Below are 72,089 nucleotides of genomic sequence, written 5' to 3' on the forward strand. Positions count from 1 at the left end.
GGCCTAGGTCAGGGACCAGAGCCTTCAGATACCACCCTTGCGCTTCCTGATGCCTACCAGCTTCTCAAGCTTGGAATCGCCCATGAACCAGCTGTCGTTTCGTCATACTGGCGTCTTATCTCTGGAGTTAGAAGAACAGGTTGTTTCTTTGGGAGCTGTGTTCTGAGAAACTGGGAGCTAGCTGGCTTCTGCTCCATTGACCTTGCAAAAAGGAGACAGTTTGACATTTCCAGTCCTATGCAGGCTCCGGGCAGCTCCAGTCCAACCTATTGGTGCTGTTGTATTTAGCAAACTCAGACTCTGTCTAGACCAGATGGGAAAAACAGCCCCGGAAAAAGAAAAACATGAAAACCCAAGACAGAGAAAGCCGTTACCCACCCCCCTGAAATCTAAGCCCATTGAACACACTGAAGGACTTGCCGGGAAAACGCAATTTTCAGTTTTCTCTGTGGTTCAATTTATCTTCCCTGCTCAGTAGTCAGTTTGAATTAGATCCAGAAGCAGATACAATTCAACCCTTCCTCTTTGAAGGCAACAGCCCCCACCTTCCTGTGGGTGGCTTCACCGTCCTGTCCCAGGTACTGGTGTTTCCCACGTTAGGAACGGCTGCAGCTACGTCTTACTCTGACGCATCTGAGCCGGGCGTCGCTTGTTTCTCGTCTCCAATCCATGAATCATTGCATCTTTCCTGCTGTGCCTCGCCAGACACGAAGAGTGGTTACTCGAAGCTGCATTTTACTTCATTGAAGCTGCCTTGGAAAGAGGGCAATTTGGCTGCCGCTCCTCAGCTACCTTGGCCTGAGCTCTGCCTCATCTTTCGTTCAAGTTTGGCGTTCGGAAAGATACATGACGGAATAAAGTGTAAGGAAGGACATAGCTGTACAGACAGCCGAGTGGCCAAGTGCACCTTGGTGCCGAGGGTGCACTTAGAAGGCCTATGCAGGGCCGGGCGGTGGTGGCGCACGCCTTTAATCCCAGCACTTGGGAGGCAGAGGCAGGCGGATCTCTGTGAGTTCGAGACCAGCCTGGTCTACAGAGCTAGTTCCAGGACAGGCTCCAAAGCTACAGAGAAACCCTGTCTCAAAAAAAGAAGGCCTATGCAGGAATATGTGTGAAATAAACACACAAATAATTTCTTGCATTTCTGTTGGCAAGAATTATGGTGTCCAGCCCCCCAAGATAGGAATGGATGAAAGAGGGAGTCCAGGCATATTCACCTCCAAAAGGTAAAGTAGAACCTGATTGCTAGTTTTCATATGGAAATGACTTGTCTCTCCACACTGATTGTGCAAATGAGGACAGGTGTCTAATGGCGGAGCTTTCGAAATAGTGTAAGGGAAATCTTTAGACTCCCGCAGGCAGCCGGTGTTTAATTAAAGTCTCTAATGTGCCTCCTCCAAGAGGTTCAGCCTGATTCTCTTTCCCTTAAGTGGAAGCTAGACTTAGTAATTTATTTCTAATAAATAGAACGTAGCAGAGGTATAGGCCAGTTAGTAGTCTGCTTCCCTAACATTCACGGAGCTGCGCGTCGGATCTGTAACATCCAGTGGTGTACACATGTGATTACATGTGGTGTACACATGTGATCTCAGCACTTAGGAGGTGGAGACAGAACATCAGAAGTATGTCATCTTTGACCTAGCTCACGTCCTTTCAGCTAGAACATAGATAAAGCACACAGGACAAGGTATCACTTAAAAGATCAGGGCTTAATGGACCAATGGCTTCCTGTTTGTCCTCATTAGCATTGCTCACTCTCTAAGAAGCCACTGTCATGTCATAGAACTCATAGGTATTGCTGTGACAGAGCCCATGTGTGAAGACCTGGGGCCTCCATCCAATAGCAGTATGGATGGGTGATGTGCAGTGAAGACCACTCCACACAATCCTTTGGATGCCACGGTCCCTCCTTATGAGTAGCCTTGAGAGAGAGCCACTAAGCTAAGTTGCCTACATATCCCTGACCCTCAGAAGCTTCAAATCAAGTATTTATTGTTTTAAGATACTAACTTGTAGAGTGATTTTCTAGGCAGCAATAAACAAAAAATAAAGCTCTCTTTGAAGAATACATCATGTGTAGTGAATGTTTTATTTTACATGCCATTTATGATGTCCACTTTTATGTTTAATGGTTATTAATAAGTTTCTATTCCAACAGCTAATAAATATTCACAATGTGTGGGGATCATAAGTGACCACATCAGTGTACTCCTGAGCTACTCGAATGTGAGCAGACATGTTCTTATACACTTGAGAGGGCATATTCTAGGGGTTTCCCATATGGGTACCTTGAGTGGATAAAGAGGAACTGAGGCCCAGTTTTACTAATCTCACTTCCTTGTAGAAGCCACATTAAGATGACATTGTAACCGCTTTAAAAGATATAAACAAATTCTGACTATGGAGACCCAAAGTCTCAGGCACCAAACCTGGAATCTTATATGCTTATCACCAGCATACGGCTCGATAAACAGCTTTAGAGGCATTGACAACTAACAGCCAGTATCAATCACCAGATACCTGGGCAAAGACAGCTACTTTTGCCCCAAATGTCTAGTAACTCCTGATCAAGTGATCCCAGCTTAAGTGTTCTAATATGAAGCCTCAAATGTTAGAGACAGATATCCCACTAGATACTGTCTAAACTCTTGGCCCACAGCATCTATGACCATGATACCATATTTGTTCAATGCTGCTAGAACTTGATAGTAATCACATAGCATCTGCAACCAGAACAGCCTTGTAAAACAGTCTTGTTCACCTTTCAGATTAGGTGGAAACGATTTTGTTAAAGGAATAAGAACTAACTAACCAACTGAGTTTAAACTCTGACCTTAAAATCCCCAACTTCAGTTAAGGGTGGCAAAATGAGGAACCAGGAGACACTGTGGCCTTTGATCTGCTGTTTCAATGTTATAAATTTTATATCTTTTGAAGAGATCATTGAATGAGTAGCTCACCAGGCTCATTGAGTAACTCAGAGATAAATGAATAAATACAGATTTTATCCTTGAACATTCCCCAGACAGATATTAAAAATATTTGTGTATGGATGTCTTGTCTGCCTGTGCGCCATGTGCATGCAGTGCCCATGGAGGCCAGTAGAGGGCATCATATTTCCCAGAACTGGAGTTACAGGTGGTTGTTAGCCAGCATGTAGGTGATGGGACTCCAACCAGGGTCTTCTCCAAGAGCAGCCAGTGCTCGTAACCAACCAGAGCTCCCACCCTTGACTGTCAATGCACTTTTTAAACAAATTTATCATTTTGAAAAAAGAAAAAAAATCAGAGAAACAGCAAACAATGAGATAGCTAAATATTTACCTGACCACCTACAATTAAACCAAAGTTAATCTTCTGGATGTTTTTGCCTTTATACATTAAGGAATAAGGCATAGAATCCATTTAGAGCTTCTACCTTCTACTCAGTTCCAAGTTGATCAGCATCCCGATGTTAATATTTCTCCCTGGCCCTTGCCTTTTCATTGTTTTTAGAATAAATAACGCTGTAAGTTAGCTTGTAATTGCAATTATTAAAAGCTTATCTTACCGATGTTGTCATAAATAAGTAATTCTATTTGATTAAGATGGAGTAGACAAACGTTTGCTCTCGAAGCCTAATGGATTACCACTCCTCGGATGCATGCTCTCCATCTGGTGGTAAAAGGAGTGCACCCATAGGTGGGCTTGTGTCTTACGTACGGGATTGGTCCTGCAGAAAGTCACTTCATGGACAGGACCCCGGTCTCCTAGAGGGAGACACAGATGAACAGCAACACTGAGTCACCCCCAGGATGCTCCAGCCCACAGGATGTTTATCATGTCCTTGGAAACTGTATGAAGGACATACGTGGAAGCCCAGAAAAGATAACACACCTGTCTGGGTTACACAGGTAGTGATTAGCAGAGTGGTAGCTGGAACCCTCATCTTTCTGGCTTTAAAGCTCTTCGTCTGTAAACGGCACAGATCCATAGTTTTTGAAAGCATTTTATATAAAGACCACATATCCAGGAGAATGTGAGCAGCACAAACTATGCTTGGGGAAAAAAGAAAGAAAGAAAGAAAGAAAGAAAGAAAGAAAGGAAGGAAGGAAGGAAGGAAGGAAGGAAGGAAGAAAGAAAGAAAGAAAGAAAGAAAGAAAGAAAGAAAGAAAGAAAGAAAGAAAGGAAGAAAGAAAGAACAAGAGGACATAATGTAGGGTGGGGAGGGGAGGAGAGGAGAGACAGATGGGGAGGAGGCTAGGGAAGGGTAAATATTGTTCTGGTGGAAGCTTCACCGCAGCCCCTGGCATCCATACACCCAAAGAGTCTAGAATGTTTGGGTGAAAGCTCCACCCTAAGCCCCTCCCAATCTCTCTCCAAACCCTGCTGGATCTCAGAAAGCCGGCCAAATGATGACCTCTCCCTCAGAGATGCTCAAGACCACTCCCACAGGACATTTAAACCTCCCCCCCCCCCAGAAAAGAGATGCGTGAATTTCCGGTCTTCCTTTCTCATCTCCTCTCTGGGGGCTGGGAATCATCTGGGAACATTTGTATCCATTAAACCTGGGCTTTTTCTAGTTCTGTTTGATTTAGTCTGATTTGGATTGCTGCATCAGCGGAGAGGCTTATCGAGGTGCAGGAACTTTTCAAATACGATCAAAATACATTGTTTGAAATTCTCAAAAAACAAATAAAAAATGAAATATAAATAAAATATACCGACTTTTTATGAAGCAAAATGTAAACTTCGATGAACTGTAAAGATTAAAGAGTGTTCAGATGAATTGAATTCGTTTCTTGGATTGTTTTACAACTCCGATCCCAGAAACTTCCACATTTGAGGGGTCCTGTGATCCCTGGAGAACCAAAGGAAGCTTGTTTGGGAATGGTATTCTAGCATAGAGCAGAAAAGAGCCCTGAGAGAGAAATGTGGCACTAAAAAATGCACCGGCAGCCATGGTACAAAAAAAATGTTCACGTCTTCTGGGCTCCATCTGATCAGACCAGACACTGAAGCAAGCACTCAGCTTAGCCATGGCTATGCCCACCCTTTTCTTCATGAGACATGCATCCGAGAAAGAAAAGCACCCAGACGAAGGCAAGCACTTAATAAAGCAGCCGCTGCATCTGCCTTTAAGGTATCCCAAACCTGCTCTTTCGTGCTTATTAGTCTCCCAAATTAGAAACCTTAGTGTCGCAATTCACTTACTTTCTGTGTTGGACTAGAATCCCATCTTGATTTCCATGGCTTGTCTTATTGGTCCCCTGATCTTAGTTTGAGGGAGGAAGAAGTAGGCGTATTTGCCATAAAAAGCCCAGAAGGCATGAGACCATTGGGAAGGTGGCTTTCTAGATGGAAGTACATACATAATTAATTTGGGAGTAGTTTAGACAAAGAAAGCAGGTAGAACATAGTGCGCTGTTGGGGAGAACAGGGCAAGACAAGAGAAGAAATGGGGACTAGAAAGGGACCACAGAAGGCCTGCTACATAGCTAGTATTTTGTACTCAGTGCAGCTGGGAGCTGTCTGAGTTACTAGTGATCGTTAGTGGGAACGGGCAATATGACAAGGTATGATGCCATTTTCAGAGCATCCTTCTGGCTGTGATGAAGAATTCTGGGATGTCAAGAATGGAAGCATGCTGGGAAACCAGGAGATTTTGTTGATGAGGAGGAGAAAGATGGAGGTTTAGATGACAGTAATGGTGGAGACAGATAAAAGGAGAGACTTTGAATACTCCATAGGCAGCGTCTACAGGGCCCAAGTTTATTAGCATCTTCTGATAGTACCGAGTCCAACCCCCCTCACATTACAGAGAAGAAAACTGAGCTTCAGAGCATGAGGCAAAGTCAAGACCTGTGGACAGAGAAGCACCAGTCTGATGTGGGCTCTTGCTTCCTGTTGGAGTGCATTACTTTCTATATGATTCATATGTTTCATATGTGTGCCTTTATTTCTTTCACTTCCCGACAGTGAAGAAGGAACCTTCTCCCTGAATGACTGACTCAAGCTGGGTGGAGGAGGACAGGGTTCTCCAGCTCAGGGTCATTCTACTCCCGGCTCTTAGACGGAATTTCTAAACACTTCCTAGGTTAAATAAAGTTGAATATGGAAGAAATCCGAAATCAATAGAAAGCAAGATACCATTAAGACTCCGACTCTGAGGGGAAGTTTAGAATCTTGCATAAGAGAAGGGAAAATCACTTCAGTTCTTCCTAGAGGAAAAGGCAATAGCCCTTGCAATGGCTGTCCTACAAGGCCCCAAAGCAGAAAGCATCCTTCTCTGAGCTCTCAATCATGGAAAAGAGTGACTTAGCTAAATATCCACACACTATTCAAGGGCCACAAGACTGAAGGGAAGAGCAATGGGATGTCACACAGTCCCTAGGAACTTTCTCTTTCCTTTTGTCTCACAAAAGTAAAATGGTATTGGCTGAGCAGTCCTTTTAGGAGGTGGTTTTACTCAGGGGAAGATGACCCACCACCACATAGCAGCTTAGGTGAAAGCCAACTAAGGGACTGGTTCACAGGTGAAGCTCTAGCTTACGCTTCAGGCTTAAATAAGGAAAACCCAAAGATTTTTGAGTATATGCGTTATTGACCCAGTACACTAAAGCAAGGAAGCCTGAAAGATGAAGTCCATGGCCGCATATATAGGATAACCATGGATTGCGTCATAACCTGGAATAAAGAATGTTCATTGATCTCAGCCACCTTCTATGTTTTCTCATTCAGGAGCCAAGCTTGATAGAACAACCGTTGGATGTGTGAATTCAGTCCAGGTAAGGAAACCCTTCCCATCTGCTCTGGTTGGCGGGATCCAACCTGGCCATCTGGAAAACCCTAATAAAACAAAGATACCACTTGGTTTCATAGCGCGTGCCAGACACCTGTGTCTGGCGCTAACCATGAAGCTATGGGAAACCGGCTTTCGATCGAACTGATGACAAATGAGTCTGAACTCAGTCCCTTTACTCCACAGCCTGTGTTCCTTGAAGGATGTGCAATGCTGGTAAGAGTTGCCTTTGGTTTGTTCTGTCGAGTGTGCTCTTGGCTTCGTTCCATGTCCGTCTCACTCTCTCTGGCTGGCATCTGACACCTGTTGCTGCAAATAGGTTTTCTGGAGTTTTCCAAGCAGGTTTGCCACTGATCTCCAGGGTTGCTGAATAATTATTCCTTTATTGCTCATTGAGTCCATAAATTCTCTACTTCCTTGGAACATCACCCCTTGACGCGGAAAGAAAATAGCTGACTAATTGAACCAAATCACGGGAGGAGTTAGATGGCTTATGTGTTAATTTGTCTCCTCCCCAAGGGGGCAGATCTTCAACCCCACGGGACGGCGTAGGGACAAGTGACACACCTCGGCATTGGAAGACCTGTGGACTTTTATCCCATTGTCCTCATTGCAGTTTGTAACTGCGCGCTTGCTTAGCAGCAGACTGATTTCTATTTCATCTTCAATAGATGCCAAGGATTAAGAAAGCGGGGCCTGTGTCTGTGAGCATCTCTGACTAAGTACAATGATTCTCGCCAGGGAGACTAGCGGCAAATGTTCTCGCGTTGGAGAATAAATGAATGAGTGAGAGGAAAAAAAGTGAGTCAAAGTAAAACGTTTTTTTTTTTTTAAACCAAATCTGAAGCGCAAAAGTGAAAAATAAAGCAACAGTATCAAAATTCACAGGGGAGACTGCCAGGAAAAGTGGAGGCCATTGTGAAGAGACACAGAACGACCAGGGTTCTGTTCCGGATGCAGGACGGTATGCAAATGACTTTAAATTAAAAAAAAAAAGCGATTTCATTGGATCTGGCAGAGACGTCTCAAGAAAGCAAGCTCTGATCACTGAATACCCTATGTTGGCAGGGCACTACCCCTCAGATGAGAACAATCAATTGTTACCATTCTTTCCCACCTCAGACCTCATGCTCTGGTAAGAACAGTTTGGGAGCAGGAAACCACAGCCTAAACCCCATGCTTCCCACTTTCCATGGCTCTTCTTATCACCCACCTCTCTCCTGTCCACCCTCTCTCACACAGTTCTCTCCCTAGGGCCTGCTCCCTGCTCGAGATTCCTGGATAGCAGACACATGATTGGGAAGCTATCTATAAAACTGTCCTAAGACGCAGTCTATGCTCAGGGAAGCCCCTTGCTCTGCTAGCATTTCTGTGAAAATGAGTTCTTGTAGGTAGGATTGCTGGGTACTCAAATCGTGGGCACTCAGAATCTGCCACTGTGTCTGCCTCTTCCTTCATAGGTCATTAAAATACCATTGAACCGTAGCTAGGCAGAAAGGGCAGCTTAAGAAGAGAAAGTAAAATATTTTTAAATAATTAAAATGTAAAACAGTGACCCAGGACCAGAAATGTGCACATGTAAGTGTTAATGGTGTCAGCAAGGCAACACATTCTAAATGACTGTGGCCTGTAATTCTCTAGAACGGAAGGCTTCTTCAGGAGGGCAATTTACCCTGAAAGCATAGCTCAGGTGCCTTTTTGACAGGGTTCTGCTGTTGCTATGGAAATTGTCTCTGTAGGAGACAATGCACAAATGTAGGAGAGATTGCTTGTGGCGTGAATAAGGAGGCATTGGCAGGGGGCAGGCAAGCTGTCAGTCTCCAGCTTTGGTCCTGGAGAGACTGGCACAGAGTGGAGCAAGGGCAGTGGGTGGGTACCACCATGGATAGCTCAGGTCTAAGAGAACCCAGGACCTAGGTTCTCCAGATGTGCACTCTGTTATCTAGAGTTACCTGTTAGGGTTGCTCTCTCTGTGTCCCTAATAGCATGCTCCTTCACGTCAAGGTCATCCTGATTTAATTGGTCAGAGTCCCACAGTCACTGTAGAATGCAATGTTCCCCACAAAATGAGAAAAACACATTGAAGCAAACCTGTAGATCTTTCATGACTTCCTACTCTCCAACATGCACACATACAACACATACACACACACACACACAGAGAGAGAGAGAGAGAGAGAGAGAGAGAGAGAGAGAGAGAGAGAACTGATGTTTCCTTCCCATAAGCTCCTTACTCTCATCACAGTCCCAACTTAACAGCTGTGCTTCTACACAGCCGGGAGAAGGAAATGAGCTCCCGTCACAAGGAGAAACTGAAGTTGTGTTGAGTCATGAAACAGGAGGTACGCTAGGTTCGCTCTCTAGGGAAGTGACTAGCTTTTACACGGCAGCCTTCCAGCCTATACATTACAAACTTGTGCTTCAGGCAAAGAGTGAATCCAAGGAGAGCGTGTCACCCACAGGCTCTGTTGCTAGAGGGACTCTCAATGTGGCTATGTGCTGAAAGGACACAGAATCGTCGTGGCAGATGGAGGATCAGGCATGGAACGTAAATAGGCATAACGAAGACTTGCTCAGACAAATCACATCTTTGAGAGATGTCCTGGAAGCTGGCTGGTTTACAGACCCCTGCCCCTGCCACCATGGCACCTCTGCCATGAACACATTCCCCCAATACTTGTGGCTGCCATGATTGTTACCAATTTATGGAAAATCCATGCCTCCGCCTTCTTCCCTAGTTAGCGTTTGGTTCTTGGTACAAGGTGTTCACTGGACAAGCTGCCTTTGGGTGCTTATGCCATAGCAGCAAGCAAGGCTGGAAGAGTCAATAATGGCCCCTGTGAGTTTCTTGATAAGAAACTGAGTTTTGCCTCTCACTAAGTTCACAAACGTAGTGTTGTGGTTTGGATGCAAAAGGTCCCCTATAGGCTTTCATGTTTGTGCACTTGGTCATCAGATGATGGTGCTGTTAATACAAATTGTGGAACCTTTGGAAGATATAGCCTAGCTGGAGAAAATGGGTCCCTGAGAGGGTGGGTTTTAAGGTGTTAGAGGGCAGTCCTACTTCCTGTTCATGCTCTGATTCTGGAGTGCAGGTGACTAGCTGGCTTCCTGTTGCTGCTGCCGCCATGATGGAATGATCCCTTCAACTGTAAGCCGGGAGAAATCTTTCCTCCTTTAAATTGCTTCTGCTCAGGCATTTAGTCACAGCAATGAGAAAAGTAACAAAAGCACCCAGGAAAGACTTTCAAATGTTCTCAGCCTGAAAGATAATTGCAACATTCTAAGTATTGTCAAAGGCTTCTTTATATAATCTTTAAAAATAAGATCTCTAGCAGTCTATGGTAAATAAAAAAATCAAATGTGTCCAAATAAAGTCTTAGAGCATGACTATCTGATTGTTTGAAAAGACCAGATAACTTGCAGTTGTCCATGAGTCTGGGTCTAATGTCAAAAAGGTGGAAGGAAAAGGAGAAGAGAGGCCAGTGACTAACTGGGGGAGGGGAGGCAAGAAGAGTCGGAGGTTTTGATGGAAGAGGGTGTATTCCCTAGATCTGCACCATGATCTACTAGAAATTACAAACCACCGCAAAAAATGGATGCAAGAGAATGGGAAAGGATTGAGACCCAGAATTCTGGCAACAAACAGGAGACAGATGTGTGCCCACCCACCCCAATCTAGAAGGATGCCATGGTGAATTTAGGGTTACACACAAGTGGTAGCCTCTAGAAGTATTGAATCTTGAATGGCCAAGTCAGATTGACTCCCAGAAATTCTTGAGGAACAAAGAAATGTGTGGAGATAAAATATACAATCAGGGCCATGAGGTCATTGGTTGGGCAGCTGTCAGAGTGAGAACATCTGCCAGTGTGTCACACTGGCTGCCCGGTGATGGGATCCAAGGTTCACCAGCTGCAGCAAGAGGAGAATATGCTGAGGGATAAGGGGTACCCAACTGTCCAAGAAGAGGAGAAGAGAATCTGGTCCCCAGAGATCAAATATCCACCGTCCCCTCAGTCTTTGTCTCTTGTCCCTGCTTTTCTCTGGAGAGATGGGCTGACACTGCCTTGACTGAGGTCCAGCACCCTCAGCACAGTGGAGAGCAGCATTTTTCATGGAGCCATGGTCTCACAGTCTCATGCTCTGTGTGTACTCCCCAGGAGGCCTACGCCTCTTTCAACTCTGGTTTCTTAGAGACAACCAGGTGGGGTGTTCTAAGTTTGATTTTCGAATCATTTTAAGGCAAGGCTCTTTCCTAGTTCTAGTCATACTGCCGACATTTTCACCTAACCCTTAGGTCACTGCTTAAAAAGCAGAATCCTGATAGATCCATCCTATCTGTGTTAGGGTTTCTATTGCTATGAGGAGACACCACAACCACGGCAACTCTTATAAAGGAAAACATTTACTTGGGGCTGGCTTATAGTTCCGAGGTTTAGTCCATTATCACCTTGGTGCAGGAGAGGTGGCTGAGAGTTCTACATCTGGATTGGCAGGCAGCAGGAAGTGCCTTAAGTTTCTGAAACTTCAAAGCCCACCTGCAGTGATACACCTCTTCCTCCAAAGCCATACGTCCTAATCCTTTCAAATAATGCCACTTCTCATGAACCTATGGGGTCCATTTTCATTCAAAACACCACACAGCCCAATAAAAGCCTGGTAAGTACCATCCCAACAGTCAACATGGATGCTGTGCTAACCTGCCAAAAGTAATGAGCTAAGCTTGAGGACCAGGGGCAGGGACAACAGGCACCAAGTCTTCCTAAGAGTGAAAGGTCATGGTGTTGGTACTTAAGGATGGTCAACTCCTCTTTCCATGGTCCCTCTGTGCAGCTGTCTGATTGGCTTGACAAGGGACTAGCTTGGAACTGGCCAAACCTAAAGCAACCTTCCCCTCTTTCCTGCCAGCATGCATGCACTCCTGGATAGTGCATCCCAGGCCATCTGCAAGCTCACATTAGGAAAGTGGAAAGGGCAGTCTGTATTTATGGTCCATGCAGCTGCCATGGGGAATTCGGAAGGAACCGCCTCTATGAGGGAATCATGTGGTTATTTACCAACGGGACCATACCTTGGAGTGTTAAGAAAATAAGAGAGCGTGTACCTGGCAGCTCCGGCTCCCAGTCTGGCCTGGTTTTACTGAACCTAAACAGAACATTACGGTGTTAAGTTTGCAGGGCTCCTTGCTGAGAGAGTTTTGAAGCGCTGGAGAGAACTGGGTAATTGCAAAAGGACAGAGAGAGATCCTGGAAAACTGTAACAGAGTTTAACCCTTTCTGTTCCTGAGAGCTGAGTTTGGCATCTACCTCATGAATTTCAGGTACCAAACGTCTTATATTTTATGTTATGTGTTGGGGACCCAATTAAATCTGTGCTCCTCCTGGTTCCTTCTGAATCTCTTATGTCTTTAATGGGTCGTGGACTAGCAGCTCCTTTCTGAGGGACAATAAAGTTACACAAGCAGACCCTGCTGCCACCCACTTGAGAATGCCACCGCGACGTCTTTTTCTCTTTCTACATTTACTGAAGTTCCTTACTTTTGGACACAATCTTATTGGGAGGAAGAAAAGTATCTATCCTTTTAGGGATACATGTCAACATGTCAACTGCTTTGCCACATTCTTTGCTAATGCCAGTGTCATCGGAATTTCAAAAGCTGAAGAGAGGACTTGCGTGTTGGAATGAAGGCCACGTGAGCAGTCAGGGCAGACAGCCAGAACCTTGGGCTGCAGAGAATAAAAGTGGAGCTGTGGTGGAGAGCATTTAAATCCCCTTACAGTTCTCATCTCCTCCCCCACCTTTCCCAGCCCCTGTGGCCCCCTGGAACAAAGGTGGTATCATATTTCCTGGGCATGTTGCCTGCTGCCACTCTTTTTCCCCTTGAGTCTTTCTTCTTCTTCTTTCTTTATTTCTTTCTTTTAGATTTTTTTTTTGAGAACACAGAGAAAGACACAAGGAAGGCAGAAAGATTTCTTTCCCAAACAGCACCCCCTCGTCCTGCATGTGCACTGTCTCCCCGACTGCCAGTCTTCCCTTTTGCATTGACTCACCAAGATACCTGTGCTCTATGCAGTTTTATATGTTTCAATGAAATATAGAGGATCATATATCTACCTGCATCATTCTATAGAATACTTGCACTGTCTCCCCTTGGCCATGCTGGGGTTAGTCAGCACCCCCCTTCCATCTTACATTGATCTTTCTAGGGGCAGTTCAGTGTGAAGCCTTTTCACTTTGTTGATGCATTTCTTACTCCTGCATCTTCTCACCGGCTCAACGGGTCGCTTCTGACCACCGTAGTTATAGCATCAACGTCATGCTTGTACCCCTGCTTCCCTGCTCCTCCTCAGTAATGCATGCATTCTAGAATCATGTCCTTGCTATCAACTTCCCATCTGAGCAACAGGAATCAGATCACACACCAGCATCTAAACATCTTGTTTCCCCATTGGGTTCCTGGTACCCAGTATCCTGCCTGGGCTTCAAGACTTCCCATTGAAAACAAAATGCATTGCAGTGGCCACTTTGTTATGTACATTTGAAAATTTCTTTCTAAGTAGACATTATCAACAAATTCAGTGTATAAGTGTGCTGAGTGCATTTGTTTTCACTTGGGCTTTCTTTGTTGGATTAGCAGTGGTTGTTAAAGCTAAGAATCTATTCGTATCAGAGATGTTTCCGTCAGAGAAAGTAGAGAAGCTGTTCTCAGAAGCCCACACTGCAGAGCAGTCGGCAGCAGCGTGTGAAGAAGCGATTTCATTGCCATGGCAGCCAGAGTCCAGACGCTCGAGCTTTATAGATTAAAATCAATGCCTGAATTGCATTCACAAAGCCTGAATTGCCTGTCAGACTTCAGGACCAGCCGCACAACGTGATAAATGAGGTGAAGAGCCCTGTCCCGGCCGGGGAGTGTGTGCTGCGTTAGTGAGGACTCTGGTTTCTTTTTCAAAGCAAATACCAAGCGGAATGAATTACTGGGATACAGCAAATGAACGTCAAGAACTTGAGATGCCGAGGTCATAATTTACTAATTACTGGGAAATGACGAACACAGAGTCAGAGTGTGAAAGAACACAGCTGCGGAGAAAGGGTGGATTGTGGATACAAAGACAGGAAGTCTGTGGAAGGCTCCTGATGTCCCTCCTGACCAAATCAGATGGGTTTCGGAGATATATTCGCCTGGGGTAGCTCCCACCTTGGTCAGTCTGTATCATCAACCGTAATCAGCATCAATTAGGTATGAAAACAGCTAGGCTGGAATATAGATACACAAGAAACAGTCAATAAATGTGTCTACCTCTTCCCAGCTCCCATTCAATTCCTTTCCTTATTTAGTGCTGGGTTACTCGGTGATGCCTCCCAAAGCAGGTCAACATGTAAAGACAGTGAAGTGGGGACCAAGCCTTGAGCATCCACAGAGGCTCTTCCCCAAAGTCTGGTTTTGCTCTTGAATTGCCAAACAATGTAACTGTGATGCTGCCCTCTGCCTGTTAGTGCAGAGGTGTCAGATGGGCAAAAATGACCCTCTAGTCTCGTTCTCCAGTCTCTTGGCCTCTTTTGGAGGGGCGCTATGCATTTCCAGTGTCTAGTAGGAGCTTGGCAAATCAGACTTAACCAGGTGCTCCTACCAGGGCTTCAACTCCTAAGAGATAAGATGAGGAACTCCCTGGGGGTCTCCATTCTGCCACTGGGCGTAAGAAGGTTAGCACCTGAGGAAGAATTGTGAAGAGACTGGGCAAGACCTTGAAAAGGAACCTAGGTGTTTGGATTATGTATCTTGGCTTGCCCAACAACCAGCTGTGCAAGGAAGGGATCAGGTCCATCATTATTTTGTAATGTCTTTAAGGGGTTGATTGGAAAGAACTCAACACTCCATTTACGCAGTCTCTCTGTTTTTACTCACGCACACTCGATGCTCACCTGAAAACAGGTGCTCAGAAGAAGGACTACACCATCTTGTCTTCTGTGTGCATCATAAAGTTTTTGCTTCCTTTGCTGTGTGATGAGGGTTCTGGCAAGGATGCGGAAATGTGAGACCGTGTGCACTACCTGCTGCACTTGTCTTCAAAAAGGACATTGTGTATGTCCCCTGCTCTTTTTCCTGATCATGTTATATGTCCATGATGGTTGGAGCTAGTCACATCACCTTGGAGATTGGTGTGACCATCTCCAGAGTCTGGTCCCTGCACCTGCTAGTGAGCACACAAATCCTAGTCTGTTTGGGTTTCCTTGTAAGGCAAGAGGACAATGGTACTGTTACTGTTGTTTTTTAGTAACTAAAAACTGGAACTTAATCTAAATTAATGGAGGGCAAGTTCATGGAGTTCTCTATCTTCCAGAGCTGTCTTAAAGATTTGCAACAGAGGGACTGGGGCAGTTACTTAGAGCAGCTCTTGCTGCTCTTGAAAGGACTGGGGGAGTAAGGTTCCCAGCATCAGTGTGAGGTAGCTCACCACCACCTGTAACTCCGGCTCTGGGGGATTCAATACTCTCTTCTGGCCTCTGCGGGAATCTGTACATATGTGTGCATATACTCACAGTATAGACATAAATAAAAATAAGTAAATCTTAGAGGAGAAAGAAGGTTCACAACACAGTCAAGCACACTATGTGTTTTAATAGGCTCTTTGTGAAAAAATAAAAGGTCTTATATAAACCTCTTCCCAGAGCTGGTATTTCATAGGTCCTTGCAGCTCTGAGTATGCTCTATAGATCCTCCAGGAGCTTGTTAAAATATGGACTCTTGGGCAACTCATTCCTGCTGAGTCAGAATTTGTATTTTAAACAAGGTCCCCGGGTGACTTGTTTGCTCATGAGTTTGGGGAGCACTGCCTGAGATGACGATAATGTCCTGTGGTCCAGACCCTGGAACACTCTGCTAGCAGAGGTGCTGCCTGGAGTTTCTGGAGCAAAGGGACTCCACACAGCCCCAGCGTGGCTGTAGCTCTTCAGGTCTCAGGCTGCTGCTGTGGACCTCTGAATCCATCCACAGCATCAGTTCTAAGGGTTGAATCATTGTCAGGGCCAAAATTTTTTTGGCATCATTGGCAGAACCAAGAACTCATAGCAAGCTTTCTTTACCTCTGCTTCGAGGAGATCTTAAAGGGCCCCCATGCTGCCGCAGATCCTGATCAGGTCTTACCAATGCCTCTCTTGGCAAGTTACCTGAACCTAGCAGGGAGGAAAGACGGGCCTCCTAGGAGACCTACCTGCTGGGGCTGCAAAGCATCTGTCAGTCACTTTCAATTACACACAAGCTTACACAAGGGCTCTGGAGCTAGCCAATCAAAACATCATTTGGATTAGGTCCTATTGTCTGTGAAACGGTACCTGACTGGAGTAATTCCATTTGCCGTTTGCTTTCTGGTTTATCCAGAGATAGGAAGTTAGAGGCTGTGCTGGGTGATGGTGAGTGTCTTGGTTTCTAGAAATAGATGTTCTGGATTGGGATTCAAGTTCATCACATGCTTGCTGCAAGGTTTCAATCAAGCCTTAATTTTCTCATCTTTAAAAGGAAGGCTAAAATTGTATCTCCTTCCCAGATTTGTTATGAGGGTTATGCAAGGAATATATGGAGGCAAGTTGCCATGTATTCGGTACACAGGAAATACTATGCAGTGATAAGGGGAAATATATGTGAACAAGCCCATAAGCAACACATTATTAGTATGATCTGTATATCGTAATTTAAGGGATTAAAATCCAAATAAGGTGGGCAGACATCTAGAAATAAGAAAAGACCTCTAAAATCATATGAATTGACAGGGTTTCCCAGACTGCTTCTCCCTTGGAGAATTAACCAACACTAGTTAGTTTCGCTGAATCAGGGCAGCAGTTTGAGCACACGTAAAGTGAATCAGCCTCCACTGAGTACTGAGAAGGGAGGCAGCTGGGGTACACAGCCATGTAGCAAAGGAGACCCTTCTCCCATGATAGAGTCGAGAGGAAAGACGGAGAAATCACCGCACTGTGTGCTATAAAAGCAGAAAAGGCACACAAAAATCATCACAGTGGCTCTGCCAGAAACCACAGTGTACTCGAACATGAATAGTTCCTTTTGATATTCACAGCAAGCCTTTGCTGACTCTCTGAATAATTTTTACTCTAGAAATCACTAAATGGAGCTTTTACGACATCAAACTAATGAAGACAACTGGGTTCTCATGCCCTGATATCAGACAAAGCTAGGATTTGAATCCAGGCCTGGCTGTTGCCAGAGTCAACTGCAGTGACCCACAGACACTTTATGGAGAAGGTGACATTTCTTCTTAGCCTGGAAAGATGGGTTTGAAGGCAGGTTGGAGCTCACCAGCAGACCAGTATTGGCCTAACGCAGCGGTAGATGAGTTGGGCAGGAAAATCAGAGGATAGTGTATGTTTAAAAGAAAGAACGAAAGAAAGAAAGGCAGCCAGACATGCGAAACACACAGATGGGACAGCGATGAGATCACGTGGTATCCGATCCTGAGTTAGACTCTGAGAAGAGAATGGCAAGGACTCTGGGTGGCAAGCGCACAGACCGTGTGTAGAGACATTCAAAGTCTAAAAGCACAGTAACTATGACTGCTTTGTCCACAGAACATATTCCATACATGTTGATAGCCAGCTTAATCATGTATTGAGATAACGCTGTGTTTGTGAGCTTCAGAATTTGAATTCATTGTATATATGTGTGCATGTGTGCATGTATGAGTAGGTCAGAGGTTGGCCTTGAGTGACTTCCTCAATTGCTCTCTCCTACATTTTCCGAGACAAGGTCTCTCGCTGAACATGGAACTCAACATTTCTGCTAGGCTGGCTGTCCAGCAAGCCCCAAGGCTCCTCCTGTGTCCTCTTCTCCCACGCTGGGAAAGCAAGCACACACAACTATGCCTGACGTTCATGTGAGTGGTGGAGATCCAAATTCATGTCCTCATGCTAGTGTGGCAAGCACTTTATTAACTGAGCCAACCCCCCAAATGTTAATTTTTAATAATGCACACGAGTGTGATGCTTCATAGGTTGGCTTGCTGCCGTCTTTCCTATTGTTTAAAACTTCAGGAGAAGCATCTGAAACCTGAAGCGAAATAAAACAAAGCAAACCCTCCTCAGTACGGCAACGGCTGAGGAGCCTGGTCTTCAAGAAGATGAGTTTTCGAATTCTGCAAGGCAGTCCCATCTCCATGAAACATGAGCTCAAAGATGGAGGTGAAGAGACCAGTTCTGGTTCTTTGTGAAGCAGAAGACAATGAAGGCTGATAGGAGATGGGGGGGGGGGGTAAGCAATTAAAATTGAACAAAAAAAATTACTTTTCACCTGGAGATTAGGAAACAGTGATTTTTCAATGTGGGGGTATCCCTTACTTAGTTGACACTTGCGGTAGGGGAGACGGACACATTGCCTAGGCCTTGTCACAGGTCTGCTTCTGAAGCTTCTCCAGTGCTGCTACAAATGGGTGGAGCCACGTTCTCTGTTTCTGGGGATTTCCCCCGTGCAGAGCCTTGCTGTCTGCCAGAGCTGCTGGGAAGGGGGAAGTCTGAGGAGCGAGGATGCTTAAATGAAAACAGTTCTATTTGGGCACACTTTAATGACAATCCTGTCTCTAAGAAATATTTTTCCTACAATGGCTTTTCCATTCGGTGTCATTGAAAGTGTTTTTAATTTCAAGGAGACGCTGTGGCATGAAATGATAATCAATGAACGACTGGCATGCTTTTCCATGAATGTGGTTATATATATATTTACCAGTGACAAAGATGATTTCTTCAGCTCAGGCAATGTTACCATTCATGCCTGGTTAATAAAGGAAGGAAGGAATGCCTGAGGAACTCACCCTGATGGTGGAGGGGAGGGGGTGGGCCTATTTTAGGTCCTTGGGATATTTTATTGTCTTCGGGCCTTCCCTGTGAGTCACAGGACAGAAATTTGAGGCAGAAAAGCATGAACGTCTGGGCTGAAAACTGTTTGGGGCACAGTGCCGGAGATGTGTGTGTGTGCATTCCTTGTCTGTAGGTTCTGGCTGCCCTGTGTGCAGGGACTCAGTGGTGACGCCCGCCTGCTCCTTTAAATTCCTATAGTTGGATGTTGTCAAAATTTAGGGTGGGGTCAGTTTAGGGTCATTTTAGCCCCAATAAAGATCTGTTTTATTCAAAGCCCTCTGGTCCCTTGCCTGTTTACTGCTGCCCTGAGACAACACTTCCTTTATCTCCTTCTGGCTCTCTCCCTAAGAAAACAGGGAGACTTGCTGCGGCTTGGAGTCCAGTTTCCATCTCCAGGCTGGGCTTGTGGACTTTAGTGGCTCACAATGAGCCTGCACCAGAACCCAGCATGTAGGATCGAATTTCACCCTGCTCCATACTCTCTGTGTTCAAAAGGAAACGATGATGTTTCTGACTCACTCTGTGGAGCAGTTTCTTCTGTACGATGTTAATTGTTCTCCCCGTCTTGTGATGACCACACTGAGTTACGTTAGAATTGGCAGAACCAAATTAAACCTTCTGTACTTATATGCTGATGGTCTCAGGTACTTTGTCACAGTGACGAGAAGCTGGCAAACACCTAGTGGAAGCTGTGTCTTGCTTTTACTTAGAGGCAGTCAGTCGGATCTGAAGGTCAAGTAAAAGGCAAGCAGTGAGAGCTGTGAACATGGAAAGGTGTTTCCCTGGGAAATGGAGCTTGGAACTTTGCAAGGGAAACTGTTTTTTAGATGAATTCTTTTCATGTTTTCACTCACGTATCTAGTCCTGACAGTCACTAAACTAACACACTTAGGTCAACCATAATGTAGATAACCTTCCTATCTATCTATATAGCCTGCTTGCCAGAGAAGAGGAGGGTACATGCTGGCTGGAACTCAGAGGATCCAAAGGAGGGAGAGAGCAAAGAGGACATGTTTAGGGCGGGGGCTAAAGTAGATGGGAGCTGGTGTGGCTGGAGATGTGTGGGAGGATTGTGCAGGGCTGCCTGAGGTGATGAAGATGAGAGAGAGGAGGAGAGGGGAAGAGAGAGAGAGAGACAGAGAGAGCACACAGCCGGGAAAAGGGAAGCTACCAAGGAAAGAACAGAGGAGGGCTGAGCTCCAGAGGATCCTGCATACATCTATCAGTCTATACCTCTCGGCACACGAGACCCAGAGTCATGGAAGAAGAAAAGAATTTCCAGTGAAGACTGGGTCCCTTGTTATAGTTTGAATCTGGAACTCCCTTTAATCATCCACACAAAAGTCTTTGTTTTCAGCCCCTAGCTCTATTCGGGAGATTGTGGGGTCTTTGAGAGGTGGGCCTGGTGGGTATTAGGCACCCTTAGAAGGGATATGGGGTGCCAGCCCTCTTTTCTTTCTTTCTCCTTGCTTCCCAGTCACAACGAGATAAGCATCTTCGGCTCCACGCTCCCACCATAGTGTACTGCCTTGCCAGAGGCTTCAAAGTAACAGGGTGCATTGACCGTAGACCAACAACATCTCAGAAACCACGAGCCAAACAAGGCTCTCCATCTTATAATATGATTGTCTCGTGCATTTTGCAACAGTGTTAGCAAGCTCACAGCTCTACAGGGGAAATTCATGAAATGGACTTATGAAATGTGCACAGTTCTTGGCTCAGCTTCCAAGTCCAGCTCAACACCAGGTCCTTCCTTTCTTCCCCAGCCCCCAAGCCCCATAGGAACTGCCTTCACTTAGTAATGCAGGACATTTTCTGGACTTGGCTCTAGGGTAATTTACTATTGTTCTGGGTTCAGCCTTTCGGTGTTAAACTGGGGCTCTCTTTAGCACACAGATGTGACTACAATGATATGACTTATGCTTCATTCCTAAATCCAGCCTCATACTTAGTTTCTGTGGCTCCCAGCTTTCTGCTTTCTTTCCTTCCTTTCTGTTTCCTCCAAACCCTTACAAATTCCGCACTGATGTCGGTAACTGACAATTCCTTTCTGTCGGAACAGTGTGGCCTTTCAGCGGTCTGATCTCCAGAGAGCCTCTCAAAGCATCGTGCATCTCACCACCCCTGGGCCATTTAAACAAAAGTTTTCATACTTGCATATACAGACAAGTGGCGTGTGGTCCATGATCTGGTTTTTTTTTTTTTTTTGTTTTGTTTTGTTTTGTTTTGTTTTGTTTTTCGAGACAGGGTTTCTCTGTGGTTTTGGAGCCTGTCCTGGAACTAGCTCTTGTAGACCAGGCTGGCCTCGAACTCACAGAGATCCGCCTGCCTCTGCCTCCCGAGTGCTGGGATTAAAGGCGTGCGCCACCACCGCCCGGCCATGATCTGGTTTTATCAGCAGAGGACGGGATCTGGATCTGGGACTTTTTTTCTTTTTAAAGATTTATTTATTATGTATACAATGTCCTGTCTGCATGTATGCTTGCAGGTCAGAAGAGTGTGCCAGACCTCACTACAGATAGTTATAAACCACTATGTGGTTGCTGGGAATTGAACTCAGGACCTCTGGAAGAGAAGCCAATGCTCTTAACCACTGAGTCATCTCTCCAGCCCAATTTTCTAAAGCCCCGTGGTGATGCCAATGCTGCAGGCCCATGCACCCCCACACACCAAGTGATGATATTTAAAGATGGGAAGATTTATAAAGCTCTTCTGTATCCAGTCCTACCCACTTCAGCTTTCACTGGTCCTCCTCCTTTCCGCATAGGGGTGGAAGAGTTTGTCTGCACCTACTCTTGTTTTTCAGCAACTAGTTGGCTTTAAATTGGTGGAGGGCTGAGACAGGGCAGTGTCTTCCTCTTACACAGTTTCCAAATTCTTCCTGGTCATGCTTTCTGGGTGCATCAGTGTGTCGTCTTGGGTGTATGTCCTATTGTACTTTGTGCAGGGAGCACGGGGAAAAGCAGACAGTGAGCAGGCTTCTTCCTGCACTAGAGAAATGAGGCAGAGGCTTTCAAAGGGCCTGCTCCCTCTCACCCCACATCTCTGACCCATGGAGCTGTCTGCCCAGCTCTCCAACTCAAATCCCCGGCTCATCCGCATGTTAGCTCCTGAGTCAAAAGAAGCCAAGAGCCTGGCTGAAAAGAATTATGCTTTCCATTTGTACAAAGGATTTGAAAACATTTATTGCTTGATAACCTTTACATTTAAATGCATTTTTTTTTCATTTTTACACTAAGTGGAGGAATTAGCTCTCTAAAAATAAGGCTTGTGAACTGCAGCAAATGTTTTACAGTAGTAATAGCTGAGAGCATAGAAAATGATTATTATTAAACATACACCTATGTTCTCTCCCACAGAAAGCCCTCTGCTTGTGCCGTGTGCCCTTCACCACAACCACCTCTGAAACCTCCGCTCAATCCTCTTCTCCCAGCTGAATTCTTCGGCTTGTCTACACCGATTCAAAGACAACCACACCCCACTCCCTCCTTGAGGGTCAAAGGTGGAATTCGATGTTCACAGTTTGCAGTCGCCAAGTCACTGGATCTATTGGCTTCTCGGCTTACGTGTCTAAAGCATGGACGCTATTGGGTGCTCCCAGCATTCCCAGAGGTTGAGGTCAGCAGATTCACCACTGGTCTGGTCACGGCAAGGCTTTCCTGTCTCCTTCCCTCCCACACACACACCAACTGCATGTGTTGCGGGCAAAGGTGAATGTCCAGGGCTGCTCTTTGTTTCCGCTCTCCCGTGGGGAATCTCCTCTGTTTTCAGGGCTTCAACCGTTAGCCCGGGCCAATGTTCAAACCCACAACCTACAGCGCTGACCTTTCTCTGCAGTTCTAACCCTGCGCTTAATTGCCTCTTTCTGGTATCTAGCATCTTCTTCTAACTTTGTGCTTCCTAAGTCCTTTATTTCTGTTTGTAGCAAATATCAATTTTTAATCATGATGGTTAAGAAATAATACATTTAGATTTTTTTTTTCTTTAAGACGGTATGAATCTTATTTTCTTCTTCCTGAGGTAGCAGGAAGTTCAGTCTCCTTCCTCCTAGGTTCAAAGGTCATGCAGCTACCTTTGAACAAAGGTCAGGTTCTTAAGCATTGCTAAAGCATCCCAGTCAATGTGTCCCTTGGCCCAACTCACAGAATATTTTAAGCTCAAACCCACCACGTTGTTACTTTTACAGTACACCAGAACCAGGATTTTAAATGTATTTTTTAAATTTTGGTGTTTGTGCTGGGAACCACACGCAGTCTTCTGAAAGAGCAGAAAGTGAAGTACACTCATTCTTTGAACCACTTCACCAGCACCGCCATCTGATTTCTTTCATTAAAAAAAGTATTTTTTTTTCTAAGCTTAATTCCCTAACCTTCCTTTTCTTTCCCATTCTGAAGAAGTCTACCCTAAAGGGTTTACAGGGTCAGAGCAATCGGGGAAGTCAGAGAGGCGCCACTGTGTCCTGGGGCAGTAAGTGAAAGACCAGGAAAACCACCTGTGTGCCTGAGGGGATGAGGACAGGGGAGGGAAGTCAGAGTTCAGAGGCTTAAAGGAAGTGTCCAGGATAGAGGGAGAACTGAGTGTCCTAACAAGGCTAGAAGGGGCAAATAGAGAACGGACCTGTGGCATCATATTGGATGAAATGGGGCATCTCATGTTTTTTGTTTTTTGTTTTTTGTTTTTTTTTTTTTTTTTACGTGAACATAGACCTGCCAGCTCAGCCAGCTCAGCCAGCTCAGCCAGCCCAGAAGTCCTGGGAGCAGCGCTGTCCCTACCATAGAGAGCAATGGCAGGGCCCAGAACCTGGCTTCAGGCACCATTCGGCCTTCGTGTGAGTCAGGGCCACCAACAAAATCGGAGTAGAAGGGGGCTTCTATATACTTAGCAAGGGAAGACTAAGTACTTTGTACGAGCAGAGATGAGGGAAAGACGTCCACTCACGGCTTCTACAGTGTTGTACCGGGAGTTCCAGCCAGGGCTGCAGGAAGGAGAGAAACGCCGAGTGAATCAGCGGCTTTGTGGTCACTGTGACCAAAAACCTACAGAAAGAGCTGAAGCAGCGGGGAGGGAGCATGTGTGGAGTTTGCTCATGGTTTCAGACATTTCAGTCTATCCTGCTGATGAGGCTTGGCTGGGGCAGCTCACACCATGACAGCAGCAGGAAGGGGCCCAGGGAAGATGCCCTTAAGGGTCCTTCCTTAGTCACCTACTGTCTCTTTCCAGGTCTCACCTCCTGAGGTTTCTCCATCATGTTGCCGATAGCACCGCCAGCCAGAGACAAGCTTTAAGACAAAACCATGGAACATGTTTTATATTCAAATTGTAACAAATAGCAACCAGATTAAAAAAAAAATAGTAAAGGTGTAATATTCACAGACATGGTTTTCTGCGAACAATGTTATTACTATAAAGTTACTGGAAGTGAGTTTATGAATGTTTAACAACAATTAAAAATCGAAATCTCCCAAACAAAGTCATTTCAATTGTATCAAAATATGATTTAGAAATAAATTTCACATGTACACTGAAAACTACAGAGCACCGCCGAAAAGAATTACAGAAAGCCTACAGATGGGCTTCTAGATCAGAAGACTTGATGTCAGTTCTGAGGCTAGGGACACGGCTCAGCCCATAAGAATGCTTGCCTATCATGCACCAAGCCTGGGCTCAATCCTCAGGACCACTGTAAACCCAGACAGCACTCAGGAGCTTGAGGCAGAAGATCAAACGCTCATAGTCGGCCTCTGCTATATAGAAAGTTGGAGTCTAGCCTGGGCTATTTTATATATATATATAATTTTACCACTCTGTAAAAATGAAAGGGGGAAAAGAGATATCAACCTTACCAAAGTTGGATGCTATCCCAATTAAAATAAAATTGAAGTAACAGCTGACTTTTATTGTTTGAAGATTGGACACTTGTACAACCTGGCCTCAAGTCTCACATTAAAAATGTGAAGAATTAAGGTAGTGTACTTTTGGTAAGGACAAAACTGTCGCTGGAAAAGAATAGAAAAATCTAGAAATAGGTCCGTGTGGTGATTGGTGCTCAACAAAAGTTTAAAAGCTAACAGTTCTGGAGGTTTGTCAGCTAAGCAGAGAATCTTCCACCCAGAGGGCCACCATTGGCAAAGTCACCTCAACGATAGATTCAAGTACAGACCCGAGAACTGGAGAACTTAAGGGGGGAAGAAAAAAGACAAAATGTTTCCCCCCAACAAATTAGGCTAAAATTCCTTAACTATGGTGCTGAAAACATATTTTACAAAATAATAAACCAACAAATGGGACTCTACTATTTAAGACTGACAAGAGTAATCTTCGATGTAAGAATGACAATAAGCCAATGAAAGAGGAAGATACAGATTAAAGTGGGAAATGTTTGAGTGTCATACACCTGATAAAGGCCCAGTATCTCAAATCTGTGATTAATTCAAATCTGAACTTAATAATCCATCAACGGTAAATAAATACACTAAGGGACTATTGATTACTTTCTCATTGCTATGACTAACACCTAGCAACTTGAGGAAAGCAGTATCAGTTTTAGCTCACAGTCTCAGGGCACACAGTTCGTCATGACTGGGACAGCACAATGGCAATTATATCGCTCTCACAGTCATGAAGCAGAAAGAGGGAAACCCAGGGCTGTTTCCTCTCTCTTTTTGTCCACACTGGGACCCCGGCCTAGGGATCTTCCCTGCTGTAACTCTTCCTGAAAATACACCTATAAACAAAGTCAGTGGTATGTTTCCATGAATGTTCTAAATCCGATGTAGTTGATAATGAAGATTAATAACCACAGCAGTATATCTACATAATAGAATGTTATTCTGCATTAAAAGGGAATGGACTATTGACATAACAACAAAGATGGTGTCAGTATAGTCAAAAAAGAGCTCACACTGACTGATTCTATTTAAATATGCTTAAAAAATGCAAACTAATTTATAAGGATTTCAAACAGAGTGAATGTATAATGAGAAAGAAGATACATGGAAGTATGAGGCGCTTTGGAGAGTGTTCTGTTTATAATTTTATTGATGTGATTATTTCAAGGCTATAAAAACTAATCTCATTCTTTACTTAAACATATGCACTTAAATGATACTTCAATAGAACTGTTAAAATGATTCTCTAAGGGTCGGAGGAGACGGTTCAGTCAACAAAGGGCCTGCTGCAGTCTTGAAGAACTGAGTCTGGATTCTAACACCCATGTTAAAAGTCAGTCTAATGGCTAAGTCTAGGGCCCTTCTAGCCATGGGAAGGTGGAGAGAGGAGGATTTCTGAGGCTTGCTTGGCAGCTGATCCAGCAAGCCTCAAGTTCAGAGAGAGACCCTGTCTCAAAAAAGCAGCTGTAGAGCAACTGAAGAAGACGCACGATGTCTGGCTCCACAAGCACACATTCAAACGTACACATACATACATACTCAAACAAAAAGATTTCATAATACTAATGAAATATTTCGCGTATTCAGACAAAGGCTGACATAAAATACATCTGTGGATATACTACCAAGTTTTGACAGATCTAACATTTTACTAATATCCTTTTAGATTTCTTTAAGGAAATATATCATTACTGATAGTTGAAACTTTCATTATCCCTTCCTAAATCAATTTCCCCCTCCAATTCCTCCTGATTGTAATCATTACCTTGACTTTTTTGATTATAAATCTTGTGCTGGCTTTACTCTTTGTTTTTTTTTTTAAAATCATGCTTTACACATTGGAAATCTTCACATAAATGGTAATTTCCTCTCAAAACTTGCTTTTTATAGTCAACATTGTGTCTTTTGAAATCTCTCCTCGTTGCTGTATGCCACGCATTTATCGGTCTGCTTCATAAATATACACAATACAGTTAACCTCCTCCTCTTGGGTTTTAAGCTGTTTCCAATTTTCCATTCTTACAATGATTGGTCTCATCGGTCTTGGCCTTGAGAGTCCTTGAAACCATTTTCTCTGGCCTATGCATGGGAATACTTCTTGGTCTATCTTAGATGATTTCTGGGAATCTTTGGTTTTACCAGTTGTGGGCCAAGTGGTCTGTCCACAGCATTTAGCATTCCTAAGAGCTCCTCATTCTTGCCCACACTTGACTATGTCACATGTGTAGGCGTGGGTGCTTCAGTTCCTCTTGGCAGGACGTAGTTTCTGATTCCTTCAGGTGCAGTGCGAAGTCATCTCTTGGAAGCTGGCTAGCTTCATAGAGGGCAGTGAATGAGTCTGCCCTGGGTCAGAGATCTCACACTGTCTTTGATGGCTAATTTTTAATGTTAGTTTGATTTGATTAAGAAGTTCCTGGGGAATGAGCAAAGTACACCTTGAACGCATCAGTGATTGTGTTTCCAGAGACCCTTAGATCCTGAGGGCTCCGACCTAATGAGTGGATGGACCCCTTGTATTTTTAGGAGTTGGTGAAAGGAGGAAGTGGAGTCTAGTTAGAGGAAGTAGTTCTGGGTGTATATTCAGGGCTATATCTGGTCCCTTTCTGCATTCCCCTTGTCTCTGCTTCTAGTCTGCTAAGAAGAGAAGGAAAGCTCCGGCCACGTACTCACATGCCATATGTTACGACCAAGCTCAGAGGTCAAAGAATCCTGGACAGAAACCCTTTGAAATCAAATTTTGAAATCAAAACAAACCCTTCCTCTCTCTACTTCTCCCTCCCTCACTGCATCTCTCCCTTTGTCCCTCCATTCTTCTCTCTGGCCCTCCCTCCCGCCCTCTCTCCCTCCCTTCCTCCCTCCCTATCTTATGTCCTTCCTTACATCCATCTGTTCTTCCTTCCGTGTTTCTACCAGGTATTTTGGACGCATCAACTGGATGCTAACTAGTACAGGGGCCAGGAAACATGAACTTCTGGTTTTTAAGATACATGGGCTAATGGCTCTTCAGGAAAGTTAATTCAAACAAAAAGTTGCAAAAAAAAAAAAAACAGAGAAAACTGAGAAAAACTCAGAGAAAAGTTGAAATCCGTCAAACTATTGTCTCCATGAAAATGGTATCCCTCATTGTCATGGAGATGTCAGCTCCCATGGCATCTGCCCCTTCTTTGCAGTTCTTCAGCTGTCAGCTCTGAATTCAACAGCCTCCCCTAGTCCCTACACTGCCCCTCCTCCCAACTGTCACCTCAGCGGGTACCTGGGCCAGCCCTCCTTTCTCCACTCCACTCCCACAGCTACCCTCACCCTCTCTTCCAGTGAGCACTAGGGAAACAGTCTTAAAGGACCATGTTGAACCCTTTGGTGCCCTGTTAGGGCCTTTTAAAAATAATATACAGTGGTACAATTGAACGTGGGAGTTGAAAAAAAAAAAAACTGCCACATAAAATGTTTCTTAACATACAGCTGCCAAAACTCTACCCAGATTCAAATGTGTAGTGACTCTAGGGTATTTCGGTGTGGTTCACCTGTGTTGCGTCATGCGACTCCACTGCGGCCTTTACACAACATGCATGTTTTTCACTGTGCACAGCTTCATGACATGTAACACCAACCAAGGCTGTTCAAAACACACCTGCTCAGATTCAGGACTGTGGTATGATATTAACTGTCCGTACAAAGTTTTCTGACTGTATAGGACCATCCCAGCTTAGTTACAGAAAACAAAGATTTTTACATTCTCCTGCCATCATTCTGCAGCGTGTAGGCGTCATATTAATATATCCTTGGGTTGCATTGTGTTAGAATGCTTGATTTCTAAAATTTCTATTTGCGTTGCTGGTTTGAGTCTCTAAAAAAAATTTTAAAATAAATTTTGCCTTATGAAAACATACATCTTCCACTTTGTGCTATGGATTTTTTCAATGTGATGTTATCAGCATTGATGATTATAAAATCCAAGTGTCTATCAACTCTGAAAAAATATTGAAGATGCTATACATTCTACAGCACCAAAATTCAGCCACAACTTCTTCTTCTCCTCTCTCTCTCTCTCTCTCTCTCTCTCTCTCTCTCTCTCTCTCTCTCTCTCTCTCTCTCTCTCTCTCCTTCCTCTTCCTTCCTTGCTTTCTTGCTTTCTTTGTTTCTTTCTCTTCTTTTCTCCATACCCCCTACCCCCAAGGACAGTTTTATTAGAGTGTAGAAGAAAAACCCCAGAGCAGGCAAGCTGTGAATCTCTACTGCTGCCTAGAGGAGGAAGACAGCACAGACGTAGAAAGGGTCATACCATCTGACTTAAGCCAGAAAGAAGGTCAGACCTCAGACAAGTAACCACAGAGGAGATGGAAGACCCACCAGAGCCCCATGGTGGCTTATTGGGACTGCCAAATTTTAATGCATTATGTATAAGTAAACATATATATCCATCTTATTACTATATAGATTTGTATTCATCCTTAAAAAATAGTAAAATTACCTATTCACTAAGCAATTGTTTTTAATGCATTTTTTATGAATTATTATCAGTAAATGTTTGTATACCTGTTTTGTACAGATGTTTTGTACAGAGTTGTGTACAGATGTTTAAAGTGAAGAGGGATTGTGGGTGGATGACTTGGATGACCGCTGCCCTGAAAGTGTCAGTCTTTTCCAATCTGGCCTTACGTATACTTAACACTTCTTGTTTGCCTGATGAGCCCTTTGTTCTTTCCTAGGAGGTCCCCATCCTCTAACTGCCCTTACCATTTTTCAGTCATACCTTCTACTGGATGGATACAGTCTGTTTCCAGGCTTAACTTTAGCACCTCCTTTCCTGCCCAAGCTCTGTAAATCCAGACCACTACTTTACCCTTTTGGAACTCAAGTTATGCATCATACCCATATGCCAACAGGTGGGGTAGATAGTCATAGTTACTTTCCTCTCATGACTTGGCCAAGTTATTTATAATGCAAGACTCCTTAGGATAGGATAATTTTTTGAAGCATTTATCCCATGTTTCTTGTTTGATATTGTTTATGTTGGTTGTAATTCTAATTTTTATACTTGATATTTGTTCTTATTGTATATAATTTTGTATTAGGCTTAGAACTCTCTTATTTAAACAAAAGGGGGAGGTGCTGTAGGAAATCCTTCAGCCAGTAGCCTTTGAGTTACTCGCCCACCTAGGCGTGGCCTCTTATACTATAAATACCAATCTAAAGCACACGCCTGTCCTCTCTTCCAGTTGCTGGATTCGATTACTGTTTTCCTGTTCGAGCAAAAGACTGTTATCTGTGAGCCTACCCCTAAATAAATAACCCTTTGTTGTACTCAATCCTGAGCTAGTGTGGGATTTCTTTTTAGCATCTGTCTTTAGTATCATATTATTGATTCATGGATACTCTTTATATACTACCCATAATTGATGCTGACATAGTTGAACATAACTTCCAGTACTGGTTCCTGAAGGAGTCATTAAATCATGATTTTTTTTCCAGCACGCCATTCTCCAACCTAAAGTTTTTCCATTATAAATTAGAAACAATGTTAGAAAACTTCTGTTTCCTTCTTTCTAGAGAAGTTTTGGTAAAGTATTTCCAACTGAAACAAAGTCAAACTCACATGTTGATAATCTACTGTCATCTTTGCAAACTCTGTCTTCAGACAGAGTAGATATCTCTATGTCTGAACTGGTAGATCTTGTGACTTGTATTCTAATGAAAGTAATCAGCATGCTTGCAATGGCATGGATGATGCAGTCAAAGAACAGCCTCGTCATTCCTTTTGGATCAGAGGCCATTCCTTTAGGTCCTAAAGGCTAAATGTGGCCACATGTATTCCCAGAGTGCCCACCCCAGTACCCACTACCCCAGAGTGCCCACCCGTTCCACTTCCCTCTGCTCACAGAGTGCCCACCCCACTTCCCTCTGCTCACAGAGTGCCCACCCCACTTCCCTCTGCTCACAGAGTGCCCACCCCTTCCCTCTGTCCCCGGAGTGCCCTACCCCATTTCCACTTCTCCTTGGCACCAGCCTCCTTTTCCACGTTGAGACACACCGTGGCATGTTTACTGGACTCTGTTCCGTGTCCTCATATCCCCCATCTCAGCACTTTCTTAGCAGTGCAGTCTGTTCTTTGGGATGCCTTCCCACACTTTTTGGATGACAACAGTCTGCTCTGCCAGGGCACATATTTTAAAGCAGTTAACAGGCTTTAACAAGCGTGAGAGAGATGAACAGAAGCATATTGAAGGCGTCCTCGGGGCACCGTTGGCATGAACACATCTGCTTGGTTGGAGTGTGTGCTCTCAGGGTTGTTGAGTGAACTGTGTCCCACCACATCTCCTCATTCACATCCTCCTCAGCATCCATCCAAACCTCAGCCTCAGCCTTGTAGTTTGCATCCATACAGCAGGACTCTCTGCTTCCATGTGATTTTTTCAGAATGCTTTTCTAAAATGTAGCTCTTGCTTCATCCATTGGCAGCCCCTTTTTAAAACTTTCAGTCAATCCCTGTTCTTCAGAGGAAGTGGTTCTCTGCCAACAAAGTGCCCTAGGTCTTTATAATGGGTCCCGAGGACTTATTTCCAGCTCATCTGTGTACCTTTGGTCTGGGTGCCTCCGTCTGCCATTCTCTAAGACTGCTAAGAATGTTTTGTCCCAAGCTGATGCAAATGTGGCTTTCTTTACCTGAAAGGTCTGTTCTAACTTGCTCTTAAACTCTGTTAATAATGGTTACTAGTGATTGTCAACTTGACGGATATATAATCACTTAGGAAGCACGCTTCTGGGCACAGCTGTGGGGGTTAACTAGATTGAGTTAGTCTCTGGGCACAGCTGTGGAGGGGTTGACTAGACTGGGTAATGACATAAGACTAACTTTAATGGTGAGCAGTGTTTTACCACAGCACAGACCTGGCAGGCTGAATAACAGGAGCGGAGTCTTCGCATACTCCTCTCTCCACTGTGGAGACCATGTGACCAGCTTCCTCAAGTTCCTGTCACCATGAACTTTTCTGTCACTACAGACTGTACCCTCAAATTGTGAGTCAAACAAACCCTCCCTCCCTTAGGTTGCCTTCATCTGGGTAGTCTGTCATAGCAACAGGAAACACAGCTACCAGCAACTCCAAGGCAGTAGGCCTTCCACTATGGATTCTTCCATTTTCTCCCACTCGGTCCTTGCCACCCTCTTACCCTTGATACTTACCACAACTAACTCAGATTCTCTCTCGCTGGACTGTGAACTCTGAGGTAAGAAACTAATTTACCTTTCTGTCTCCAGACCCAACCTCACTGTTTGGTGTTTAGTAAATATTTAGTAAAAGAAACAAGGAACCATTGACACTTTAACCCCTGTTATCAGCCAGCCAGTCATTTGATGGATTCTAGAGAATTTGTGTTTTCCCATTTGTAGCAAGCAACCTCTTCCCAACTGGCTGAGTCACTGTTGTCAAGGTTTTCCATTGACCTCACTGTTCCTCTTCATGGTGCAGGCTCCCTGTGGAGCTGGACCTCTTGCCTCCCTCCCAGCTGCAGTTGTTACCTTTCAGCTCTGACTTAGTCACTGTTCTGTTGCTGTACAGAGAGCCCATGACCAAGGCAACTTCTAAAAGAAAGCATTTATTTGGGGACTTGCTTTCAGTTTCATAGGCTGAGTCCATGATCTTCATGGTGGGAAGCATGTTGGCAAACAGGCAAGTATGTCTCTAGGGCGGTAGCTGAGAGCTGAGCTTACATTCTGATCAACATGCCTGAGACAGATGGAGACAGAGAGAGAGAATGGGCCTGGCAGCGGCTCTTAAAACTTCAGAACCCACCACAGCGACACACCTCTCTAACGAAACCATGCTCCCTAATCCTTCTCCAAACAGTTTTACCAGCTAAGAACCAAGCACCCAAATTAGGAGCCTGTGGGACCATTCTCATTCATCTCTGTGAGTTCGAGGCCAGCCCGGTCCACAAAAGCTAGTTCCAGACAGGCTCCAAAGCTATAGAGAAACCTTGTCTCAAAAAAAACAAACAAAAATTGGGAGCCCACCAAGGCCAGCTCGTCTGGGACTGAATAAGCATGGGTTGAAACTGGACTCTCTGAGCATGGCGGACAATGAAGGCTGATGAGAAGCCAAGGACAATGGCACTAGGTTTCGATCCTAATACATGAACTGGCTTTGTGGGAGCTTAGCCTGTTTAGACACTCACCTTCCTGGACGTAGATAGAAGACCTTTGTCTTCCCGCAGGGCAGAGAATTTGGACTGCTCTTCAGTATCGAAAGGGAGGGGGAATGATGTGTGGGGTGGAGAAGAGGAGTGGGGATAGGGGGAGGGGAGTGGGGGGAGGGGGCAATATTTGGGAGGAGGGGAGGGAAATGGGAAACGGGGAGCAGGTGGAAATATCAATTAAAAAAGAATAAAAAAAAACAAAAACAAACAAAAAAAAACCAAAAACCTACCACAAAGTCTGACTCTGGCAACAGTTCAATATCCTGCAAACCTCTGCTCTCTTGGTCTGGCCCTGGCACTTGCTTCCCATTATGGCTTCAAGGTATTCTCCAACCCCCTCTAATGGTTGTGTCTGTGACAGCTTATAAAGACTTCCCTAGCCTCGCCTGTCATCCATGGAGCCATGTGACTTATCACATGGTGACCTTGGTCTCTTCTGCAGTCCCGGCTTCAACCTCACTCTCAGCCCCCTGGGACAAAAGCTTTTTTTTTTTTTGTTTTCATTTTTTTGACAATGGTAGGAGGGCAGATTTTTGGTATGAACTGGATTTTCAATAATTGTCAAATGAGTAAAACTAACAGAATAAAAGATACACAATTTGATGTGAATAATTCCCCAAACTATGTACTCAGAGACTGATCATTCGTTTCCCAGCTGCCCAGACCTGAATAATCACACAGAATTTATATTAATTACAACATTGCTTGGCCAATGGATTATGCATATCCCTAGCTAACTCTCTTACAACTTAAATTAACCCATTTCTTTTATTCTGTGTATCTCCACAAGGCTGTGGCTCACCAGGTAAAGTTCTGGTGTTTTTCTCCTTTGGCAGCTACATGACAACTCCTTGACTCTACCTACTCTCTCTATATATCTCTGTTCAGATTTCCCATCTGGCTTTATTCTGCCCTGCCATTGGCCAAAGCCAATTCTTTATTCACCAATGGTAATAAAACATATTCACAGAATACAGAGGGGAATACTACATCAGAGATATATGAAGGCTTAACCCTCTGATTTGCATTTGAGTTGACCTATCCATGTCAAATTGTATGTATAATATATGTAAGTTAGGATAGTGAGGAACTTAGAAGCCCCATGTTGTTATTTCAAACATAGGAAAGTTAATACAGGGATTGTTTCATGACAGCGAGACTAGAACAAGGCAGGAAAGCAGAGGGCAGCTGGCTATTTATTAGTAAGTGTTGGATGAAGCTGTATCACAGACTCAGAAAACCTACAAAGACCCTGGGGGTGTGGGGCAAAATGGGACAGAAGTATGTCCAGAATCCAGATGCTTAGAAAGAAGAGGTGGGCATTCAACCAGATTAAAGGCTCACATGATTCTAAGATGTTTTCCAATGGGCAAATGTTGAAATGTAAAGGTGGAAAGTAGAGACACCACGGAGTGTCAGAATTAGCAAAACCCAGCGTTGCAAAGGGAACCTATCACATCTAACTGAATGAAATTTGAAGAACCAGTTTGCCCTACCTAAATGGGTTTTCTAGGATGTAACCGAACATTGTGGAGGCAGGAGGCTAACACTTAATAGAGAGTCACTGTCCTGGGCTGCCATCTCTCCAGGTTCATGATCCTAACGTGTCTCCAGTTCCTACTCTGCTGGCTTCGGAATCATGATTGTCAGCTCATGCAGCAGCTGGAGGATGCTGGGAGCCACTTGAACACATTAGTGATTTTCAAGTTTAGATCCTTCAGAAGTGGTTATGGTAAGTGTGGAAACAGCATTTTATTGAATGCTTGCAGTGTCCTTGAGTTGTATTTATCAACTTTTTTGGGTTCTCAGTCAAGTCAAATGTGTAGTAACGGCTCTCTGTGGTGCCTGACGTATAAGTTGTCATTTGAGACCCATTGACTTATAACCAACTCATTCAACTTTCTAAAATAAGTGTGTGAAGTGGGTATGCGTCTGAATTTATTTGAAATTACCAATATTCAACCATTTTTACCTTCAAAATAGTGATTTAATATAGGTCGACCTAATATAATCAGTTTTAAACCAGTTTTACAAAAGATGGAGAAACTGAAGCAACAGAGGTTAAATAAGGGACCTGAGTCACAGGGATGTCAGACACAGGCAGCCTGTGCTTAGCTGTTACTCCCTACTGAGTGCTTCTGAGTGGCGCTATTTTATCCTCTTCTGCAGACGAGGAGCCTGGGGCTTACAGTTAGGTCAGAGAGCCAGGAGCGGTGTGCTGGACTTCTAAACCTGCCTAACAACTCTGCCTTGCCTTTGTCCATGTTATCCCACACCTGTATTTTCCGTGCAAGCCACGCTCACAGTGGGAAGTGGGTGGATTCTTTAGGCTTGTTATTCAGGTGTGGCTGTCATGGTAGTGGATGGGCTATTTGCGTTTACTTTGCTAGAAGCATCGTTTGGTCATCAAAGTGATAGCAGAGAGGATGCAAACCTGCCATTCTAAACTACCCGAGCTGTTGTCTGGATACTTTTCCCAATGCCACAGTCAAATCTAAACTACCCAAGCTATTGTCTGGGCACCACCACCCCCGCCCCAATGCCAAAGTCAGTACCTTCTCGATTCCTCTTTGAAAACTGCCTCGAAGTCATATTTGTTCACCTGTAGAAGACACTCAGTTTGAGACCACTCCCCTGTCTTTCCTTTCCTCCTCAAAACTTTATTGATTTATTGGATATAATAAGCCTCATTCTAGTTGATAGAAATTCAACTATCAAAAATATAGACATACCTGCTTTATTGTATTTTCAGCCTATTCAGGAGGTTTGACTCTTAGAGAATATTAACAATTGTTAATTTTTTTAAAAAAGAAAGATTCATTGATTTTATGTGTAAGAGTATTTTGTCTGCATGTATGTCTGAGTGTTCTGTGCAGACCTGGTGCCCTCTAAGATCAGAAGAGGACTTCAGATCCCCTGGGACTGGATTTACGGATGGTTGCAAGCTGCCATGTGGCCGCTGGGAATCAAACTGGGAGCTCTGTAGGAGCAACAGCACCCTGCTCGTAACCTCTGCACCATAGTTCCAGCCCAATGCTTCCATTTATTTACTTACTTACTTACTTTTGGGGTGGGGGAGATGCACATGTAGAGGTCAAAGGACAAGTGGGAGGAGTCATTCTCTCCTACCCTGTGAGTTTCAGAGTCCAAACTCAGATCATCAGACCTGGTGGCAAGCTCCTTTACTAGTTGAGCTTTCTCGCCAGCCCCAGTCAAGCATTTTGATAGATGATAGGGAATTCTAGGTCCCTTGATCCAGAGGAGCTGGAACAACGTGTGGTATATTGGATAGTTATATGTCAAGTTGATATAAGCTAAAGTTATCTGAGAGGAGGGAGCTTCCAATGAGAAAATGCCCCCATAAGATCAGGCTGTAGGCAAGCATGTAGGTATTTTTTAAAAAATTAATGATTTATGGGGGAGCACCCATTTTTCTGTACCTGGTGCCAATGGTCTGGCTAGTGGTCCTAGCCTGGGCTAATGGTCCTAGCCTGGGCTAGTGGTCTTAGGTTCTATAGGAAAGCAGGCTGAGCAAGCCATGAGGGGCAAGCCAGTAAGGAGCAACCCTTCATGGCCTCTGCATCAGTTCCTGCCTCCAGGTTCCTGCCCTGTTAGAGTTCCTGCCCTGAGTTCCTTTGTATGGAAGTATAAGCCAAAGAAACCCTTTCCTCTGCATCTTGCTCTCGGTATGGAGTTTCATCATAGCAATAGTATCCTAAACCAATTCGTGTGGTTTTCTGACTAGCGTTCTTACTATCACCTGTGAGCTTGTTTCAGTGTAAATTCCTGGGCTTCCTTCCAGACCCACTGAGTTAGAATTTGGTGAAGGGAGCCAGAGGTAAGAAAGAGGAGCCTGTATTTTGAAAATATCCCCAAGAGATTCTTATGCCTGTTGAACTTTGAGAAGCCCTGCTGTGGTCTTCTCATGGCCTAGATGAGGAAGTAACATCGGCCCTCAAGTCTGAAAGGGTTCCTAGCAGCAGAGCAGAGGCAGGGGCTGGGAGAGGATTGTTCCTGACTGTGAGGACAGGATATGCCAGGTTCTAAAAATCCACAAAAGAAGGAACCATGGGAGGAAGCAGTGGTTGGGTGTAGAGAAGAATTATAGCAAAGAAAGAGACGTCAATCAGAAGGTGTGGAGCGGGACCCCGTGAGCTCTGAAACAGGAACACGGAGGAGAAATGACACGGTGAACTTGTGTGCCTGAGGGGCTCCTCTTCTCCTAGCCTCACAGCAGCCTGGTCACTCAGGGGCTTGCTCTGAAGAGGATGAGAACCCCCAAGAAGCCTCCAGGAATCTGTGTGGTTGGGCTTTGTAGCCCCAGGCCTCATTGCTGTCTCCAGGAGGCAGGTTAGATGGAATCAGACTAGGACTGGAGTCTTTCCTGGAAGAATGTGGACCAGAGCGTGACACTGATTGCAACAGACAGGGTGGAGTTTTCCTCAGGGAGATGAGCAAAGATATAGACCTACTGTGGTGTGGAATGTGCCCCACAGACTCCTGTTCTGGATGCTTGCTCCCCAGCTTGCAGCACTATTTGGTAGTCTGTGGAACTTTCGGGGCTTGGGCAAGACTGGTAGAAATGGGAAATGTTGGGGCTAGCCTCTGAAGTTGATACTTTTTTCTGTTTCTACCCTGCCGCTCTGGCTTCTGGTTCTGTACCACGTTAAACAAGCCACTGCCATGTTTTTCCTGCAGTGAGGTCTGCCTGCTGTGCCTTCCCCACCATGACAGACTGTGAGCCAAAGCAAAGCCCTCCTCCCATAGGGTGTTTCTGCAGGTACTTTGGTCATAATAACTGGGAAAGTAACCAATGGGAAACCTAAGATGAAAGGACTTCGTCACCCCTAAGTTGGAGGGCAGGAGGGCCAAGTGGGGAAATTCATGGGCAGGATGTCATCCATGGAAAGACGGCTGCCAGGGGTAACTCAGGAAAGCTGAAGTCGGCGAGATTACTAACTTGAACTGATGGTGAGGTTAACGTCAAAGGGAATTAGGATGAAGAAGGAAGAAGGTTTTTTTTTCCCCCTGCAACACCCCACCCCCACCCCACCGCCCACTGTTCCCCTCACTGTTCTGTTTCCTGTGTTTATGTCTGCTAATGCTGGTCTTCAAACTGCAAAGGCAGGTCGGGAAACACTGCCGCGTCCTCACAGGACCCAGGGGAGAAGGGCGTATTTCCACCTCTCCGTATCCTGCGGCCTCTGAATAGGAGCTGTGACGAAGAAGAGCATTTGGATAACAGGCTCACTGGCAGAAACTGGGGAAGCACTCCAGAGGAGATGAACCTGAGGTTGGTTGAAAGCTGCTTTATTATCTCATGGTTAGGAAAAGCTGTTTGGGGAGACAGAGGGAAGCTGCCGTCATGGAGAAGCTGCCTTACTACCTGGCCCCTGTAACAGCGGCATATATAACTTTCCAGGCCATGATCATCGAAACTACCCTGGAGGCACTGGACTTGACTAGGTACATCCTCCTTGGAAGTCATTGGCCTTCTGGCTGCTCAACACCTCTGTCAGGCTCCATCACACCAGAGCAGCAGGCACCTGAAGGACAGAGGGACAAGAAAACATAAGCTGCTCTGGGAAACCTGGGTGCAACCCTTTGATGGATTCCAGAACCTGTCATTGTGTCTCTCCTGACTCTACAGTGAGCTACCGTCTGTCCCGCAAGTAGGGCTGGTAAGATAAAATCCAGTAAGTTTCATTGCATTGAATTCCAGGAAAACATCAAGCAATGCATGATTATTGCCTAGATACTAGGAAACATTTTATAGCCACAGAGTATCCTACCTCTTATGTGTGCTAATTGGGCCTCTAAGGGGTAGGTACCTGTTTATTTTCTTGTGGTGCTTTTAGTCTTTCATATTGGGATTCCCTCACAGGTAGAAACTTTCCGTATGTCTCAGAGGAATGAATGCTTCTCAGACTTTGGCTAGCCTCTCTCCAGGCATCATGTTTGTTCATGTATGGCCATCTAGGAAGGAAACCCAGACAAAAAAGCATGGAAGTTGGCTTTCCATTCTTCCCCAAGCCTTAGCTGTATCTGTAAGGGGCTAGCCTGTGAACTGGAGGTAGGCCAGGAGGAGTCATGTATGCAATCCTGGGCTCAGACACTGTCAGGAGAGCTCTTGCTGGTCAGCGACCACCGCTCTGGCTGCAAACTCCTTTGTGGGTTAGTTGAAAAAGGAAGGGGTCTCATAGACACGGTACTGTTCTTTCTTGAGCAGCACACTCTCAGCCTGAGACCTGGACAAACCATTCCCCTGACTCCAGACTCTTACTCACTGCAACCTTATGCCTGGGGAGTTCTGACATTTGGTTGAAACATGAATCCATGGAATGCAACTGGTAGATTCCTGAGCTTCAGGCCACCACTTCAGGGAAGACTCTTCCCTTACCGGAGTGACCACACAGGTGTCTTGACAGGAATGCACATGGGCATCTTCTTAAAAGAAACAAAAACAGGATCAAGGAAAGTCAACAATGCTGCTAACTTGAAGGTGGATTAAGAGTACAGGTTCCTGGTTCTGGGGGTGGCTGGAGTCAGAACTACCTCTCTGTTTTCTTTATTTGGGAGATCACAGACAGTAGCTAAAGTTCTGGATGGAACAACAAGACGGGGAGTTTGGTGTAGACGAGCCAGCCTGGGCCATTGCTGTCATCTGTGATTTAAGATGTAACTCACTGACGTGAATGAATGCCTGTCTGGCTGTTCTACTGAGGCCTATGGGGCAAGGCTACCCCCTTGTGGTAGGGTTTGGGACTGCTCCCTAAGACACAAATTTCCTGTCATTTCAAGAAGGTCCTATTACACAGGATTAGGTAAAACCTCAACAACGGAGGCTTAAGCACACAAGATTTACTTCTCCTTCTAAAAGAAAGGCTAAAAATGGGCAGTCATAGCTTCTGAGGTCACTCCTTGGTCTCCAAAGACTCAGGCCTCCATCTATCACTCAGGTTAATTAGTCTTAACGAATGGTTTCTTCTCAAAGTCACAGGACAGTTACTGGAGCATTAAGCATAATATCCATATCGTAACCTGGATACAAAAAAAAGGGGAGGGAGGATATGGCAAATGTGAGCTGTGTGTTTGTGTGTTGGAATGAGGTCTACCAGCCGACTCTCCCTTTAAATAGTCTTTCTGAAACCCTCGAACACATCCACTACTAACCCTTTCTAAATAAATCAGTCGCTACCACCACGGAAGTAAAGGGATAAATCTCGAAGGGCAGCCACGGCGTTTGTGTCTTTAGGAAGCAAGCAGGCTTGAGGATTTCAAAGCCATTTAACAGTTGGCCCAAATTTCCTGGCTGTAGGTACGTGCTGAACTCTCTCACCTGGAGCCAGCCCTAAGGCCAGGAGGTCTGGAGGACCCTGGCAGGACTGCTTCAGGGTGGCTGCTGCCAGGAATTAGAGGCACAATCCCACAAATCTTTCTTACGCAGAGACCTGGTTCATCTCTGTGGGCTATGGGCAGGTGAGGCAGAGTATGGGTAAAGGGTAACAGTTTGTGGGGTGCTCATTGGTAGAGGGAAAAGAGTGGTTGTGGTTCCATAGATCTTGGTCACTGAGAGCTACCTGAAGCCCTAGAGCCCTAGTTGGTTTTTGGTTGAGGCAGAAGATCTGACTCTTAGCGACCTATGGAGGAATCTTGAGTGAAAACCTAACCATGAACAGGTCAGACCTATTTCCCTAGAAACATGAAGAGGACCACCCGGGCTTGGCAGGAATGACAGGCTGCTCTGGTCCTGCAGACTTTAGTGATGTAATCAGTACAGCCCTGGACACACTGGAAGAGCCAATCAGTTTAGGAACATGCATGAGATAAGTATCTTCCAGGGACCCTCAGCTTTGCCTACAGGGTGCTCAGAGCTAGATGACTGTGAGGGGTAGCCAGGGCTCAGAATCATCAGGCTCTGTTTATACAGAGACGGGATATGTGGATCAAAATAAACTAGCAAGGGGGTGGGGGAGAAATCAGCAAATGTTCCAAATTCTGCAACATCATCCAGAGAGCCCAGGGTCGGGCTGCTTCCTTCTGGGTTCTACCCACAGGGTCACATGTCAGCATCCCTCCAGAACACATCAAGTTACTTCTGGAGTTCCTACCCGGAATGGATTCCCCCCATCCATGTACTTGGTGAAGTCCTGTTGCCCTTTTAAGTTGCAGTTTAGGGCTCACCTCTGTGGAGCCTTCTCTAGCCCCCCTACTCCCTACAGGCAAAATACTCTCTCGCACTGGCCACCATTGTTCCTGGCATGCCCAAGCCGCTGCAACCGGTTGTCAATCTGTGGCACACGTCAGTTTCTTACACTGTCCAATCATCTCCCAAGATTTCTAAGTCCTAACACTAAGGCAAGAGTCACGCTGTGCTGTTCATGTCATGGATACTTAATTTATTAGGAGGGTTGATCAGCGGGTGTGGATGTTTCTTTATGTTTGTGTTTATTGAATGTGTTCCATTCTGGGCAGCAGAGTATTGGCCACAATTCTCAGTTACTTCCAGTACTACTGATTTATTTGTTGAATGGTTTATTTAATGTGAGGATTTATAAAGTCAAAAGTGGATTTATAAGAAAATATTGCCATGGAGAATAAATAAAACTTATACACACAATGAAGTAATTCAGTGCTGATAATATTGAAAATAAAAATTTATGTCTCCCTACCAGTTACATTAAGCAGATATAGATGAAAAATACATCTTTATGGACCCTTTCGTTGCCTCTCGCTAGAACTAAAAAACTCTCTAAATGAATATGCATGCATTTAGACAGAGCAGGGTAAGTTACATTTCATTACAAAATCACAGCAAGATAAAAGCAGAAATAGATGTCAAAGCTCAGAGAGTTAGTGAAGTTGAAACATCCCCCACAACCACCCCACCCTCCCCCACCACCCCACCACCCCCACGCCAGCTTGTTGTCTTGGTGGGTCACTTGACTCATACTGCCACCAAATCAGAAGAAAAAGCGCTGCGCCGTCCTGTGGCCAGTTTCCTGCAGACAACCCAAAGCCATCAAGTGGCCCAAGACCCTCCTGGGAAAGAAAGTAGGGACCATTCTGGCCAGATGAGATTCCCGTTCTCTGGGGAAGGCTCCTGTTGGGGAGACAGGTAGGAGGCGGGTGGAAGTGGGGGGAGGCAGAAAGGGAAGAGGAGGGATCTCTGTCCCTCTTGAGGTCCTCAGCTAGGTGGGGAAGAAAAAGAAAGAGACAGACTGGCGGGAAGAAGATGCATAACCCGGCCGACATCTTCTCAGGAGCCTGAGCTGCTTTCTAGTATCAGACTGTGCCAGTCGCTCACCCTGGGTCAGGCTCTTTGGGAGACGGAGTATGACCATCAGGTGATTCTGATGAGGACTCACTCCCGAGGGAGCTACAGCTGGGGAATGAGTGTCCCCTAAGTCCATGACGGGGAACCTGGGGTTCACCACTTCACCAGGGAACACGATGGCCACTTTCCAGCAGTCGCCAGTGCGGAGATCTGAGCGGGGAGTGGGGTGGGGGGGAGGGCTGTGCTGACACTGGAACCACTGCAGGCGCTCACTCAGCCTGAGCCTGAACCACACCAGCTGTGTCCGTCAGCAGGGCCACCAGACTCCGTCTCCAGACCTAGCTTCCCAAGCTGTCCCTCCCGGCTATCACACAGATTCATGCTCATACCGCCTAGGGATGGGCTCTTCTTTCAGCGTCACATTTTGGCCAAACTTGCTGTGAATTAATAATATCCTCTCTTTGGGTTGCCTCTGGCTATAGCAGGCCGAGACTCTAGACAGGTATGGGGCTACTTTCTGGGTGGACGTTCAGTTCTGCTTTAAGGGCTATCCACCCTCCATACTTGGAACCGTACTTTTTTTTTTTTTTCTGCTTGGTTGCGAACCGGTCACACCGGAAACCACACAACTGCGGAGGACCATCTGGGTGAACTCAGCTTTCATTTGCAGAGCCTCCAGTGGGATCAGAAGCTGAGCCGGACTCAGGTTCAAGAGGACACGTCCAGGGACCCACCTCGCTGGATCTAACTCCCGCGGTGATAATCGCGGCGTCTGGTTCTCAAAGCATTTTCACAATTACCCCGTGCAGAATGATTTACTTTTCCCGGTTTATCCTAAGCGATCCACTTAGAATGTTTTCCAAGATCACACGTGATGTAAATGATGGAAACAGTATTTTAACTTACGCCAGTATCAGTCTTGACCGCGGAATTTAGGCTCTTAAACAGCAGGCCACACAGCTTGTCAGCGCCGAGAGTTCTGGAGAGCTTAACAGTGAGTGGGTGCCTGAGGGCAGGACCACAGCCCAGCAAGAAAAACTTCTGTAAAATGCTCTGTAAGGGTCAATGAGGGTATTAAAGGCCAGTTCTTGCATAGGAAACCCAACCATAACCAAAGCCTTACTAAAGAGCCTTCACCATGTGGTAGAAAGATGAACTGAGAAGGAAAACATTTAGGAAAGGAGATGCATGTAACACGAATTCTAATTGGTCTTAATAATAGAAACCCAGAACCAGCTATCAGGGGGTATAAGCTGATCATAGAAGCAGAGCAGCCAGTCACTAGGGGTCTTGCCTCTACGGAATCCTCCGACTGAAAAGGGCAAGATCCTGTCTCTACGAATCCTCAGACTGCATGTGCTCAGCTCCTGTCTTCTCCTGCCTTATATTCCTCTCTTGGTCCAGCCGTATCACTTCTGTCTCCGCCTCCGTAGTGCTGGGATTAAAGATGTGAGCTCTGTTTCTCTTCAGACTGATTTGATCTCCTGTAGCCCAGGGTGGCATTGAACTCACAGAGATCCATCTGCCTCTGTCACTCAAGAACTGGAATTAAAGGTGTGTGTCACCACTGCCTGGCCTCTGTGTCTAACTAGTGTGGCTAGCTCTGCACTCTAATTGTCAGGCAAGCTTTATTTGTTAGGTCACAAACAGATGCAATTAAAGATATATTAAAAATACACACTGAGAAAAGGTATAATTTTTAGCATGGGACAAACGACGACTAGCTTTGGGAAAATATATTAAAGTACCATTAAACAGTTAGGTGACAAGATACATTTTAATTTGGAAACCAGCCAGCCAATATGAGTGGCAGATGGGATGGGGTAGGGTTGAGATGAAGCAGCTACCTCCTAGGGACACTGAGCCTCCTCAGGCTTCCTTTTGGACATAACAGCCACAGCCTCCCTAACCGTGCCTAGCTCTGTCTGAAATGGCAGCTTTGCTTGTTTACAGAGTCTCCCAGTTGTGAGGCAGACTCTTCTATATTAAATTATCTGGTAAGGCCTCCAGGACGGTTTATAAATACAAGTTATGTGTGAACAAAGTGTTCCTTCATCTTCAGGTGTGATAATTTGACAGACTTTCTTCACATCATGATATCTGGGAAACGGGCCTGGAAGAAGCTTAGTGCCATGTTTTTTTGATGCAGATTTAACCTCTCAGGTCAGCTCTGGTGTTAGGATACAAACAGCCACAAGGAGTGGCCTGGCCAAGCCTAACCAGCCCTGCCTGCTGATGAAACACACTCCCTGGAGACAGGGTCTGGAGGTGATTTGGGTCTGACAGCTCAGCCTCCAAGCCACATTTTCCATGCGTCAGGAAGATGAACACCAGGTCTGCTCCCCATGCTTACAGCAATTAGACCTTTATTAATATCCCAGAGCAGCTGGGACTAGAGAGAGTCTCAAGTGCTCACATTCTTTGAACATACAAATTTTGAGCGGGTGGCAGCTGCCGAGACCACATTTATTCATCTTGAGCCAAATTCTCATACTTTGACCCCATGTCCCAGGCCTCTGAGAAAATATGGCTGCAAAGTTCTGTCTGGGGAATCAAACCCTGTCCGTTAGACAAAATGGCTTTTCTCCCAGCCCTCTTTCCAACGACGTTGCCATTGGCTCAGGGTTTGTAAAGGAACTTGATTTTCTAAATTTAGGGATTGCTTCATTTCCACTAAATGTGGCATTAACCTGTGTCTTCTGTGCCTGTCCTCCACTAAGGGTCCCCCATGCCTCTATTCAGTGGGACTTCATAGAACAGTGTGGTGAGCTGACCTAGTCCACTTGCCTACCCATTCAAGACACTCTCTCGGGTTTCTGCCTCAGTTTCCTGGAGCTGGGATTGGCCTTTTAGACTGGGTAGTTCCATGTCGGTCTACTCTGGGACCATGAATGTTGCTGTGCCTTTCAGACAGCTGGATCCAATCTCTTCACAAGGCTGCAACAGTTCTGGCCCTAGTATGTTCACTGAATGAATGAATGATTTCTTTCCCTAGAGGTTCCTAAGTGTCTCTGTCATACAGAATGCTTATTCTCCACAGTTCTCTTCTCCTATTGCTTTCTAGACAGAGGAGATGGAGGCTGTGAAATTAATTCCTTTTCTCCATATCAGAGGATGAAGTCTGACTTAACCTTCAGGAATGAGACTCAATGCTACCTGCTCCAGAAAGATTATTTTTTTCCCTCTGTGTTAATAAATTAGTATCATAATAGGCACTCGGGTGGGATAAATTCTGTTTTACTTCTCAAAAAAGTAGGCTGAAATCTCAATGCTTCAGAATGTATCCTTGTTTAGAGATCAGATCTTTACATATGATCATATTAAAATTCAGCCCTTAGGGTGAGCCTTAATTCTATATGTTCAGCGTCCTAAAGAAATGGAGGAAGTTGGGCACTCACTCACCCCTCCAGAGGGAAGAAAACAGCCCTCTGAGAGACCAAGAGAAAGACCTTCCTTGCAGCCCCCAGAAGGAGTCCTGACACTTCAATTTTGGGTATTTAGTTTCCAGAACTGTAAGGTAGTCAACTTCTGTTTGAGCCACTCTGTCTGCTGTGCTCTGCTACAGGAGCTCTGGGAAGCTAGCAGCTTTCACAGCTAAGCCTTTGGTTTTCTGAAGTTGGAAAAGTTGCCTTTTGTTTGTTTTTATGGTGGCTCTGGTGGCGTGTGCTTGTCATCCTGCACTTGGAAGCCTGGGCCTCAAAATAAGTAAGTAAATAATAGAATGCAATAGAATAGAACACAAGTTGTATAAGCAAAAAAATATAAAGAAACTGCCACAGAAAGGTGGTTCACAACCCTTCACTGAGAAAAATGTTTTTGGGGTCTGAACTATATTTGAAATATAAAACATATACATGTGGCTTCTAATATATTATATATAGAGAGAGTATATTGTACATATATACTATAGATGGTATATATGTGTGTGTATACATACAATATACTTGGATGGATAGATAGATAGATAGATAGATAGATAGATAGATAGATAGATACGGTTATCACTTAGTGCTTAGTGTGTCTCTGGGCTATTGACTCCAGGACTCCTGCATATACCCAGATTCACAGATGTCAATCTAATATAAAATGACACCATAACTGTTTGAATGAGAAATGTCCCCAGAGGCTCAGGCATTTGAACACTTGGTCCTCAATTGATGGTGATCTTTCTGGAGGCTTAGGAGGTGTGGCCTTGCTGGAGTAAATACACTGAGGATGGGCTTTGAGGGTGTATAGATTGACCCGACTTCCAGGATGCCATGTCTGCTAGGTGTTTGTGGCTGAGGGTGTGAGCTCCCAGCTTCCTGCCCCTTGCTGCCATGCTTCCCCGTGGTGGACTCTCACTCCTCTGGAACTGTAAACCCAGATAAACTCTTTTTTCTGTAAGTTATTTTTGGTCTTGGTGCTTTATCACAGCAATGGAAAGTAATAGATTTCCTCTAATCTGTGCGCATCTGCTTGCAGACTTTAGTGTTGTTATTAATTATGATATCAGGACAGTGGAAGTACTGGGTAGAGAGTTGTTTTACTGTACTGTTTGGGAAATAATAGCCAGAAAAATGTTAGAACCTATTTCCCACAGGTACCTCTTCCCTGAATATTTTCAACCCAGGTTTGGTTGATTTGAAACCTGTAGGTACAGAGGATCAATGGTACATATACATTTTTATAAAACAGTATGTATGCATATTACATGTGTTTAAACAATTCAAATACTTCCCAAAAGTACAATAAAAGAAGCAAACAAGAGTTTTCACTTCCTGGATAGCTAATATTCTACACCCCAAATTGGTCATATCAGACTCTCTTTATCCCTCCATCCTCAAGAATCTCGTGCAAAGGAGCGGTATTTTGCACGCTCTTTCGGGCCTTGTTTTCTTTAAATAACTCATTGGTTCATCCAGAGCAGCACAAAGTGTCCTGGTTTCTTCGTGGCTGCACAGTACTCCACCACATGGCTATGCAGTGAGTCATGTAACAGGACCCGCCTGAGAGCTGGGGCACCTGGTAGGCATTCTGGCCTCCTCTGCCAACTGCTCTCAGCTTTCAAATGAAGGAAACAGAAACATAAAAAGTGGAAGAATTTTGCCACCAGAAGCACAGAGGACTAACATAAGTGGTTCCAGCTGTTAGAGATGTCAAACGTTTCTCATAGTGTTACAATTTATTTATCACCAAAGCAATGTAAAGGTGTTCCTGATGAACAGTGGTGGGGGCGGGGGTATGACTCTCACATCTGCATGCTAAAGCACACACACACATACACACACACACACACACACACACACAGAATCATGTAACAGTTTTCTCATCTGTCTCCAACTCTTCCAAATGAAGAGTATAGTGGCCTTTTAAAAAATATAAAATTGTAACAAGTTCCTAATAGTTTGTGCAAACAATTGGTTGACATCTGGAGGAAATGGGAAACTTAAGTAAAATTTAAACAGAAGCTTCTGTGTGTGTTTTAGTAGGGTTTCTATTGCTGTCATCATGAAACACCATGGCCAAAAGTAACTTGGGGAGGAATGGGTTTATTTGACTTATGTTTCCTGAGTCACGGGTCCATTGGAGGAAGCCAAACTGGGAAGAACCTGGAGGCAGGAGCTGATGCAGAGGCTTTGGAGGAATGCTGCTTACTGGCTTGTTCCTCGGGGCTTGCTCAGTCTGCTTTCTTAGAAAACTCAGGACCACCAGCTCAGAGATGGCACCACCTACAATGGGCTGGGCCCTCTCCAATTAGTAACTAATTAAGAAAATGTTCTACAGGCCTGCCTACAGCCCAGTTTTATGGAAGAATTTTCTCAGTTGAGGTTTCTTCCTCTTAGATACTTTCACTTGTTTCAAGTTGACATAAAACTAGATCTTGGTTGGTGTGGATTGGAAGATGGGCATCGCATCTTCTTTAGTGAAGCTGTTGTTTGTGTCATTTGCAGTCACATATTTTTGTGTGATGATGATTTTTTTATTAGCAGTGATAGCCACTGAAACTAAGTATTGAAATGAGCCAAAAAGCTAGCTGCCCTTACTACTTCATGCTGAAGTGCCACTGAATTAAATGTTCTCAAGCTGATGTAGCATTTCTATCTGTATTTTGCTCCATAAAATACTATTAGCTAAGTGTATTAATTTGTCAAAATCTAATACACTTTCTGTTTTATTTTGTTATTTTTCAAGACAGGTTCTCACTGTGTAGCTCTGGCTGTTTCAGAACTCACTATATAGACCAGGCTGGCCTCAAACTCACAGAGCTCTGTCTGCCTCTGCCTCCCAAGTGCTGGAATAAAAGATGTGTACCACTATGCCTAGAAATATGCATTTTTTAAAATTTTATTGACAAAATTGAGTTTAGGCTGTTTTATATATGTGATTCTTATTTTACGTATATTGTGTTATGTACATAGTAAGTATGCAATGCATGTATGTGTGGGGATGTAATGTGTACTTATTCTAGAAGTCTCAACTCAAAATAATTTTTGCTTATAATACTATGAAAGAAACAGAGTTTGTAAAACTATAAATTTAAATGCTAACCAATCTAGTCATAACTTCAACAAAGTATTGCTCTGAGTTTTAAGTGCTTGGGGGAAAAGAACTGAGAGCCTAGGACTTATTTTCAGCTAAACTAAAATGCAAGATAACAAACTAAGACATGGTCACGCAATCAAATATCCAATGAATTACCCCTCAGAGTTTCATGCTGATTCTAAAAGTCTGTTACAGGCACAAGACCTTTAAGATGAGTGAGGCACAGTGGGTGGAAGTCAGTGGGCAAGGCTTGCCTGGCATGTATGCTGCCCTGAATTTGATCCCCGACACCAAGAAGGTGTGGGGAGGAAGGAAGAGGAGGAGGAAGAATGGAAAAGGGGGGGGGGATCCATGCATATGCAGGGAAATATAAACAAGCCCAAGTGGATCATAATTTTGAACTGATTAAATAGGCAGCAAAACCATGCAATACAAGGAGTGACCAGAATCAACATTTCCTCAAGTGCACTTCAGCACAGTGTGAGGCTTCATGAGATCAAAATGTCAGTGAAGATGGCAGTGAGAGACCAGTGTGTCTTAGAAAGCATCCAAATGTGAAAAGAAGAGTAAGAAATGCGCTTTGTTCTCCAGTTTTAGCAAACCTAGGAGGTGGCTAAAAGTTTGTGTTGCAAAATAGATGACAATGATCCTTGCAGCCGTGGACAGTGAAGTACATGGGTAAGAACGGTGTAGGCTGTGGTACTAGGGTTGTGGGTCCTGATTCAGGCCCAACAAGTAAAAGGAAAATTTCAGAAGAGAAGCAATCCCATAGGCAGGCTAGAAGCCATCCTCCAGGAAGACCAAAAATTTCTGAGACAATAAATATTGGGGTGGGAACAGATCGGGTCTTGTTATGTCGTCCAAGCTGGCCTTGAACTCGCAGTGATCCTCCTGCTTCAGCCTCTTGAGTTCTGAAATTCTAGGTGTGCACCTGGATCTAAACATTTAATAATATAGTCTCCATCCAACCCAGCACTGTGAACCCTGTCCAAAGCCCGTGACTGAACAGATCGCAAGTGCTAAAGGCGAGCCTACTGTTGTTTTGCTAAATGTCTGTGCTGTCAAGCTACGTTCTGAGGGTTTATGTTTGGACCCATAGATGTGTGCTGCTTTCACTCTCAGTCAGACAAGCTTCCTTTTCCCAATGTTTGGAAATTTAAAAATATTTGTAAATAAGTAATGAGTCAGAGTAGGAATAATAACTGAAATTCAAAAATGCCTACACCTAAATCACGGTGGGGCGGGACAACAGCAGATCAGGCTATGGGACGCAGCTGTGGAGATGGCTCAGACAGTAAAACACCTGCCACTCAAATGTGAGAATGAGAATTCAGAGCCTCAGAACCCATGTCAAAGCCAGTCGGCCTGGCAGCCCACCTGTAATTCCAGCGCTTGGCAGATGGAAACTTGATCCCTGGAACAAGCTGGCCAGACTTGCCAAAACATGAGCCTCCAGGTCAGTGAGAGACTCTGCCTCGGTATGTAAAATGGAGAGCGATAGAGAAAGACTTCCAACATAGACATTGTCTACACACATGCATGCATGTTGCTTTGTACACATGTGCTCTCACATAGGCAACCACATGTACACTACATGTATGCATGTAAAAACATTGTGAGATATGGTTAAAGCAAAGCTTCAGAGCAAATGACAGATATAGATACATATGTAGTTAACACTGACTACAGTGGGTTTTTTTTGTTTTTGTTTTTGCAGGAACCCACTGACTGATCTGAAAATACTGGGAATGTCAAAATGAATGAAGGCGAAAGCAATTTCTTTTTATTTAATTTTTTTTCATTTTATGTACTAACCCCAGTTTCCCCTCCCTCCCCTTTTCCCAACCCACCCCAGCTCTCCATTCCAACCCCCACTCCGTCCTCAAAGGGGGTAAGGCATCCCTTGGGGAGCAACAAAGTCTTATATAACAAGTTGAGGCAGGACCAAGCCCTTCCCCGCTGGATCAAGGCTGAGCAAGGTATCCCACCATAGGGAATGGGCTCCAAAAACCCAGAGCTTAGTTGAAGAGAGGAAGGAAGGATTATATGAACGGGGGTTGGGGGGAGAGGGTCAAGATCATGACTGGGAAAACCACAGAGACAGCTGACCTGAGCTGGTGGGAGCCCATAGATTCTGAACTGACGGCTGGGGATCCTGCATGGGACCCAACTAAGTCTTCTGAATGTGGGTGATACTTGTGTGACTTGATCTGTTGGGAGATGGGGCTCAGTTAAAGCAAATTTAGGGTTAAAAGAAGAGGGGTCGCTTCAACTACTAGACCTGCATTTGAACTAAAGTAGTGCTGGGATCTTGAATAGATGTATAGGTAGACAATGAATCCACGAAACAGCAAGGCGGATCTAGAAAAGGACCAACTGGCAGGCAGGAATACATACTCAAAGGATGTAGAATTTCAAATACTGGGAAAGTCTGTACTATCCTTAATAATTAACTTTCTATTAAAAAGAAGAGATAAATCTAGATGCGCATTTCACCATATAGGAAAAATAAATTCCAGATGGACGAAGATTTAACAGTGAAGAAAAATATTTCAAATTTTCAGAAAATGAGTGGGCGAACATCTTGGATGCAGTTAGGGACACACGATTAAACAAAAGGCAAATGTTCTCGAACCTTGAGTAGATACGAATTTGACTATGAAATAAAGTATGATCTATAGTGTATAACAAACAACAGTGAAAGGCAAGATGCAGATTGAAAAAGGATAATTACAACTAAAGTAACTTAATTTTCATGTAAATATAGTAGCAAATGTATGAGAAGAGAGGGGCTAGAATCCCTCTCTCGCACACGATTACCCCTGACCCCCACACCAGAACTGGCTAGAAATAAAAATGCTCTGCCCATGAGTCATGAGGGATATGTGCACTAAAGTGATTGAACGCCACTTGCATCAGGAAGATCAGAACTTTAAAAAAAAAAAAAAATCTCACAAGGACTGGTAAGACCTCAGAGAAACGGAAAGCTATTCTAGTGAGAGTGGAGTGGGCACAGCCACGGGGAGCTCCAAGGGAGACAAGGCACACATGCCTACCATCTCGCGATTAATTCCACCCGCGTGAATTTATGCCAAGGATTGCACAAAGAGCATTCGCAGGCAAATGCAAAGCAAACAAGGAACTGTCCCTCAAAAGGCAGACCAGTAAATGGTGGCGCCGCAGACTGGAAGGAAAAGGAGTGTGCTAGGGATGCCTTCTATTCATGCAACATAAGCAAATCTCTAAAATTCATGGTTGGGAAACAAAAGAAAATCGCAAGATTGTGTGTGTGTGTGTGTGCATGTGTGTGTGTGTGCTATTTATGCTAATTTAAATGCACATAAAGAAAAATGTTGGGATTTATAAATATTTAGTGAAAGTACAAGATCAAGTCTCAGTACAGATGATTATGAGCCACACTGTGGTTGCTGGGAATTGAACTCAGGACCTCTGGAGGGAATAACAGACACCTATTCAGACCAAAGTCCCCTATGGAAGCACATATGGATGCAAAGGAAGGGGCCTTGGCTTTAGCTGTTAATATGTGAGGGAAATGTTAGTCATTTAATCTGGTCAAATGATTGTCTATTTTGTTTTCTCTACCTTTGTACAGGTATGAAATAGTTCTTTTCTGCATCATTTATTTAGATTATGTGTGCATGTCACATAGGCCCCAGCCAAGGCACACGTATGGAAGTTAGAGGAAAACTTGCAGGCTTTGGGTCTCTCTTACCACCATGTGGGTCCCAGGAATTGAACGTGGGTTGTCAAACTTGGTGGCAAATGCCTTTACTCCCTGAGGCATTTCTCTGGCCCAATGCTTCTTACTGAAAAAACTGAATATAAAAATAATTCTAAAACATTTAATACCAGAATGCAATCCCTTTCTCTCCGAATCTTTTTCAATACAATAAAATCTGTGCACAACATGTGAGCCAGACACAGTTGAGCTAACTGTCTAGAAGTCCCTAAACTTGGGGAGAACCTGTCCTAACAGGAGGAAAGGTAATGATTACTCCGTATTATTTTGGATTGCTATGCAATCCCTGCTACTGAGAAGGACAACGGTAGGTTTTGTTTTTGTTTGTGCTAAATATAAACTCGACAAGGAAAGACCCATGGGAAGGGCTTCCCCCAGGGTCACATCTTTGGCTGTCATGTCTGCAGATGGCAGTCACAGGTTTCCATTGAGTGCCAAAATATTCTTGGTGTTGGTGCCTGTCCTTGCTTGCATGGTACAGCCAGGGGGCCTGTGATGACAGAGCCTCTCAAGGACTGCAAGTAGCAGGCTCCTTCTATAAAGGTCATGTTCTCTTGGGTGACCCTGGGGCATTGCTGCATTGAGAAGGATAAAAAGAGGAGCTAACAGTCTAGCCAGAGCAGGGGGAGAAATGTCTAAATGCATATGCATTATCTTACAACATACAGTTTGTGTCTTAAATGTTCCCCCACCAGCCTACATGTGTCATTCTCAGTCTGCAGCTCATTGTGGGATGTGTCAGAAATTCTAAGCAGTCAGGTCAGTTGAAGGTGTTTGGCCATTGGAACTATTCTGTCGAAAGGATGAGTTGGGATCTCCATATCTTCCCTTTCCTCTTTGTTTTCCTTCCTCACCATGAAGTGAATGGTTTAATCAGCTGCCTTCATCGTGGCTTGCTGCTTGGCTACAGGCCCAGAGCAATGGGGCCAATTGACCATGGACCAAGACCTCCAAAGTGCAGCCAAAGAAAACCTTTGGTTCCCCATTAGGTTGATTTAGTTCAGACATTTGTTATAGTTCCAGAAAGCTGACTAGCATAGGTCTGCAAAAGAAAAACGTGCTGAGAGAACTGGGGAGAGGGAATGAAGTTTGGGGGCACCTCTCGGGGCCAACGGAATGTGAGATTCCTCTTACTTCTAGCCAACAAGTGAAACTAAGCTGTAGAGATTCCCCATCAGAAGGGTCCAGGGGTGTCAAGTTTCAGTTGCCAGGAGAAGTCTTATGGAAGCAACACTGGAATCTGCCAGCAGGTGTGGGTGTTCCTCTCCTGCCCCTCTCCCCACCTACCACTGTGTCCTGAGAATGTTATCTGGTCACAGACAGCAGATGCTTGAGCATGAAGACAGACACTGGATTTGGAGGGTAGGGAGCGAGGGAGGGAGCAAACACAAGAACAGATTTTAGAAATGGCAGGTAGTTTGTGCCTATTACCGATGCTCTGGTGTTTCCCAATACAATTACCAATCAAAATACAGCTATGCCCACTGAGGCCAGGCTTTCTGACACAAAAGGCAGCAGATGACAAAAAAAAAAAAAATCCAAAGGTTGCTTCATTTCCAGTGAAGAGGATATACAGGTTGAGATCAGCAAATATGGCCTGAGTGCCCTTTAAAATTTGCCATCTGATTTTATAGTATGTTAGATAATAACCTGTCATTATTGACAGGTTCTAAGCTCTAAGACTTATAGATGTTATCTTACATGGTACACAGAATATGGATGTTGTGATGGCTGTTCTTGGTTGTCAACTTGACTACATCTAAAATTACCTGGAACCCAGAAAGAGAGGGCACACCGGTGATGGACGTTTTGCTTGATTTGAAATGAGTGGATCCTCTTCTAGTCTGGACCTTTGAGCTAAGAACACACATACCTTTGATCCAGATATTGAGGTGGGAAGACACATTTTTGGCTATAAGTCTTCATAAGGGTATAGGAAAAGGAAGCTTACCTTGCTGGGATTCCAGTGTACACTGAAAACTAGCTGAGACCCATCTCGTGGACTGAACAATGACTGGATTCTTGGATTTCCCATTCACAGTCAGCCATTGTTGGATTGGCTGGATTGCAACCTGCGAGTTATTCTAATAAATCCCATACATTAAAATATATATTGTATATCTGGAGAGAGAGAGAGTCAGTCTGTTGTAAGTTCTATTACTCTAGTGATCCTGGACTAATGCAGCTGTGACTAAGCTAAGGGCCTTTGGGAAGGTAGAATGACTTCGTGGGCTAAAGTGGGCATCCGGTACTAAGCGTGAAACCTGAATTCAATCCCTGGAACTCACCTGATAGAGAGAGGACATGGACTTTGTAACATGGTCTTCTGACCTAACATACACACGTGTCATTTGTGCAACCCACACGCACATGCTTCATACATGAAATCCACTCCTCTGTAAATGACTACATATAGTTTAAAATTTTGAAGAGAGAGATGATGGAATTAGAAGATGTGGATACTCAGGTTTTTTGGTTTTTTTTTTGTTTGTTTTGGTTTTTTTTTTTTGGTCATCCTGAATTACTTCGATGGGACCCGAGTGCAGTCACAAAAAGGACGCAGAAGATTTAGAAGGTTTGATTCAGAACTAGGAGGCAATGTGGCTGTGGTGGCAGAGTGCTATGTGCCTGGCTTTGAAAAATGGAGGACGAGGCTGAGTTAATGGCTACAAAACCCAGCACTAGAATATAGAAAAGGCATGGACAAGATTCTCTGTCTGGAGTTCTGAAAGGAGCCGGTCCTTCTGACACCTTGATTGTAGTCAAAGTGACTGTAGACTCTGCCCGCCTATTGTAGTGGACAGCATTGTGTTATTTTAGGAGATTGGGTTTGTTGTTATTTGTTATAGAGGCCCCAGGGAATGAACACAGATTTCTCTCACTGTCTTGATTTAAAAAAAAAAAGTCTTCCATGCTTTTGATATGAAGTTGTCAGTAGAAGAGTCTTCATCAAGAGCAAGAATGAAGAAGAGTCTGGTCCCAAAGAAGGCAAAAGAGAAAGAGATTGGGCTAGTGTATGTTAGGTGTGTGCTAGATCCAGTTCCCTGAATAAGAGATTCTGGATCAAGAGCTGCATACAATAGACTCACCGTGGGCTGGGGAGGGGGACGACAGGGACTTGGGATAATACCTATGAGGAAGTCAGGAAAGCAGGTTGGGCATAGGCTGGAGTCCCCTCTAAATGGGATGGCATAAAGGGCTTATCCTGGAATCTGTGAAGCTGGGCAGCCCTTTGCAGAGAGCCCAGATGGAGCAAGCAGGCTAACCTGGAGGGATCAGATGCCGCAGATGTAGGCTGTTTCCAGAGAAAGGACTAGGATCTCTACTAAGGTTGACCCCTGGGTGGAACTCAGCACATCACACCTTTAAGACGCTATGGCGCATCTTCCAAGACATGCTGCCTGATTAAGTTCTTGGAGCAGAGACATAGGGAAATTTTCTCATTGACCCTGCTTTCAGGCCACCCCAGAGCTTGCAAGTCTGAAGCCTGTGTGTTCCTTTTAGAAGCCTGCTGACAGCCACTCAGGAACACCTCGGACAAAGCTGCTGACATAATTGTAAGTGGTTTGGTCTTGGACAGAGGTTTGCAAACAAACCTCCCAACTGGCGATTTGGAAAGGCCTCTCTGAGAGAGCCCCTGAATAGATTTCATAGCCTCTTGCTACATGCGTTTGGATTGTTTTGGCCTGGTTTTCTGGGATTCTCACTGGACCCTGACTGATAAACTAAGCTGTGTAGAAAGCACAGGGGAGACAGAGCCAAACCCTGTCCCAGGCATCACACCACACCAACCCCCAGCCAACTTTGGCTCCAGATGCTGAAGCTGAAGTTCAGGGGAAAGCAGGGGTGGAGCTGATTTCCAGAGAGCCCACTTCTTGTCAGAACAGCCCTAAGCAAGGTGAAGTCCTTTGATTTCAGCCTTGCTGTTCAAAGTCCTACCAAAAGGCCTTCTGGGATCACGTGATTAAATCCAACCAAACATAGGTATTGGTGCTTTGGTTACTTGGCATCTCCCAGGGAACTGGAAGCACCACATTCTGAGCAGAGTCTGGCGTCTGAGGGTCTGGGGTCCTTTCTTACTCTGTCTACTATTACAGGTGTATCTTTGAGCCAGGAACTGAACCTATTTCCCTCCCCTGTAGCATGGAGTCATAGTAAATTATTTCAGGTTTGTCCCATCTTCAAGCTTCAGGAATTTGTGGTTCCCCAATAGGCCTGAGGGTACGGAATTTAACAGGCATTTGCATAGAATCTGGCACATTCCAGCACCTGCTGGTGGGGAGAAAGCCCCTGTCATTGGGTATCTTCTGCCAATTGGATCGCTTTCAAATGACTGAGTATGTGACAAGATCATACTTGTTCACATTGATTGCTTTACCCCTCCCCCCAAATCAGCATTTAACAGTCTCTTGTGTCACCAATAGAGCGCTGCCATCAGTAACTGAAATTTCTTGGGGGTGTGTGTCTGCTTCCTTCATCTTTTTTAATCCATGAGATTACTTCTGAAGTGTAGCAGGATGGTAAAGAAGAAAGTCTGCTAACTTATTTATCAGGGTATTTGTGTTGCAATTTGTGCCAACTACTTACCCCGTGACACTGGCACACCATTAAATCCCAACGTGCTTCTGATAGGGAGGCCAGTCAGGTCATCCCTGCCTACCTCATAACCTTGAATTTCAAGTGCAGCGAGATTTGTGAAGGTTATCAGAATGAAAATTGATATTCTTTTTAATTTTAATAGTTTGTCACCTTAGGAGCAACATGCAAAACTGTGTACCCATCAGCTGTACTTGTTGGGAGGGGGGGAACCCTTCCTTGTTTGAAACAGAAGTTTTCAGTCAGAATATAAACATAGTGAGTAAAAGATTTGTCATGCCAGCTTCTGATGTTCCCAAGAGAATGTTCCCAAGCAGTAGAAGTTGCTAAAACAGTCTGCAAGATCTCCAGCTCTTAGCGACTATGTCCGGTCCAGACAGATCTAGCCCCAGAGGATTGATGCTTTTATTGTGCATTCATTACACGTATAAGAAGCAGCTGTTCTTGTGACCTATGGTACCTTGTGCCTGTTTCTGCATCAGGATGCGCAGCTCTGTTAGCTCCTCTAGAGAGCAGTTCATTGGTGAGATGGCTCTTCCAGTCACAAGGATGACAACAAATGTGAATACAGCTGCAACAACAAAAATTGTCTACGTCTATTTTTCCCCAGTTCTACTCTGCAACCTTAGCCCTTCTGGGTTCAGGGTTCTTATTGAAGCAAGCCCACAGCACAGCTCCAAGCCTATTTTCTTCTCCTAACTTAGTTTTCTAGAAAAAGCTGCCCATGGAAGACAGAAAATTCACAAAAATAGTCTCCAGAAGTGCATCATATTTCTCCCTGATTTTACATGTTTTTATTGTTTGAGGCAGGGTCTTCTGTGCCCAAGGCTAGCTTTGAACTCTATACAAACAAGGCTAACCTTGAACTTCAGATCCTCCTGCATTCACCTTCTGATTGCTACTATTACAGGCTTTTGCAATTATGCCCAGTTTATGTGGCACTGGTAACCACTACTCCTGGCTTATGCGGCACTATGGTAATCACTATGCCTGGGTTATGCCATGCTAAAGATTGAACCCAGGGCTTCACTCATGCTAACAAGCACTCTACTGATTGAGCTACACCCTTAGCTGTCTTTGATGAAAGATAAAACCCTGAATTCAACTTCTCTTGCAAAAGACAATTGAGGTGACATCATAGGAAGTCAAGGCATGGGCAGCTAACTTCCTATTCTCCTTGCAGCAGCTTGAAAGTTCCTAGAGAGAGCTCAATGAAGGAAATGCAAACCTAAAGATTAGAAGGGCTTATGAAAGCTATGCTTTTATTTATTGTTTACCCAAGTTTCCATTTCCCTCTCTCCACTCTTGGGTTATAACTGCTGGTCAACATCATTGCCTGCCTGCATGGGAACAAATGCCTCAGGTCTGGCGGGGTTAGGCTGGGCTCAGTCAGCATGAATTGGCAGATGGTCTTACACACCACAATGGGTGGACAGGGTCTGTTGTTATAGAAACCAAAGTCCTCCGAGAGCACAGGAGTAAGGGCAACGGATATTTGGGAATCTGGCAGGTAGAAAGCTCTGGAACAAAGCCTTAGAATTCATCACAAGGTGACAGGCAGACCGATGAACAGTGTGACTGAGTGTGACAGGGTTCCACAGAAGAGGTGCCTGCTCTCTCCTTTGAAAGGGTGAAGCCCTGTCTTTCCTTCCTTCATGCAGATGTTAACTGCCCGTGTTCTCTGTTCTATGGGCAAGACAGCTTTACAGGTGATTGTAATTGCAGAGCCAGCAGGGTCTGGTCTTCAGGAGCTGTCCGGCAGCCCTGATGCTGCTACTGGTGATCCTGTTTCTCCACAGACTGTTGACTGAGCTTCATATGGTGTTCATGTGCAATATGGACCCACTCCAGTTGCCTTCCTGATGCACTCTCCAAATAAATGTCAGTCTGGAAAGATCCTCACGTGAGTATCGTGCACCCCTTCGAACCCCAGCTGGCAGCCCTTCTCTGATAGACGCATTTCTGAGGTCAGAGGAAATTCCGACATCAGATATACAGAGTCAAAATGTTATGACTTGCTGGCAAACAGACATTTATCCTCATGCTGGATGGTTGCTAGGCTCATGTGTCTTTGGGCTTGAAAAGGGACCTCTGTCTCTTTTAAAATTGCCACTTCCCTTGATTAAGGGCGTTTGTTTGTCAGCCTCCCTGAGATTTGTCACAGTGTGTGATTTAAACAAAGCCTTGCCAGGGACCCTACGGATGCTACTTGCTTGCACACCAGTTTTTCCGTGGTGTACATGAAATGTGCAAAGCACCAGACAGGAATAAGCCCAGCAGGGGTGACTTCTCTTAAGATGACAGTCCCCTCTCTGTGCTACTGGGTTAGGATCAGGAGCCTTGACCTCAACTGCCAATATTTCCCCATCCCACGTGCCTCATAGTTGAAGTATCGAGTCGGGTTCTTCAACCATGACTAGAAAAAGACAGCAAGAAGGGCTAATGGGGGATGTCTGATTATAGCTATGGGATGAGAAGTCTGACGTTTGTTAAGACCGATTCTGATATGCTGCTATGTCCCGTAAGCTATAAATAATGTACAACGGAGATCTTGAATCAATTTCCACAGCCTTCTTGCTAAAGACTTGTTTACAGGCAAATCTCTCTCTCTGGTTCTGTTGGACTCTCCCTACCTTCCTTCGCCCTGGCTCTCTTATATTGGCTGCTCTCCTCTGGGTCTCTTACTGTTTCGTTCTGAGACAGTTCAGACTGAGGGAAGAGTGGTACTGTTTTTCTTGTGTTTACAAAGCCTCCTGAACCTCTGAGCACAGGTGGTGGGAGCCACCAACCGAGGCCTGGCCAGTGGGCAGGTGTGGTCAGTGCCAAGTGACTGCTGGAGGGGGCAGAGGCTTCCTTGCCCTCCTCCCACACAACCATACAGACTGACTTGGTCAAGATGTAACTCCTTATTAATGGAAAGAGCTTTGGGGATATATTGACACAATGCTTAAAACAGACATTCTCTTAAACTTAGATTGAGGCTTGAGATAGCAATTTCTAAGAACTTCTCTTTTCTCTCTCTACTCTGACTCAATGTTCAGACTTGGAATAAATTTCTGACTGACGGTCTATAGCCCAGAGCTGCCCTGAATGAATGCAGTGCTTATCCCGAGATCATCAGGATGTTCTCTGTTTACAAACCTGAACTCTATGTTATGCCCTCTGGGTCACGTTGCATATGGGAATTTAAAGAGTTCATAGCATTTTGCTGCATACAGTGTAAAAAGATCTTCTTAAGAATTCACTTCCAGTTCCTTCGTGAGTGGTAGCATCAAATGCTTGTCTCCAGACTGAGACCTCTCCTGGGTCCAGTTGGGCCAGTCAGAAACAGCTAGAGAAAAGGGACAGTAGAGGTCCATGAAGAGTTCAGGGTGATTTAGATGACCTGGGTTTTACTCCAGGCTCTTCCATGAACTTGCTGATAAGTTTGGTCAAGGCACAACTTCTTTTAACCCCGTCCCTCTACTTTCTTGCCTATCATATGCAGATAGTATTCCTTCTACTTCTGATTATCCAATAGGTTTCCGAGTTGCAACAGAAAAGGTTAGTGTAGAGATAAACAGAACATTGCAGTGGAGAAAACGTAAACAGTGATTTCAAGAAAGCTTGCTTATGAGCAGGTAGCTTTGTGGCTTTGTGGTATGGACTGACCACACCTCACTAGACAGAGTTGTTTTGGAAAAGAATGGACATTATCAGAGAGGACTGGGGGGTTGGCTTAGTGAGCAAGAGTAGTTCCTGTGTAAGTCTGAGGGCTTGAATTCAAATCCCCAACATCCACGAAAAGAAAAAGGGAAAAAAAAGGTCAGGTGTAGCTGTAAGTGTTTGTAAGTCCAGCCCTGGGAGAGGGAGACAGATGGATCCCAAATGCTAACTGGTGAGCCAGCCTCGCAGAAATGGCAAGCTTCAGGTTCAGTAACAGATTTTGTTTCAGAGAAACAAGGTAGAGATCAGTAAAGGAAGAAACGGATGTGCTCTTCTGGCCTCTGCACATGGATAAGCTTCTCTGTGCACATGTGCACACATGAAAGCATGCACACGTTGCACACATGCACACACACACACAGTACATTATTTCCTGGGTTAATTTATGATTTTCTAACTTTAGCTCATACACCAAGAACAGAATAATGGTCTCCGAGTGGGATTAATATAATTTCTGGTTGACTCTTCAAACTCATGGTCTTTGTCAGCACCACAGTTTAAATTGTCTACTCAACGTCTGAGCAACAAGGGCTAGCTCACTTATGATAAAAGCAATTAAAAACCTAGCTAACATAACAGTCTTATGAATAGGTATACATGAAAATGGCATGTGCAAGAGACTATCCACTGTTTTAAATAACACATGGTTAAAAACACATACACTTGGCCACAGAGGGAAACTTCCAGTGGCCTGGCAAAAACTATAGACACAAATTCTGGAACACTGATCAACTGATATGGAGCATTCCCCCCAAATTTCATTAAGTTGAAAAAGCAAATTGCAGAACAGCGTGTGAAATACAATACCCCTTGTGTCAAAAAAAAAAAGTTTTTAGAAAATTGTATTTGACTGGGAATGCATAAAATATCTCTGGAAGAATTCAAAAATGCTGGTATTATTGTTTGTCTCCGGAGAAGAAAATGGACCATCTAGGGAGAGACTGCAGAGGTACCGTTTCTAGTTTTTGCATTTAAAGCTATGTGGCTGTATTAACTACCCAGAAGGAAGGAAAAGCAAAAACCAAACATATGATTTGATCAGGTTCACTTTTTAAAATTTATATTATTACTTTAGCAAAATGTACATAACAAAGCTTATCATTGTAAACATTATTTAAGGGGAAATTATTATTTAAGGTAAGCACAGCTGCAGGGATATAGCTCTTTGGTCTTTTAAAGCAGGTTAGCTTCTTGAAGTTAAGTTAACATGGTTTCCATTTCAGAAAGCAACATTTATTCTGCATTCTTTTAATGTCTATTCATTCAGATGGCTTCTCCCCCAAAATGGAAGTCTGAACCTTTTGAATTTAAATTTTAATCTTTTGAGTAACTAAAAACCACTTGAATCTTTAAATTTTCTATTTCAGGCTAGGCAGGGGGCACAGGTTCATAGTTCCAGTACTTGAGAAGTGGAACCAGGAGGGCCACAACTAGCAATCAGCCTTGGCTGTAGAGAGAGAGCTTGCCTTCTCACGGGTACTTCTCAATGCATGTCTTTCAAAAACAGCTCTGAATGTTAATGGTCTTTATTCTCTAATCAAAAGACACAGGCTAGCAGATTGGAAGCAAATATTTGCTGCCCTTGAGAAGAGACATTTCATTAGCAAAGACAGACACGGCCTTAGGTTGAAAGGATGGAGAAGGACAGTCCAAGCAAATGAATCTTATCAAACAAAGTAGACTTCATGTCAAGTTAGTTGGAAAAGGTAAATAAAACCACTTCGTATGAGAACAACTCATCAAGAGCATATTATAGTCCTAAACATAGATTCACTAAACATTGGATGAACCTGTTTCATAAAGCAAACAGTAGCAAATACAAACACACAGGTTAACCTCAGCATAATAATGGTGGGCCACCACAATATTTCATTTTCACTAGTAGGTCATCCAGAACCCCCCCGCCAAAGAAAAGCAATCAATAAACATCAGATTTAAATGATATTATATGTCGAATAAACTTACCTAGCAATCATCTACAAAATATTCCAGTCTAATGTTACAAAATATTCCTTTTTGTGGGACTGTGGAACATTCTCTAATATAGACCACATTTTTGCAAGTCTTAAAAAGTCCAAGAAAACTGAAATAATTTCTTGCATTTTGTCTCATCATAACAGAATAAAACTAGAAATAAATAGTAAAAAAAACTCTAGAAAACATATAAACTCATTGTGATTGTGCAAACACACTATTGAATTAGTCATTAAAAATAATAAGATAGAAATTTTAAAAAAATCTTGGAATGGTACTGAAAACACAAGGTATCAGAAACTGGGAAATATCATGAAAGAGATTCTAAAGGTATAATTTTAACTATAAATACCTACCCTAAAAAATCAGAAAAATATCAAATAACTCAATAATGTACCTCATGGTCTTAAAAAACAAGAGCAAATCAGACCCCATATCGGTGGATGAGGATAAATAATAAAAACTGGGGTAGAAATTAATGAGGCAGAAATAATAAAAATATACAAAGAATCAGTGAAAGTTGGTGAGATGGCATGACGGATAAAGGATCTGTGGTCAAGCCTGATGGCCACACAAAGGAAAGCACTGACTCCACAGACTTGTCCGTTAACTTCCACACATGTAACTTGGTATTCTTTCTTTCTCTATCTCTCTCCTTACCCCCCTCACTCACTTACTCTCTCTCTCTCTCTCTCTCTCTCTCTCTCTCTCTCTCTTTCTCTCTCTCTCTCACACACACATACCTCACACACACACACACACACACACACACCAAATCAATAAATTTAATATAAAAGAATCAGTAAACCAAAGAGTTGTCCTTTTGAAAGAAAAACAAGATTGATAGACCATTAGCCAAACTAACCCAAAAATAAAAAAGGAAGGAAGGAAGGAAGGAAGGAAGGAAGGAAGGAAGGAAGGAAGGAAGGAAGGAAGGAAGGAAGGAAGGAAAACTGGCCAAAATTAGCCAGGCATAATGGCACATACCTTTAATCCCAGCACTTGGGAGGCAAAGGCAGATGTATCTCTATGGGTTCAAGGTCAGTATGGTTTAAATAGTGAGTTACAAGACAACAAGAGATACAGAGTGAGACCTGTTTTGAAAACAACAACAATAAAGAAAAGAAAATTCAAATTAATAAAATTAGAGATTGTTAGGGAAGAATTACAACAGTACCAATAAAATTCAAAGGAGTGACAGGGTATTCAAATAAATTAGAAAATCCATATGAAATAAAATAATTTCTAATCACATACCATTATCAATATTAAACCAAGAGGATATAAGCAATTTAAACAGATCAATAATAAGTGATGACATTTAAGTAGTCACCAAAAATTACCAAATAAAGAAAGTTTTGTTCACAAAGATTCACTGCCGGATTCTACTAGACTTTAAAGAACCAACAGCAATACTCATCAAACTATTCCATAAAATAAAAGAAAAGAAATTCTAACAAATTTATTTTTCAAAGCCTATATTACTATGATATCAAAATGGCATAAGAACATATGTGTGCACGCATGCACACACACACACACACACTATGTCAATCTCTCTGATGACATGTATGCAATTTTTTTCATAAAGTTCTTGGAAACAGAATTATCAGCACATTGAAAGCAATACTCACTATGAACAAGTAGCTTCATTCCAGGGAAGCAAGGATAGTTTGGTATAGGCAAAGAAATAAATGTGGTGTATCACATAAATAAACTCAAGGACAAAAATCACATGATCTTTACAATAAATGCAGAAAAAGCTTTCGACCATGACCAACATCTTTTCATAATAAAAGCCCCAAGGAAACTAGAAATAGAAGGGATATTTCTTTTTTTTAAGAAGATTTATTTATTTATTATGTTTACAGTATTCTACCTGCATATATGCGTACATGACAGAAGAGGGCACCAGATCTCATTATAGATGGTTGGCGAGCCACCAGGTTGCTGGGAATTGAGCTCAGCTCTGGAATAACAGTCAGTGCTCTCAACCTCTGAGCCATCTCTCCACTCAGAAGGAACGTTTCTTAACATAGTGCAGACTACCTATGACCAGCATGTACCTAATGAAGTCTATGTTATCATTGTGTACCTAATAAAGACTACATATGACAAACATGTACACAATAAAGACTACATGTGACCTGCGTGTACCTAATGAAGATACACAAAACAGGGAAAACCTGAAAGCGTTTCTTCTAAAATCAGCAATGAAGCAAGGGTGTCCACTCGCTGATGTTTGAATTCTTAGCTACAGCTATAATACAGAAGGAAGAGCTAAAGCAGACACAGAGGGAGGAAGAAATGAAATATCCCTAGTTGGAGAAAACATGACCCTATACTTTATTTTATTTTATTTATTTATTTATTTTGGTTTTTTGAGACAGGGTTTCTCTGTAGCTTTGGAGCCTGTCCTGGAACTCCCTTTGTAGACCAGGCTGGCCTCGAGCTCACAGAGATCTGCCTGCCTCTGCCCCCCTCCCCCCCCCCAGTGCTGGGATTAAAGGCATGCGCCACCACCGCCCGGCAACCCTATACTTTAAAAAGACTCCACCAGAAAAACTGTTACAACTGACAACCAATTTTACCAAATGATCAAGATGTAGAGCTGAGAAAGACATCAGAACAACCACAGTCACAACACCTTAAAAACAAACAAACGAACAGCTGATATGCTGGAGAGATGGCTCAGCGGTTAAGAGCACACACTGTTCTTGCAGAGTCCAGAACCCACAGCTTGTGGCTCACAATTACCTGTAATTCCAGCTTTTGGGGCTCTGCTTCCTCTGGCTTCCAGCACTTGTGTACACATTCCCAACAGGCGCACATAATACACATAGGCACATAGCTTAAAATAATAAAGGAAATAATTTTTAATGCCCAGGAATAAACCTAAGTAAGAAACTGAAAGACCTCTAACGTGAAATTTTTGAAGCACTGAAGAAGGAAATTGAAGACTATACTAGAAAATTCTTTCATGGACTGACAGAATTAATATCATAAAATGACTATATCATAAAAAAATTATCTATAGATTCAATGCAGTAACCATAAAAACTTCAATGATAATTTTCACAGAAATAGAAAAATCCTAAAATTCATATAGAAGCATTAAAAAAATCCCAGTCAAAAAATATTGAAGGGGGAAATTACTGCTGGAGGTATCACAATCCTTGACTTCAAGTCACATTGTAGTCCCATAGTGACAAAAGCACCATGGTACTGTCGCGAAAACAGACACAGACCATGGCTACAACAAAGGACCAAGGCACAGTCACACAGCTTTTAAAATAGATCTAAAAACAAACACAGCCTCTTCAACCAAGGGTGTTGGGAAAACTCTATGTCTACATTTAGAAAAATAAAACAAAGTCTCTTCCCCTATATAAAATAAATTCAGAGTTGGTCCAAAATCTTAACATAAGACTTGTAACTCTGACATGGTTGGAAGAAAACTTGGACAAAACACTTCAAGTTTCAGAAATAGTCATGGGCTTGCTGAGAATACTCTGAAAGGATTAAAACCAAGAACTGATAAATGGGATTGCTTGAAATTAAAAAGTTTCTACACAGTAAAAGAAATCATCAAAAGGAAGAGACAGCTTACAGAATGGGAAGAAATTTTGCTGGTTATACACCTGACAGAAGAGATTAGTATCTAAAGTATATAAGGAAGTAAAAGAAATCAATGAAGAGTGTGATGGCTTGGGGGCTTAGGGCACCTACGGCCATCCCTGAGTACCTGAGTTTAATTCCTGGGGCTCACATGGTGGAAGGGTAGAACCGACTCCCACAGGCTGTCCTCTGTCCTCCACATGTCTATCCTGGCATGTGAATGCATACACACACTTAGAAAACCTCAACAATCTACATGTCGAACACCTCAAATGATCAATGAACCAATGAAGTGAACAGACAATTCTCAAATGATGGCGAACGAATAGCCAATGAAAAAAATGAAGGCACAGCCAACATCCTTAGCCACCACGGGAATGAAAATCAAAACTCAACTGAGATTCCGTCTCTCCCCGGTTAGGATGCCTGTCGGTGAGCGGCACATGCTGGTGAGGATGCAGGGAGAGAGAAACTCTACACTGCTGGGTGTATGCAGACGAGTCTAGCCTCTGCAGAAATCACTAAGGGAGGTTCCTCCAAAATAAGTGAAATTACAAGGGCTGTAGCCAACTAAAGCACTTCTCTAGTCAGCGTGCTATAGACAGACTTGCGCGTCTCTATTTATTGTCAAACTGTTTGTGATTCTCACGCTGTAGCATCTGTCTGTCGGCAGATGAATGGATAAAGAAACTGTAATATGTATACAATGGATCAGCCTGTCTGTTGACCCCTCAGCCCCCTCCACCCCTGAACTTCCTAGCCCTGCTGCTGGGGTTACAGAAGTGTGTCACCACACCCTGATTTTATGCATTCTGAGGATTCAAATGTGGGTAAAGTATTTCACCCACTAAGCCATCATTCCAGCTTTGCTGTCCAGGACATTTGAGTTCAGGTTTTTCCATGTTAAAATGCACACAGACGAGGTTAAGCAATTCCATTTTCACAATTCATTATCCACCCCTTAGACCTCTTCGTCCTCTCTCACAGCCTAAGCATATATGTATAAGGGGTCTTCCTCCACGTTTGCACCAGCCTTTATTTTATTTTATTTTTTTTGAGACAGGGTCTCACAATGCAGCCCTTGCTGGCCTTGAACCTTGAATGCACAGAGATCTACCTGCCTGTGCCTCTGCCTCTGCCCTTGGAGTTCTGGGATCAAAGGTATGTGTGTACCATCATACAAAGCTGTGGTTCTTTTCTTTTTTTTTTTAATTTATCAGCTATGTAACTTTTTAACTGATAATTTATGTAGTGTATAGGTATAGGGTACAAGGTGATGCTAGGATTTATGAACAATTTGCAAAAAATTCAATCTAGCTAATTAACATATCTATTACTTCACATAAAAAAATTATATGTATTTTTATTGAATCTTTGGGGTTTTCACATCATGCACCCCAATCCCACTAATTTCTCAGTCCTTCCGTATCTGCTCTCCATCCTTGTAACCTCCCCTGTAAAAGAAAATTTTTAAAAATTAAAATTAAAAAGGAAAAGAAAAGAAGAAAAAACCAACCAAACAAACAAATAAAAAAGGGAAAACCATTTCTCCGTCCCACTGGTTAATGAACTGCTCCTCTACCAAGCACAGCCTGCTGTGCCTGTCCCGTTCCACTGCCCCGTCTTTCCCGTCTCCCCATCACATATTCATCTACCAAAGTGACATTGGGAGCCGCAGGGTGTTGCAAAGCATGCCCTTTTGCCCAAACAGTTTTACGTGCAAATGTTCAATGCAATGAGTTGTTGGTCTAGTTCAAAGCCTCTGGCTTCTGCTACCCTGTCAATATGGAATCCTCATAGAGTCTCTCGGCCATCCTGCTGTTGCACTGAGTCATGAAGATCCTATGGCTGTGAATCTGTGGAACAGATCCAGCAGCTCATAAATAGGGTAGAGGTTGGGGTGGGCCAAATAAAAGACTTGGATCTGGGCCTGAGAGATAGCTGAGTTGGTCAGCCCACCAGATCTCCTGCACCCACGCCCTCGAGGCCAGCTCTCCCACGCCCATGCCATCAGGGTTAGCTCTCCCATGCCCACTCCATCAGGGAAGCTCTCCCACCAGGCCGGAGAGGCGCAGGGCCACCTTTCCCTCATGAACATCGCGAGAGGGAAGGGACCAATTCTCCTCTCCCACACTCATGCCATGGGGGTAGTCGCCCACGTCCTTGCCAGTTCTCCCACGCTGCACAGCAAGGGGCGGAGCCAACTCTCACACTCTCTCACTGCTGGCGCCACCATGTGGTGGCCAGTGAGAGACAGAGCCAGCTCTGCTAGACCCTGGGACTTCAACATGACCTCAGGCTGCGTGCAGTACAGACCACAGAAACTCACATGGTCTTTGGTGATAACACGGGCCACGGACATCAGCACAGTCCTTGACTGAAGCAGGACCACAGACCCAGACAGGGTCCTCAGCGGAGGCATGGACCCAGGCATCACCATGGCCTCAGTGGCAGCGCAGGCCTCTCACCCCAGGCTGTTCCTCCACAGGGCTCCGGTTCTGCCTCTCTGCATAGCCCGTAAGCCACTCGGCTTCTCTTTCTCTCACATCGCTCTCCTACGTACTTGCTCATTTCTGGCACAAGCCCGCACGAGGGAGGGGCAGGCCCGGCCCAATGTCTCGGCCCTGACGTTATTTTCTTAAAGGCAGCCATTTTGACTAGGACAAAGAGGAATCTCGATGCCGTTTTAATCCACAATCCCTTGATGGCTGAGGAGGTAAACATGTTTTCAAGTTATTTATTTGAAATCTGTATCTCTTTGGAGAATTGTCTTTTCAGTTCACTAGCCAATTTATTGATTAAATGATTTGTTATTTTAAGCTTTCTTTTCCAGCTCTTACAGAGTCTAGATATTAATCCTTGTCAGATGTACAGTTGGCAGATTTTGGTGTTCGGAAAGGTGGCTCTTCAGATTTTTTTTTCTGGTGATTTTTTTTCTTTGCTGATCATGAGCTTTGAAATATCACACAAGGCTGTGTGTCAGTCTTAAGAGCCCTGAGCTATTAGAGCCCCTCTCAGACAGTCCTTGCCTTAGCATATGTCTTAAGTATCTTGCCGAGGTTTCCCTAGAAGTTTGATAGTCTCATATCTTCTATTGGGGGCTGTGGTCCACTATGGATTGATTTTTACACAGGATGAGAGATGCAGGCACAGTTTCATTCTCCCTCACGTGAGAATCCAGGTTTTTCAAGCACCATTGTTGAAGAGGTTCTTTTCACAATGGGTGCATCTGAGATCCCTGTCAAAAATCAGGTGGCTGTGACGCTATGGACATATTCTTGGGTCCTATAGACTATTTCGTTTGTCTATGTGTCTGCTTTGGCACATTATCATACTGTTTTGTTACCATGACTTTACCATATAACTCGAATTCTGCAAACTTTGATGCCACTCCAAGAGCAGAAACCTGGTTGTTGCCCACACAGAGCCTTACACCCCAGCTCTGCCAGGACTCTGTGGACCCCAGGTGTTTTTAACAAGGTCGTGTGGAACCCTGCACATGTTCATTGTTTCAAAAACGGGTAGAGACCAAGAGAAACACAATATTGATCTCTTTTATAAGAAGGCAGTAGACTGTGAAATCATTTGCCATGCTCAGTTGTACCTGCTGGCCTTGGGGTCCTGATGTGTAAGTGAGCCACGCTGATCTGCAGAATGCTGAAGGGCATTTGCAAAACTCCAGCTATTTGCTGAGGATGTCCAAGACAAAACCTGGTAGCTTGACTATTTTCCATGGCGTAGATCTTACCCTTGGCAACATGTGTTCCAGGGTTAAACACTGGCCCGCTGTTATTGAAGCTCGTGTTGAGATCTAGACTACTAATGGTAGTTTTCTTCGTCGGTCCTGTGCTGGTTTTATTTAAAAGCACAACAATGCGATAGACTTCCTGTGCTCATCACCAACAGAGAGATAGTCAATGCTCAGCACCCACTGATTCATCAAACCCTGAAGAAGATGGTGGAAAAACATGACCTGAGGGGTGCAGGAAAATGACTGAGAAGAAGTAGCCAACGAAGTGATCCAAGAAAACTGGGAAGATGGGGAAGGTGAAGGCATGCTGAACAGTAAGGTCTGAGTCCATATCTTCTTCACCTGAATCCCAAGGCAGAAAACCCCTTTTGCATAATGAGAACTAGTTACATTTCTGAGTGTCTTGGGTAGTTTCCATCTTCTGGGTAAAGCAGTGTGACAAAACAAAGTCTGGGTCCTTCGGTGTTGACTTGGTGGCCCACACCAGCAGTATACCGAAAGTTAAGGTTAGCATGTCTGGGGACATATGCTCATTTTACTTCTAGGTTCACAGTTTTTCTCTCTAGTTTCATCTCTTTTACTCCATATTTTAAAATACAATGAATTAATTAGGACCTCTAATTGAGAATGACCAGGAACTCAAACAGGGATGCAAAAAGAGTATTATGCTTATTGAAAATAATACAGGAGTTGGTGTAGCCTCACCCATGGTTGGGTTGGGGGCTTTTTTCTTAAAGTGCAGTCTCCTTTCCTGCCACATAACCTTGCTGGCTTCCCCTCCCCTCCAGGGAGCTGGCTGCACTGGCTGGTGCTGTTTGGAGACAGCAATTCCAGGGGGAGATTTTATTCACCACAGAATTCAGACAGATTTTCTAAGGTGAGTTCCTATGAGTGGTTTGGCCAAGCTTCTGTAAGTGGAGGCAAGGGGTCCCCAGACTGACCTGGTGTGGGTGCCACCTCCTCTAGGGCCTCTAGGAGATGGCACAATTATAACTGACAGGTCAATGGTTTCCCCAGAGGGGAAATAAAAGGATGAAGTGGCTTTGAGACAGGCAAACCCTAAGCCTACAGTATTCTTTTCCTTTCGCTTATATCTTTTAGACTTAAACAGACAGATTTTTGATAAGCCCCTCATAACCTTCTAACAACAGCATGGACCATTGATAAATGCATGGGGGAAATCGAACTGTAATTTGCCAGTCACTTGATGAGAATGTGGTCAGAACAAGGGGTGTTATGTTTATGACTCAAATATCTTCTGGCTTCAAGTTCTGAGAGTAGAATCATCTGTCTGCTCAAGTAGGAACAGACAGATTACGGCTATGAGGCAGCTTGGAGACATGCTGCAGCTTCTTGGTCCATGAGCTCTCCTTTTTCTTCATTGCTGCTGTTCAACTGTTCCACCCTCCATTGTCATGGCAAAGCCATTTACTTGGTGCAGCTGGAGCTGAGTCAATGGCGCTAGAACTGCCCCCCACCCCACAAGCCTGGGAGACAATCTGCCTTCTATTTGTCTCTGTACATATCCTGCTTCATCCATCATAGGCTGACTTCATGTAACGGTGACAGCTTAGAGAAGAGAGGGGTGGGGAGCCTACCAAATGCTACAACAAAGGCAACCGGTTTAACAAAAGCTATTGTGTGCCAGCGGTGGTGTGGGCTTAGGTAGTCTGTTTCTGGCTGCTGGTATGTTTTATAAGAAAAAGGCACACACAGTGGTTGTGATGGAGTCGACAATCCAACAAACAGGACTGTCGACCCAGAAAGCACCTCTGCTCCTGGCAATCCCAAAGTTTCTATTCCCAAAAATGCTTCCTTACAGTCGCATGCTGTGGGAGAGGAGAGACCCGAGCGAGCCAAGTGAGTAAGCCCCTGCCTACCTGCCTGGACTGAACCTTCTTCAAGGAAAGGCTTATTCCTTATCTGCCCTTCCCCTTCCCTGTCTCAGCAACTAGACTCAGTATCTTGCCTGGAGTTATCTTCAGTGAATTTATGTTTTTGCAAAAACAGAAAAAAATGACATTTAAAAAAAATTGAAGTTAGAATTACAGCACTCTCTCTTCTTGCTCCTTCCTCCGCACCTTCCCCACAGGCCCTCCTTACTCTACTTCAAATTCATGGTCCCTTTTTCTCATTCATTTATTGCATGCATATATGTATAT

Source organism: Chionomys nivalis, chromosome 8, assembly GCF_950005125.1.
Source record: "Chionomys nivalis chromosome 8, mChiNiv1.1, whole genome shotgun sequence".
NCBI lineage: Eukaryota > Metazoa > Chordata > Mammalia > Rodentia > Cricetidae > Chionomys > Chionomys nivalis.